At 43.3% G+C, this 60,948-nt stretch overlaps 2 protein-coding genes across 2 annotated transcripts in view; one reads left to right on the top strand and one right to left on the bottom strand.

The window, feature by feature from the left end:
* The first annotated feature begins 1,250 nt into the window (after nt 1–1,250).
* LOC141643554 (calcium-transporting ATPase 2, plasma membrane-type-like) lies at nt 1,251–7,373 on the top strand. The gene is made up of 7 exons (XM_074452751.1): nt 1,251–1,955; nt 2,731–2,785; nt 2,928–4,867; nt 5,150–5,308; nt 5,402–5,573; nt 5,975–6,273; nt 6,762–7,373. The coding sequence occupies exons 1-7, from the start codon at nt 1,782–1,784 to the stop codon at nt 6,999–7,001; spliced, it is 3,039 nt and encodes a 1,012-aa protein (XP_074308852.1). The 5' UTR covers nt 1,251–1,781; the 3' UTR covers nt 7,002–7,373.
* A 53,063-nt stretch (nt 7,374–60,436) lies between these two features.
* Nucleotides 60,437–60,948, bottom strand: part of LOC141643552 (uncharacterized) — a 5,790-nt gene continuing 5,278 nt past the window's right edge. The window contains exon 5 of the mRNA XM_074452750.1: nt 60,437–60,948. This exon is cut by the window's right edge and continues 580 nt beyond it. Coding sequence (XP_074308851.1) covers nt 60,558–60,948 — 391 coding nt within the window. The 3' untranslated portion in view covers nt 60,437–60,557.

The raw sequence follows: 60,948 nt of genomic DNA, 5'->3' as shown, positions 1-60,948 counted from the left end.
TGTATTACAAGCAACATATATTTCGTTTAAACCTTCAATGCCTAGATTGTAATGCCCTTGACGGTTATGTGACATTAGAAATAGAAGTGGGTCGTATTGGGTCGTGTCTTATGACAGGGCCATTGTGCCTGAAGGATAAAATGGCAGGCCCTAGCATGAGTAGGTAGCTTCGTGTCGTGCTGGTGAAATGGAAATGGCGGCCGAAGATGACCCACGGTTCATGGCGTGTCGTGTGGTGCTTGGGTGTGCACAAGTAATTTTCTCACTTTAGCCTTATTTATTTGTATTTTGTGTGTGCTCAAGGACGCCGAACATGGGCGAGCCGTGCCGTGCCTAGGCTTGGGGCAATCTTCTTTTTCAAATTTCGGCCAGACACGACCCATGGCGTGCCGTGAGCCATGTTGGGAGGGTGTCATCTCATCTGCTCGCGAGCACCCACTACCATCTCTATTTGACATACATTAAAAAAAAAAAAGTTACCTTATTATATAGAGTCTTTGTTATAACGCAAAAACATATCAGTTAATCATAGTTCAATCTGTCTCATTATAGACGGACACAAATTTGAGATCATAGTTATCAAACTTTTGCACTATTTACTCTCATTTTGTGAAAGGGCCACTATCCGTCTACAGCTTTAGACGGATAATGTCCGTCTAAAGTGAGAATTTGTTTTTTTTGGTGAAAACCGGGGTGTCCACCGTCGACAACAGTGTATAATTCCCTCGCCGCGCGTGCTCTCACGAAGAGGTAAACGGGTGGCCAAAGAGTTTGCTCCATTTCCATGGGTAGGGATCGAACCTCTGACCTCATGGTTAAGGGATGAGGTGAACAACCACCACACCAAACACATTTGATTTCTAAAGTGAGAATTTGTGATCATAGTTATCAAACTTTTGCACAAATACAAAATATTATTGTATCTATCACTCCCTATATATGTCATTTTTTTTCAACATACAATTAATATTTAGCTTAGTGACCCACATTTTTTTTTTGTCTAAACCATCCGGTAATCCGAACCATATTGGGCCGACTAATCCGGATTTCGGGGCGTGTCCAAGGATTACGGTATTTAAACCCCTCCCAATCGCAGTTGTGGGAGATCGATCCGCAGACCTCCCTACAAAGCGCAGCCCCATGCTATCAGTCTATCACTGCGCCAACCAACGATTGGTAGCTTAGTGACCCACATGACAAACCTAATCCTCATTAATAACAAAAGTTGACTAACACCCCACCCCCACCTTACTTATGATGATAATGACATTTACAAATACATTCCTTAATCAACCAATTTTTTACTCCCAGTACATAACATTTTCCAATCATCTATAATTCCATAAATCCATAAAATTTACAAAAGGACAAAACCACCGAAAATGCCGGGTAATTCACACCATTAAATAAAAAAAGGTAAAATTCCCACCAAATTTCGGATCACCTCACCCATTCCCTCTTCTTTACTTCACAAATCACAATCAATCCCCACTTTTTTACCCTCTCCATTTCCTCCCCATTTCCTCTTTTAACTTTTACCCTCCAAATTCAAAAAAATTACAAACATACCCTCATAACATTGCGCACACGTTTTGACCATTTCTTTAAGATTCCAACACCAAGAATATATGCAAGTGTAATGGTGGGGTATTATCGTCTACAAAGTGGTCCATCATAAAAGTCTAGAGCTTACTTTATAAATACAGCCAATCATCAACCTCAACATGCTCTTCTTCTTCCTATAGAAGATATTTTCTGCATTGCTACAAAAAAAATATAAAATGGAGAGTTATTTGAATGAAAACTTTGATGTTAAACCAAAAGGATCTTCAGATGAAGTATTGGAAAAATGGCGCAAACTTTGCGGCGTCGTCAAAAACCCCAAACGTCGCTTTCGGTTTACTGCCAATCTTTCCAAACGTTACGAGGCCGCCGCTATGCGCCGGACTAATCAGGTATTTCCGAGACGGAGAGAGTTTAAATTAAATTAAATTAAATTAAATTAAATTAAATGTGTTTGCGTTATTAAATGAGACAGGTTACGTTATTACGACTTACGTCGATCCACGGGTCAACGGACATTGATCCGTGTTATGTTATGTTATGTTATGTTATGTTACGTTATGTTATTTAAGATCGTTACGAGATCTTATTAATATCTGTTTCGTAATCTTGTAATAGGTTCGTTGTTCGATTCGTACCTTATCCGTATTGTTGATGTAAAATTTGGTTTTGATTTTTTGATGGTTGACTTATCCAGTGTAGCGTTGAATCTCAGTGGATCGTGACAGTAATAGTAACTCGTGAAATTACAGTAGGGTAGAATGTCATTTTAGTTGATAAAATCAATTAATAAAGCTGTAAACTAAGTAATACGAGTATTACAATTTTTTTTTTCCAATTTATTTGGAATGTTAGCTTATTGTTGGATGAATTGAAGAGATTTGTATGGAAATGAATCTAACGATAGGGGGATCTTTCTATTTTTGGATAATGTATTCGTCCTACGTTCCATTTGATTGTATACGTTTTTCAAAATATGCTAGACGGAGTATATATATAAATATATTTTTTAAAGGGTTTTGATTGACCCTGGTATCTGATCTATGAACTGTAAAAAGGGAATAATTGTGTAAAATAAATGTGGAAAAATAAAACAAAAATTAAGTCAACTTTTGTGAGAAATTAGTGAAAGTGAAATGATGGTTATCATTATGTTTTGGGTTGCAGGAGAAGTTGAGGATTGCTGTTCTAGTGTCGAAAGCCGCATTTCAGTTTATTCAAGGTTAGTTTTGAGGGGCATTGATCGGTGTACGATTGTATTTTTAATTGTCGCTTCATTGTGAGAAGCTCAAACATTTGATTTGAACCTAAACTCAGCTTATAATGGAGGAGTAAATTGGTTTCATTGACTCATTGTTGTGTAGGTTTTACGTCAAGCGAGTATGTGGTGCCCCCGGAAGTGAAAGCAGCAGGATATGATATATGTCCTGAAGAATTGAGTTCCATTGTTGAGGGTCATGATCTAAAGAAGGTAACTGCATATGGTGGAGCGAATGGTATTGCGAACAAGCTCTGCACGACAGCTGAAAGTGGGCTTACGACTGAGCCAACTGCCATTGGTCGAAGGCAAGAGATATTTGGCATTAACAAGTTTGCTGAGCCTGAACTTCGGAGTTTTTGGGTTTATGTTTGGGAAGCCCTTCAGGATATGACATTGATGATTCTGGGTGTTTGTGCGTTTGTGTCTCTTATTGTTGGCATAGCCACGGAAGGTTGGCCTAAGGGAGCTCATGATGGGCTAGGGATTGTAGCATCCATCTTGCTTGTTGTGTTTGTTACTGCAACTAGTGATTACCGTCAGTCTTTGCAATTCAGGGATCTCGATAAAGAGAAAAAGAAGATTGCTATACAGGTTACTAGGAACGGTTTTAGGCAGAAAATGTCTATATATGAGCTGCTTCCTGGTGATATTGTTCATTTGTCTATCGGCGACCAAGTCCCAGCTGATGGACTTTTTATCTCTGGATTCTCTGTGTTAATAGATGAATCGAGTTTAACTGGAGAGAGTGAGCCTGTCATGGTTAGTGCTGAGAATCCCTTTCTTCTGTCTGGTACCAAGGTCCAAGACGGATCTTGCAAGATGTTAATCACCACTGTTGGAATGAGAACTCAATGGGGAAAGTTGATGGCAACGCTTAGTGAAGGTGGAGATGATGAGACTCCCTTACAGGTTAAGCTTAATGGGGTTGCCACCATTATTGGGAAAATCGGTCTTTTCTTTGCTGTGGTGACTTTTGCAGTACTTGTTAACGGGATGATAGCCCAAAAATGGAGAGAGGGGACTCATTTCCATTGGGCTGGAAATGAGGCAGTGGCATTATTAGAGTATTTTGCTATTGCTGTGACAATTGTTGTTGTGGCTGTTCCCGAGGGGCTGCCATTGGCTGTGACACTAAGTCTTGCCTTTGCTATGAAGAAAATGATGAATGACAAAGCCCTAGTACGTAACTTGGCCGCTTGTGAGACCATGGGTTCAGCTACTACCATCTGCAGTGACAAAACCGGGACGCTGACTACCAATCGCATGACTGTGGTGAAATCTTGTATATGCACTAAGGTAAAGGAAATTACTAGCGACACTACCTTGCGTTCTGAGTTACCCGAGCCTACTCTGAAGCTTTTGCTTCAATCCATATTCAATAACACGGGCGGTGAAGTAGTTGCCAATAAACAAGGGAAGCATGAAATCTTGGGAACTCCTACTGATGCTGCTCTATTGCAATTGGGTTTGTCACTTGGTGGTGATTTCCAGGCAGAAAGACAATCAGCTAAGCTTATCAAGTTGGAGCCATTCAACTCTACAAAGAAGAGGATGGGTGTAGTGTTAGAACTACCTGATGGGCGCGTACTGGCCCATACTAAGGGGGCTTCTGAGATTGTTTTAGGTGCCTGTAGTAAGGTGATTAATGCAAATGGAGAGGTTGTTCCCCTTAATGGGGAAGTATTGGAGCATCTTAAGGTTACAATTGATCAGTTTGCTGGTGAAGCTCTTCGAACCTTGTGTCTTGCCTACATGGATGTAGATAGCAAATTTTCTCCAAATGACTCGATTCCCACTGAAGGCTTCACTTGCATAGGAATAGTAGGCATCAAAGATCCCGTTCGGCCAGGTGTCAGAGAGTCAGTTGCTATCTGTCGTTCTGCAGGGATAACAGTTAGAATGGTTACTGGAGACAACATAAACACAGCCAAGGCAATTGCTAGAGAATGTGGTATTCTTACTGATGACGGTATAGCCATAGAAGGCCCAGAGTTTCGCGAAAAGAGCCAGGCGGAATTGGATATACTCATACCAAAAATTCAGGTAGGCATCTTTCTTTTCTGGTTTTTTTGCTTTTAACAAAAGTTCGTGCATTTGGATACAATAGCAAATCATAGCTTTATCAGTAGAGATCCCAACCCGTATTGGCCTACTTACTTTATATTCATTTTAGTTCAAAGCTTACGACCTTGGCCTCCTTGGCTTATTGGTTGAGCAGTGAATTCTGAAAGCTTAAGCCCGATGTTCAAACTACCTTGCTCCCCGTTTTTTCGCCCCATGATTCACCATTGTTTGGATAGTATTAATAAAGTAAACTTATTCCAGGTTATGGCAAGGTCTTCTCCTCTTGACAAACATATGCTTGTGAAGCAATTGCGAACAACATTTAATGAAGTTGTAGCAGTCACAGGAGATGGAACGAATGATGCTCCCGCCCTTCATGAAGCTGATATTGGACTTGCAATGGGAATTGCTGGTACTGAGGTATGTGTACATGTAGTTCAGCTGTTCATGTACCTTGATCGGTATCACATCTTTTACTTGCTCTAGACCTAAACCTTTACCTAAAACTTTCAGGTGGCGAAAGAGAGTGCTGATGTTATCATTCTAGATGACAATTTCTCCACCATTGTTACCGTTGCTAAATGGGGGCGTTCAGTTTACATAAACATTCAAAAGTTCGTGCAGTTTCAGTTGACTGTCAATGTCGTTGCCCTACTTGTTAACTTCTTTTCAGCCTGCTGGACAGGTAAGCTGGAAGTACACACATTTGACAAATCCATTAGGGAACTGTAATTGGTACCCAACAAGTATTGATAAACATTCAAAATTTTGAACTCTTATTTTATTACTACTCTATCTGTTGAAGTCAATTCACTACATTATTCACAATATCTATCCCATTTTGTGAGAAATCTAGTGAAATAAGACCAAAGAGAGCGAGTAAAAAATTATATGCGAGTATGGTTGCAGAACCACCAGGTGGTACATACTCATTTCTGTAGGGGGCACATAAGAAATTTTTACGCTGATGGATTTCAAATTCAGGTCGTATCACTGCTGAAATGGCTAAGCTAGCTGTCTAATTGTTGGTACCAAGCAAGTTTACGAATTCTGGTATGCTTTAACTCTTATATTTTCTTTATCTAGGGAGTGCTCCACTCACTGCTGTTCAACTGTTGTGGGTCAACATGATCATGGATACCCTTGGGGCTCTTGCATTGGCTACTGAGCCTCCAAATAATGAGTTAATGAAGCGGAAGCCAGTCGGGAGGTCAGGAAATTTTATTAGCAATGTCATGTGGAGGAACATATTAGGCCAGTCTTTCTATCAGTTTATGGTGATTTGGTACCTCCAAGCAAAGGGGAAGGCAGTGTTCGGTCTCGAAGGCTCTCACGGTGATCTGCAGTTGAATACACTTATCTTTAACGCATTCGTCTTCTGTCAGGTACTCTTTCCTTTCTCTTCACAGGAAATTTTCTTTCAGTTAAGTTACCATTCTGTACAGTACACTATTCGACTATAAGTCTTTCGTGTTTCCTATGCTACTCTATCTTTTAAGAAGCAACAAAATAATCTCAAAATGGTGCTCTATTAAGCAGAATGCTCTAGGACAATCAGTAGTTGTATAACCGTATAGGTGAGATCAGTTCCTGTAACACCATTTGGAGTATAATATGCACTTTGGGTCGGGTCTAAATCTATCGAGTTTGGTCATCCTCAGGAACGTCGCCAACCGGCTCATCTTGGGTCTTGTTTATTTATGCTTTTGGTTATTTTTCTGTGGAGTATTTCAAGGGTAATCTCAAATTTGTCACCGTGAGTCATGTTTGAGTTGTTTTGTCTGGGACTATTTCGGATCTTGGAACGAGTTTTTCAGTTAGGATTATTTGCCATGTCTAGTCCTGACAAGTTCGACATTATTTTTGCTTGCAGATATTCAACGAAGTAAGCTCCCGGAACATGGAGGAGATAGATGTTTTTAAGGGCATTTTGGACAACTATGTTTTTGTTACAGTCATTAGTGCCACCCTTTTCTCCCAGATCATAATTGTGGAATGCCTGGGTACATTTGCCAACACAACTCCTCTCAGTCTTCTACAGTGGGCAGTCAGTATCCTCATCGGATTTATAGGCATGCCAGTTGCAGCCGCCTTGAAGATGATTCCCGTGTAACAATCTCGTGCAGTTGAACATGTTCTTGTTTACGGAATGCTAACTTCATTAACAGCCAAAGCAGCTATTGAATGGAAGAATTTTGAAGCTCAAGGTTTTATTATCAAGAAACTTGGGCAGTTTTTTTTATATTCATGATTTTTTTCCTAATTTGAAATGTATTTGACACGGTGACGCAGTTTGCATAGAGTATGTTATTGAATTGGCTGCTTGTAGTTTTGTCAGCCATAGAGATGTTATTCTAGTTTCCATGTAGGTAAAAATCCTGGATATTAGACCCTTTTGATTTGCTGTAACCAGTGTCCTGATTTTGGTTCTGTAGACCTGTAAAAGTTCAGCATCAATGGGAAATACCAGATTGTTTCTCTTCAATGTTATCGTCTTTCCGATTCTCAAATTATTTTGACGTTCTGCAAGAGAGAATGATGGTAGACTTAACAAATGGATCAATTGGAATGTAGTTTGGATCATTACAGGTTTTAGTCAATCCGAGTGAGCGGTTATCACTTATCAGTCCCGTTTAGGTTGTCGTTTTTGAATCAATGATTACAGTATCACGGACCAAGTCATTTATGTGACTCGAAAGGTTTTTGTTTGAAATCAACCATTTCAGGTCAAGCTGATTTCCTGTCATTTCGGGTTTGGTTGGTTTATCTGGGTCAGTGAAGTTTTGTCAGTTTTAATCAAGGGAATCTAAAAATCATGACCCTATCATCAAAAACCGAGTCTAGGGTTCCTAGGGTTTCCGTCTAAAAATCTTAGGGTTTATCCTCTCGCTCGAGGCTCTTTCTCACGATCATTGATCGTGTGAGAGGTCTTTCCACATTGTTTTCTCTTGTAGGTTTGTTTTTCTATGCAGGTACAAAGGATGAGTTTTTCACGAGAGCCAAATCGAAAAGACAAAGGGCCGATTTCTTTCGACAAAGAAGATGGGCATGAGGTGTTTGTTTGGGAGGAGGAGGCTAGTTCGATTGATGATAGTAAGATTCTGGTAGGGAAATTATGGGCATCGAGGGCTCTGAATGTGCGAGCAGCCATAGACACTATGGTTCGATTATGGAATCCCTCGAAATCGATTCTGGGCAACGTGGTGGATGCGAAGGAGAAGACTTTTGTCTTTCGCTTCGAAGGGGAAAGGGATAAAGCACGAGTTCTCGAAGGGCAACCTTGGCACTTTGAGAAGTTTGTATGGTGTTTCAACGAACCTAATCGCTCTAGTAAGCTTACTGATGTCCCTCTATTCCACTTTCCTATTTGGGCTAGAGTCTATGACCTCCCTATATCGGGGAGGACGAGCCAAGCCAATTTACGAAGAATTGGGGCTAGTTTGGGTACGTTTATCGAGACTGATCAGGGACAATACAGTGAGCTTGATAGGGCAGTTCGCATTCGAGTTATTCATGATGTTCGAAAAGCTCTTAAAGCTACGATCCCAATTATGATGAAGGAGGGTAGGGTGGTGAATTTTGATGTGAAATATGAAAGACTACCTATCTTTTGTTATGGGTGTGGTGTTATGGGACATGGGGAGAAGGATTGCGAACATGGACCGTACGAGGAGGATGAGCTCCCGTTTGGGGAATGGCTTAGGGCTTCTCCATGGAAGGTTACGAAAACGAAAGCTGCTGATGGGGGTGGTAAGGCGAAGAGGGATTTGAATGGGTTATTCGATGCTGAGAAAAAGCGGGATGAGGAAAGGGATATTAGCTTGATGATTGAGCGACTGCAATCGATAGCCATTGATCTTAAACTGAAGAAATCTCGGAAGTCTAATGGCGGAGAGGAGAAGGAAGTTGGGGATGAAGAGCGTGGACAGCAGCAGGTTGGGCGACAGTGTGTAGTGCTAGGAGAGGAGAAGAGTGCGGGGAGTGGAAGTAAGGGAGATCTTGCTGAAGTTCGTGAGCTGGAGGAGGGTCGTTCTCCTGAGCAGACTGGGGAGGAAGGGGGGAGTGAGGGAGCTGAAACCGCGAGCATGGTGTTGGGGAATGGTGTGAGTGGTTTGGATGGGGGGACAAAGGTCGATGGGTCTAACCTATCGGCATGGGGTGGCAAAAGGCGAGAATGGAAGAAGTTGGCTAGGGTGGGAGATAGACAACAGGCTGGGGATACGGGTGCGTTAAGTGGAGGGAAGAGGGGAAGGGGAGAGGAGGTGGACTATGGGGGCGAGAAGCGGATGAGGACTTTTGCAGACGGGGGCGTCTTAGTACCTGAGGCGGAGGTTGAAGGAACTCAACCCCGCCAGGCCCAATGAATCTCTTAAGTCTTAACTGTCGGGGCCTGGGCAACCCCGACACGGTGAATGCCCTGCGTACTTTGGTACGTAGGGAAGCTCCGACCATGATGTTTTTATGCGAGACAAAACTTTGTGGTCGTGATATGCGGAGGGTGAGAGAGAAATTGGAGGGTTATCATGGGATTGAGGTGGATAGTATGGGACGGTCGGAGGTCTTGCATTCTTATGGAAGAAGGAGGTGGATTGCAGGTTTGTATCGGCGGCGGTTCATCATATGGATTTTCATATACTGGAGGGGGAGAAGGAGTGGAGAGTTACGGGTTTTTATGGTTGGCCTGCTGTCTCAGACCGTCATCTCTCGTGGGAGCTTCTACGTCTTCTTCATGGTCAATCTTCCTTACCTTGGGTTTGCGTGGGGGACTTCAATGAGATACTGTTTTCTACTGAAATGAAAGGGGGGAGCCAGGCACAATGGCAAATGAACAATTTCCAAGCGGTAGTTGACGAATGTGAGCTGAGAGACGTACCGTGGGAGGGATATGCTTTTACATTCGATAATGGGCAAGCTGGTACAGATAACCGTCAATGCCGACTAGACAGGGTTCTTTGTTCTCATTCATGGCAGGATCTTTTCCCGTATGCGAAGCTGTTTAATCTTGATCGTGAATGGTCTGACCATGCACCAATCAAACTGGTTTTCGACAGACGCGAAATTGGCGGTAAAGCGAGAACTCGGTTCCGTTTTAAACAAATTTGGGTGGGGGAAGAGGGGTGTGAGGAGGCTGTAGTCCGTGGGGTGAAGCGGGGTAATGGCGACTTAGTGGAGGTTTTGCGTGGTTGTGCTCGGGAATTACAAGCCTGGAAGAAAATCAGCATTGGAAAGATTAATCGGTCCTTAGAAGTTAAACGTAAACAATTGGCCCGTTTGAACGAAGGCGACCGCACGGAGGAGGCTGTTAAGCGAAGGAGAAAATTAATAGCGGAAATAGCTGGTCTTTATAAACAGGAAGAACATTATTGGAGGCAGCGATCATGTAACACCCCTCATACCAAGGTGCCTTACCAGGACCACCCTACCATGAGAGTGTGTTACCATCTCGGTTGCCCGAGGTTAGTACATATCAAAAGCGTCTGAACTGAGCACATTTATTAAAGTACTGCAAGGTATAAAGTTTACAACATCCGAATCCAAATACTGATTTAACAAAATACATCTCCAATGTCTGACAATAAAAGAAATCAAACTAAGACTCAGACGGTGATGCTATGACCGTGATGACAATACTCCCATGATCGTCCCCAAGCTCACACTAGCAAATACTGTCAAGCCTGCTCACCATCCCCGAATGGATCACCGCAGATTCCACAAACAACAACGGGGTCAGTATTACTCAAATATTAAGACAAACAAACGAAGTAATCAACTGATCATCACCAATTCCCAATCATCCATTCTCACACAGTAACCGACTACACACCGAAGTGTGTAGCCCTGCCAGATTACCCATCGCAACAGGTAATCCTCGCCGCCAGTGGGTGACCGCAGCCGATCCCACCTAGTCCAGCTCCTCAACGAGCGACAACAATCCCTGTCCCTTAATGTGCACATCCCCTCCCGTGACGGGTTCCACGGAGGGCGAACTAGGGTGTGAAGCCACTCCCGCAAGTGACTCCACCACAATCACAATCACATGACATCACAGCCGTCTCAATACCCTCACACCAACAACGTCACAATAATCTCCATACTCCGATGATCAACAGATAACAATAATCACACAAGCATGTCTTACAAAGAACAGTAAACTGAGTAGGGAAACTCTACCTTACAATCAACAGTGGAATGAACTCGAACAATCAGAAAGGCTCCTCTACGAAGTCTTCTCCTATACCATAATCATATAATACAATTACACATTGCACAACCCCCATATTCCCAATTCCGTAAATGTACAGTAACCCCAACGAATACGAATAACATAGAAATAGAACTTACCAACAGTAGGATGAGGAATTATACGCAAGAACTCCGAAGATTTCACACACAACAAGGCTATGGGATGATTAGGGAGTGATTTGGGAGAGATTAGGGTTAACGTAGAAATGATGAAGTTGAAATGATGTTTTAAAAACTGACGCGAGATATAAAAATAATCTTAAACACTCCCTAATCAAACCGTCAAAATAACACTCGCCAGACCGAATACTCGGTCGAGTAAAGTTATACTCGGCCGAGTATCCGCTACTCGGTCGAGTATTCACTATACTCGGCCGAGTATTCATCGGCAGAACCCAAAACAACTCACAACAACAGCACTACTCGGCCGAGTAGGCTCTACTCGGTCGAGTAGTCACCAAAGAAAATCCGTAGTATTACAGTCTTCCCCCCTTAAAAAGAACTTCGTCCCGAAGTTCACACTCCACTCTAAAACCAGGCACAACACAACGCAACAAGACTATACTAACCACATATAACAACACAAAAGAACTACACAAGTCACCACAAAATTCACTACCCCGACTCAAAGCAAAACAACAAAACAAGACAAAACACGACCGCGACCATCTCTTACCCCCCTAAAAAGACAACGGTTACATCCCCGTAACCAAACATACCTGATAAAAAAGGTTAGGAAAACGTTCTCGCATAGCTTCCTCGGGTTCCCATGTGGCTTCCTCCACATTATGATTAGACCAAAGGACCTTGAGTAAGACCGTCTCACCATTCCGGGTCTTACGAACCTTGCGATCAAGAATCTCCTTAGGAATCTCGGCGTAGGACAAGGATTCATCAAGCTCGATGTTCTCCATTTTAAGGATATGCGACGGATCGCTCACATACTTCCGAAGTTGAGATACATGAAAAACATTGTGTACCCTATCCAAAGCTGGTGGTAACGCTAACCTGTAAGCTACCTCGCTAACACGGTCTAAAATCTCATAAGGACCTATAAACTTTTGGCTTAGCTTACCGTTTTTCCCAAACCTCATAACACCTCGCATAGGTGACACTTTCAAAAGGACCTTGTCACCTACCGCAAACTCAATGTCCCTGCGGTGTAAGTCGGCATAGCTCTTCTGACGATCTTGTGCTGCTCTAATCTTTTGCCGAATTAACTGGACTTGCTCAACCATATCTTGTACCAGCTGTGGCCTTAAAACCACCGTCTCCGAACTATCATCCCAACAAACTGGACTTCGGCATTTCCGGCCATAAAAAGCTTCAAAAGGTGTCATCCCGATGCTTGTATGATAACTGTTATTGTATGAAAACTCGATCAGATCAAGCCTATCTTCCCAACTGCCCCCAAACTCCATAACACATGCCCTCAACATGTCCTCTAAGGTCTTGATGGTCCGTTCTGTCTGACCATTGGTTGCCGGATGAAAGGCTGTACTCATATTCAAAGTAGTACCCATCAACTCTTGCAGTTCTTGCCAAACCTTGGATATGAACCTCGCATCACGATCAGAAACGATATCTTTAGGTATACCGTGTAACCGCACCAGATGCCTCTTGTAACCCAATACCAGCTGCATCTTAGACCAAGTATCTTTCATGGGAACGAAATGGGCTGACTTGGTTAACCGATCAACAATCACCCAAATCATGTTGTTACCTTGCTGTGACCTAGGCAACCCCACAATGAAGTCCATGGAGATCGACTCCCACTTCCACTCGGGTATTTCCAAAGACTGAATCTTACCTTGTGGTCTCCTTTGTTCACCCTTGACCCTTTGACAGGTCAAACATCTGGCTACAAACTCAGCTACATCTCTCTTCATGTTTGGCCACCAAAAAGTCTTCTTAAGGTCTTTATAAAGCTTGTCACCACCTGGGTGAACTGAATAGGAAGTGCAATGAGCCTCCGTCAAGATCACTCTCCGCAACTCTGCATCCTTAGGAACACATCATCTCCCATCAAAACGAACACTCCCATCTGTATGAATAGAGAACCTGGAAACCGTTCCGCTCTCTACCCTTGACTTCCACTCCTGAATCTTAGGATCAAGCTCTTGCTTACTCTTGATGTTCTCATACAACTCTGGCTCGATCGTCAAATCCCTGATGGTATCCCCCTCTCGAATCATAAAGATCCCCAACTTAGACATCTCATCCCTCAACTTCAGCAAGGACATAGCTGTACATAGCGAATGAACGCTCTTCCTACTCAGTGCATCTGCAACAACATTAGCCTTACTCTCGTGATAGATGATCTCTATATCATAATCTCCGATCAGCTCCATCCACCGTCTCTATCGCATGTTAAGCTCATTCTGAGTGTAGATATATTTTAGACTCTTATGATCAGAAAACACCTTAAAAGTTGCTCCATAAAGGTAGTGCCTCCAAATCTTAAGAGCGAACACAACTGCACCCAGCTCCAGATCATGAGTAGGGTAGTTCTCCTCATATTGCTTCAGCTGCCTCGAAGCATAAGCTATGACTTTCCCTTCCTGCATCAAAACACAACCAAGACCATTCTTTGAAACATCGGTATATACCTCAAAGTTCTCACATCCCTCTGGCAAGGCTAGGATAGGAGCTGTGGTCAAGCGTTCCTTTAAGGTCTGAAATGCCGTCTCACAACTCTCATCCCAAACAAATCTGACTTCTTTCCTCATCAAAGATGTCATAGGTCGCGCTATGGTAGAGAAATCTTTCACAAATCTCCTGTAGTAGCCAGCAAGGCCTAAGAAACTCCGAATCTCAGCAATATTCTTCGGCGACTCCCACTTGGTTACGGCCTCAATCTTATTAGGATCCACAGATACTCCCTTCTTAGATATCACATGGCCTAGAAAAGGCACTTCTTCTAACCAGAACTCGCACTTAGATAGCTTGGCATAAAGCTGATTCTCTCTCAAGGTCTGCAAGACTATCCTCAAATGCTCCTCATGCTCTTCCTTAGTCCTAGAATAGACTAAGATATCGTCGATGAAAATAACCACAAACCTATCCAATTACGGTGTAAAGATCCGATTCATCAAATCCATAAAAGCTGCTGGCGCATTGGTCAACCCAAAAGGCATCACCACGTACTCGTAATGACCATATCGAGATCGGAACGCTGTCTTAGGAATATCCTCATCTGCTATCCTCAGCTGGTGATATCCCAACCTAAGATCAATCTTGGAAAACACACCTGCTCCACTTAGCTGATCAAACAAGTCATCAATCCTCGGCAACGGATACTTGTTCTTCACTGTGACACGATTGAGCTCTCTGTAATCAATGCACAGTCTAATACTTCCATCTTTCTTCTTTACAAAAAGAACTGGAGCTCTCCACGGTGACACACTAGGCCTGATGTAACCCTTGCCTAGCGACTCATGTATCTGCCTTTTCAACTCTGCCAACTCTTTAGGTGCCATACGGTAAGGTGCTTTAGATATAGGACCCGTTCCCGGCTTAAACTCCACGCTGAAATCAACATCCCTCTTGGGAGGCAGCCTCGGTATCTCCTCCGGAAAAACATCTTCGAACTCTCTCACCACAGATATCTCAGAAGCTGTCGGTGGCTCTACTCGGTGGTCTCTCACATGACAGAGAATCAAGGGACACTTCTTCCTCAAACATGACTTTAAAGTCATCACAGCTATGAACCTACACTTAGGCTTTACCACAAACCCTCTATAGGACACCCTAATACCATTGGGCCCCTTTAAGGACACCCTCTTTTGCCGACAATCTATCCTGGCATCATACCTACCTAGCCAATCCATCCCGACAATCACCTCGAACCCATCCATGGGAAACTCTAACAGGTCTACTGGTAAATCTACCCCTCCAACTACCATGGATACTCCCTTATACAAATTGAGACACGACACAGACTCCCCCGAAGGTATGAACACATCATCTTTTACAACCTCAAACCTTCCCAAACCCATAGACACAAAGATGACTCTTAGACACAAAAGAATGTGTAGCCCCCCGAATCAAACAAAACAAAGGATGGTACATTATGAACAAGAAAGGTACCGGTAACTACATGAGCATCATCCCGTGCTTCCTGTTTGTCCATCATGAAAAGCTTCCCACTTTTTTTTCTGTCCTCCACCCCGAATCAAAGCATTTGAGGTACTTGGCTTGGCTCGCTTTGAATCTCGAGTGGTCTTTGTTGTTCTCGCGCGATATGATCCACCACCACTGCGCGGTTGTAAATCCGCCCGGTTGCCCCGTCCACCTCTATTGCCCCATGAACCTCCCGGTCGGTTACTAGCAAAACTCTGAGTCGGCCCCTGAGAAAAATTCCCTGACCGAGCTCCTGAACCAGTGTCGGGCTTGAAGCTCGTGCATTCCCGTCTTTTGTGGTCTATCCCACCACAGTTGAAGCATGTAAGGTTAGAGTTGTCACTCACACTCCGACCTCCATTCTTTCCCCAGCCACGATATCCTCCCGAAAAACCAGCTCCACCAGAAAAAGCCTTAGCATGGTTGAAGTTCCCCTTCTTGTTGGTCGATCGATCGTTGCTTCCACTGTCGGCCTTCCTCTTCTGCGGCAGTCCTCTCATCGATCTCTCTTGAGAGATCTACCATTCTCTCAGCTTGACCCGCTCTCAGATACACTTCCTTGAGGTTAGTAGCAACCCCGGCTGGCATACGACTCACGATCTTAGCAGATAAACCTCTCTCAAAACGGAGAGCCAAACCTCTCTGTCCTAGCTGCATGTCCTCAACATAACGAGATAGCTCCAGGAACCGATGATAGTAGTCAGTGACTGTCATCTCATCCATCATGGTGAAGGAATCAAAGTCGGATCTCATCTTGTGTCGGATATGCTCCGGTACGAACTGCTCCCTCATAGCACTCTTCAACCCAGACCACGGAATAGCTCCTTCCGCCTGATAAAAGGCTCTAGCATCTTCCTTGACGTTTTGCCACCAAACTGCAGCTTCACCTCTTAGGTAGTACACTACCTGCTCGACGATCATGTCTTTGGGGCACTTAACCATTTCCATGAGAGCTTCAATCTCACGGTGCCACTTCTCGAGTAGCTTTGGTTCACCTACCCCATCATATGTGGGAGGGTTGAAGTGAGCAATGATGATGCTTAGCTGAGTAGCATCCATCGACTTCTCGTTCCCCTTTCCCACATTTTTGAGAGCTTCAAGGAGAGCCTCTTGTTGCTCAATCATGCGAGCAACCTCATCAAGAGTCATCTCAGAAGCTTGGATCTGCGCGGGAGTTCTTTTGGGCGGAATTTTGAGCTGACAAGAAACAAGGAAACGTAAACACAAAAGCCTATGGCTCAAAACGTCACAACCTTCCGCCAAAAGAACACTCGGCCGAGTATACAACCAGACTCGGTCGAGTAACGACTACTCGGTCGAGTATCATAGATACTCGGTCGAGTATTCGACTCCAGAAGCGAACGTCAAAAACTCAAAAACAACACTCGGTCGAGTAAAACAACACTCGGCCGAGTAGGCTCTACTCGGTCGAGTATACTTACTTACTCGGTCGAGTTATCACATACAGTAGCCACTGCTACTCACTGCCAAACAATACTCGGTAGAGTGCTTGGTTACTCGGCCGAGTGCTCCCTACTCGGTCGAGTACCTGCCCTGCTCGGCCGAGTCACAAAATAAACGGGTATACAGAATAAAGTTCTCTATCATGTTCACTATTCCCGCAACAAACACATAACATCAAGGACTTAAGTGCCACGTTATAACCATACCAACATACGATTCATGCATATTCTAATTCCAACATAACATGTTGGGGTTGGTGTCCTTAACAGTTAGTGCAAGGACTTATAAATCTCTAAAAGGATCAAAGGGCATACTTTTGGTATTATTATCAGTTGATCCACGTTTATCAGTAACGGTTGGCTTGCTAGATAAGTTTGACGTTATTGTCATACAGATGGCGGTGATCAACTGGTCCCTAAAAGTCACACCTATAGGATACGTTTGAGAGATGTGACGGTATGAAAATACTGTCATGTAGATGCCAATTTTGACTAACCAGTTAGTCCGAGTTATTTGACTAGTAATTGGTCAAAATGTGATGTTGAGATATGTTATTTAAATACGGATTAAATAATAATGGCCAAGACGAATTAAGCAGTTAATTCGTAAATTGAATATAAGCGTTTTATATTTAATTAAATGTATATTGAATATTAATTATACAATATTGTCTTTGTCGGACATGTATTAATACTTCAACTAATCCGTGTTATTAGTCGATGTATTAATAACCGATAACCGATGACAGTTTATAATACAAACCCGTCATATACATTTTAGCATTTGGCGAACTGGACCTCGAGCTAAAAGTAAGAGGAAGTGGAAGCCCACTTCCCCATGAGGGCTCTCGGTTTTGGCCGAAACACACAAAAGGAGAGCTCCTCTCCTTTTGTGACCGAGACAATTTCATTTACACAGAAATTAGGGTTTTGGAGATCAAGCTTTCTCTGAAACCGAGATCTCACATCTCGAGAAAAACTCACATCAAGTTCTCCCAATATTGCAAGGCAATCGGAGAACACGTTCTAGCACAAGGGCATTTCTCGGACGGTCTTGGGTGCAACAATTAGGAGGGAATCTCTGTTGATTTCTGTTCTTTACGCCGTGCATCAAAGGACCCGAGGTTGATTCCTTTTCTTTATCGTTTCTCTATTGTATTTATGTTTTATGACGATATTCGCATGTTAAATTTACGTTATAGTCCTAAATTTAAAGGGTATTATACGGATATAACCATACAAGTGGTATCAGAGCGAGGCCACGTAAATTTTTCTATGTGTTTTTTATAAAACGATCTTGAAATGGTTTTGTTTTTGTCTAAAAATCCGTGCGGCAGCAGTAATTCTCACGGCAGAATTTTTTTTTTGTTGCGATTTTAAAACCGTGTCTTGTGTTTACACGGATGTTTGATGTTGTTTTCGTTTTGATATTATGCATATTGTTATTTTACACGATCATTATAACAATATGTTAATGTCTAGCAATTTGTATAATTCATTTTAATCAGTTTTGATCAAAATTGCGTTTGTTTTGTTTCTTCAAAACTGTTTCACGAGGGTTTGGAGTTTTTCAGAAAGTTTTGTACTCGATCGAACAAGTTTTTAATCGATCGAGTGTTTTTTCTGTCATGTTTTTTACTCGATCGAGTCCTTGCTGCACTCGATCGACCCCTTTTAAAACCCTGACTGCTCGATCGAGATGTCCTCGTACTCGATCGAGCAGCTTTGCTGATAAAAGTACTCGATCGACCACCAGTTTAGTCGATCGAGCACCTTCTGTTTGGCAATTCTCTCGATCGACTTGCAGTTCAGTCGATCGAGCCCTTTTTGTTTCTCGATCGAGAACCTTTGTCCCTGGATCGAGGACTTTTGTTTTGACAGCTTTGAAAATTTATTCTTTTTTGTTTTAAATTTTCTTTTGGCCTTAATATGTACTTTATACGGATATTGTACACTCGCTATGATTGTGAAACGGTTCACACACGTACCATTAAGTTATTTTAAAGCGTATTTAAAGTAACGGATTGTAATGGATTAAAATTAAATTGATAGAAGCGGTTTTATCACATGAATTTTAATCATTAAAAGGTGGTTTGGATAAATTTAACATAATTACGGAATTATGTCACGAATGAATTTGTTTTTAGTTGATGCATTTTTTTTATCGTTAATCTTGAATGCTTGTGAATGCCTTTTATTACGTATTTAATTTTACAATCAGTTGTAACTTAGTGTGGCCTTAGTAGAACGTGTTACCGTAATGATGGAACACGGTCTTGGTTGTATTTTGAGATCTCGTATCTCCGTTTTGGATTTTTCACTTGTAATTACAGTTTTAATTAGAATGTAAATAGGTTATATTTTGTAATTTTAAATGTAATTTTTGAGAAGACCAAAGATGGAGACCGGATGCTCACTCCCGCTACATGGATCAAGATGGAACATCAAGACAAGCTTCTCGGGTCCAACGGTGGATTCCAAAGTTGTTTTATGTTCTTTTTATTAGGATAGGCCACACTAGGAATTTTATTTACGTATTGCATTCTTTTATTTATTTTTCGCAACGATAATATGCATCATATTCCGCCTAAAAACCAAACCACCTATTTATTGCATGAAAACTGACACATATAGAGGTCACGAGTTAGTTTTCATTGACATTCTCATGTCACACGATTTTTAAGCCATCACCCAAATTAATTCATTCACGCAGACGCTAGTTATTCGTTCACTTAATATGAATTATAATTTAGTTGATGAGATCTTCCTCGTATAAACCAAAATTGAGAACGGTCTTTATAGGTCAAACTCCAATGAGTCCCTTCTTCGTCGGTAGGCATAATATGACCCCTTCTACGTCGGGTAAGTTGGAACCGATTGACCTATTTTATCTCAACACTATGGTCACTCGTACGATCCTGTGATTATGGTGGACTATAGATAGGATTTACGGAAATCTATCGACCAAGAGTTCTTCCGGAAGAATTAGCTAAACAGTTGGCTTATCAATTTACAGAAATTGAGTCTTGGGATCACTTGTATCATTCTTGAGGGAGATCAATTATGCAAGTGCTTTGAGTCTACACGTTAAAATGAATTTTTAAATAGACTTAAATCACCTCGATGAGTTGCTTATTTCGTTTTGTTTTTCTTTCTTTTTCAGTGTAGATCACGAATTTTAAACTGCTAAATAACAAATGGCTGGTTCTACTGATAACCCAATGCCAAGTGCCACATTGGACCGTGAGTCCTGGCTTCAGATCTTCATGAATCAGATGAATCGCCTACTCGATCAAGAATGATGGATCAAACTTCGCGGACTGGGAGGCGGCATTACGGAATGCTGCCGCTGCTGACGGGAAGCTCAAATATCTATTAGAGCCCATCCCGGCAAACCCAGGTCCCACGGCTAGAGCTGCTGAAATCACCAAGTTCAATGATTTCTGTATGGAAGCGGGTGCGATTAAAAACGTACTCATTTTTGCAATGGAACCCAATTTGCAGAAACGCTTCATAGCCCATGGTGCAAACAAGATTTTCACCACGCTCACCAAGGAATTCTCGAAAGCACCGAGAATCGTGACCTATGAGCATACCACTCGCTTCTTTGATGCGAGACTCCAGAAGGGCCAACCGGTTAGCCCACACATTCTCAGCATGATTGAGAATGTCGAGAAGCTGGAGACCTTTAATTGTAACATCAGCGAGAACATTGTTATCGACCGCATGCTTCATTCACTCCACAATGGTTTTTCGCAATTTAGAGCGAATTACTATATGAATGATTTGAAGAAAACCCCACATGAACTGCACTCCCTTCTCGTACAGACTGAGAAGGACATGAAGTTCAGTGGGAGCTTGAAACAGGATGTTCTTGTTGTGTCAAACAAAGGGAAAGGTAAGGGCAAAGCTCAGGCAAACCTAGCAGTAGGTAAACCGAAGTTTAAGAAGTCGGGTTCAGGAAAGAGTGGTCCTGGTGAGTCGAGCAACTCATCAGGCGCGACAAAGAGCAAGAATGAAAACATGGAATGCCATCATTGCCACAAGACTGGGCATTGGAGACGCACATGTCCTGTTTATTATGAGGACTTAAAAGCAGGTCGTGTTAAACCTGTTGGTATGTCTTCTTCTTCTTCTACTTTTATTCATATGATTGAGATTAACCACGCAAGTTACGGAACTTGGGTACTTGATACTGGTTGTGGTTCTCATCTGTGTAATCATGTGCAGGGGCTCCGAAACATCGAACCCCTCGTAAAGGGTGAGGTGGACCTGCGTGTTGGGAATGGAGCAAGAGTGGCTGCCATCTCAAAGGGGACATATGTGATCCAGCTTCCTAGCGGATTTGAGTTGTCATTATATGACTGCTATTATGTACCTAGTCTTTCGAAAAACATTATTTCAGTTTCTGCACTTGATAAACTTGGTTTTTCATTTGTAATAGAAAATAATACTTGCATTTTCTCATTACACGATATGATTTACTGACAAGGCGATCTCCATGAACGGAATTTATGTTTTAGATCAGACCACGGAAATATTACACGTAATGAATAAAAAGTTAAAGGTTGGTGACAAATATCAAACGTATCTATGGCACTGCCGTATGGGACACATTAATGAGAAACGCGTTAAACAGCTCATCAAGAATGGAGCTATCTCGGCCTTTGATTTTCAATCATTTGGCACATGTGAATCATGTCTCATCGGTAAGATGACTCGGATTTCCTTCAAAGGTGTTGGAATGCGCGCTGCTGACCTATTAGGGCTCATACACACGGATGTATGTGGTCCTATGTCAATCACCGCACGAGAAGGCTATAGGTATTTCATCACTTTCACGGACGATTTGAGTAGATATGGCTATGTCTACTTAATGAAGCACAAAAGTGAATCCTTTGAGAAATTCAAGGAATACCAGAATAGGGTACAGAACCTATTAGGTAGAAAGATTAAAACACTACGTTCAGATCGTGGTGGCGAGTATCTTTCTCATGAGTTTGATCAACACCTAAAGGACCGTGGGATTGCCCTACGCTTAACTCCACCGGAACACCTCAAATGAATGGTGTGTCCGAACGGAGAAATCGAACACTACTTGATATGGTTCGATCCATGATGAGTCACACGGTTTTACCTGATTCATTATGGGGTTATGCTCTTTTGTCAGCCGCTCTAATACTTAACCGAAGTCCGTCTAAAGCTGTTGACAAGACTCCATATGAACTATGGAAGGGAACGGTCCCTAACTTGTCCTTTATACGGGTTTGGGGCTGCGAGGCTTATGTCAAATGGAGACACGAGGATAAGCTCGGTCCGCGATCGGTCAAGACATACTTTATAGGTTATCCTAAAGGAACACTTGGTCATTACTTTTATTCGCCAACCGAACAACGTGTTTTTGTTGCGGCTAGTGCGACATTCTTAGAGAAGGAATTTCTCGAGAATGCAAAGAGTGATAGAACCTTCGAACTGTCGGAGATTCCAGAACCAAGTACCGAGCAATCATTGGAGGAATCTATTCCTTCAATCCCTATTCATGATAAACATTCCCGAGGAACCTAGGAGGTCGGGAAGAGTCTCTATTCCTCCGGACAGATACATTGGTATGGTCGAGGAACATGACATAGATGACATTCTACTCTTAACGAGTAGTGAACCCGCAACCTATAAAGGTGCCATGACTAGTTCTGACTCAAAGCTATGGCTTGAGGCCATGCAATCCGAGATGGACTCCATGTACGAGAACAACGTGTGGGATCTTGTTGACTTACCTGCTAAGGTTCGTCCCCTTCAATGCAAATGGCTTTACAAGATAAAGCATTCTGTGGAAGGTCAACAAGATATCTACAAAGCACGACTAGTTGCTAAAGGTTTCACCCAAGTGCCAGGTTTGCACTACGATGAGATTTTTGCACCCGTAGTCATGCTGCGTTCCATTCGGATTATCTTAGCGATTGCCGCTTTTCATGACTATGAAATTTGGCAAATGGACGTGAAAACCGCCTTCTTAAACGGCTTTTTGGAGGAAGAGTTGTACATGGTACAACCCGAAGGTTTCATCGATCCTGAACATCCTAAGAAAGTGTGCAAGCTTAAGCGTTCCATTTATGGACTTAAGCAAGCATCAAGGAGTTGGAATCATCGCTTCGACCAAGTGATAAAAGAAAATGGATTTACTCGATCGGTCGAGGAACCATGTCTATATATCAAGTCTAGTGGGAGCAAGATTGTCTTCCTAATATTGTATGTTGACGACATACTCCTGATTGGGAATGACATACCTCTCTTAACTTCGGTGAAAGTATGGTTGAAAAACCATTTCCAGATGAAAGATCTGGGAGAGGCACAAAGAATTCTAGGCATCCGTATCTATCGAGATAGATCACGACGGATGTTATCTCTCGATCAGAGTCTTACATAGACAAAGTCCTAGAGAGATTCAGCATGACTAACTCCAAAAAGGGGTTCCTTCCTATGGCTCCAGGGGTGCATTTGAGCAAGTCTCAGGCACCAGAGACACCGGAAGAGAAAGAGCGCATGACACGGATTCCTTATGCCTCGGCTATAGGATCAATCATGTATGCCATGATATGCACACGTCCGGACGTGGCATATGCATTGAGTATGACAAGTCGATTCCAACAAAGATCCGGTGAATCACATTGGCTGGCTGTCAAGAACATTCTTAAGTACCTACGGAGGACTAAAGATTGGGCATTGACTTATGGAGGCCCTCAAAAGCTATGCGCAACCGGTTACGCAGATGCTAGCTTCCAAACGGATCGAGATGACTCGAAATCTCAGTCTGGATTCGTTTTTACTCTAAATGGCGCTGCAGATCACCGGAAGAGTTCGAAACAAACTGTTACAAAGAAATTCTACGACCGAGTCCGAGTACTATGCCGCGTCTGAAGCAACAAAGGAAGCGATATGGATGCGTCAATTCTTACATGGACTATCTGTAGTGCCTAGTTCGAATGACCCGATCACCATCTATTGCGACAATAGTGGTGCCATCTTCCAAGTTAAGGAGCCAAAATCTAGCAATAAGTCTAGACATGTACAACGGAAAGCTCATCTAATCCGAGATTACGTGGAGCAAAAGGAAGTAGTGATAGAAAAGATTGCTACAGATGATAACATAGCAGATCCTCTCACTAAAGCATTACGACAAGATAAGCATGAAGGGCATGTTAATTCCATGGGAATTAAACGTGTTCCTAAGTTGTAGTACTCTTTTATGGATTAGATTCATTCCCTTTTGTACTCTATACGACATCATCGTTTTGATATTTTATATATATTTTGTTTTTCATGTGGAATTGTACGACAATTTTGAACACCACAAAGTGAACTGAACAAACATTATATTTTTTCAGTCCTTGATTGCCCACATGAGCTGATAACTCGGCAATTATTTTGTGACGTTGGTTGATGGTGGGTTCAACGAGCCATAAGTCAACCGGTTGATCGACCAATCACGGAGAAGAGTTATACGGATATCTCGTAGGACACCATTGTGACATCGACGTGGAGTCCTAAATGTTTTATAAACATTCGCTGCCCGGTCGTGGATAGGACTTCCATGGTGATCCTAAGAGTCGATTCTTTGACTATCGACTGTCTCTTGAGACTACGGCAGATTTTGGGTGACTTTGGTTTCTTTCTCACGGTCATCCGTAACAGGGGGCCAAGTAGATTTTTTCTGGGTCATTTCATGCTGTGCTTAGATCGGAAGGAGTCGAGTTGAAGGAAATATTCAGCCTTTATCGGTACTCGATATTTCTCGGGGCCACTCGAGGAGTCAGAATCGAAATGCATGGCCATGCTCGGATACGGATTCGTTTTATCAGTTAAGTTACTCTCTAGTCGGGGAAACCACTCTTGATACAGATCGATTGTAAAATACGACCTTTGTGGATCCGGATCTGCAAATTGTTTTACATTGAGTGGGAGAAATTTTAAATGAATATGAGAATCGGTTATCGCACATACACTTGTACGGACAAGTGGGAGTTTGTTGGAGCTTGTGTCCTCCAGTTAGTGCGGATAACGTCATTGCACATACACTTGTACGGACAAGTGGGAGCTTGTTGGGGTTGGTGTCCTTAACAGTTAGTGCAAGGACTTATAAATCTCTAAAAGGATCAAAGGGCATACTTTTGGTATTATTATCGCTGATCCACGTTTATCGATAACGGTTGGCTTGCTAGATAAGTTTGACGTTATTGTCATACAGATGGCGGTGATCAACTGGTCCCTAAAAGTCACACCTATAGGATACGTTTGAGAGATGTGACGGTATGAAAATACTGTCATGTAGATGCCAATTTTGACTAACCAGTTAGTCCGAGTTATTTGACTAGTAATTGGTCAAAATGTGATGTTGAGATATGTTATTTAAATACGGATTAAATAATAATGGCCAAGACGAATTAAGCAGTTTATTCGTAAATTGAATATATGCGTTTTATATTTAATTAAATGTATATTGAATATTAATTATACAATATTGTCTTTGTCGGACATGTATTAATACTTCAACTAATCCGTGTTATTAGTCGATGTATTAATAACCGATAACCGATGACAGTTTATAATACAAACCCGTCATATACATTTTAGCATTTGGTGAACTGGACCTCGAGCTAAAAGTAAGAGGAAGTGGAAGCCCACTTCCCCATGAGGGCTCTCGGTTTTGGCCGAAACACACAAAAGGAGAGCTCCTCTCCTTTTGTGACCGAGACAATTTCATTTACACAGAAATTAGGGTTTTGGAGATCAAGCTTTCTCTGAAACCGAGATCTCACATCTCGAGAAAAACTCACATCAAGTTCTCCCAATATTGCAAGGCAATCGGAGAACACGTTCTAGCACAAGGGCATTTCTCGGACGGTCTTGGGTGCAACAATTAGGAGGGAATCTCTGTTGATTTCTGTTCTTTACGCCGTGCATCAAAGGACCCGAGGTTGATTCCTTTTCTTTATCGTTTCTCTATTGTATTTATGTTTTATGACGATATTCGCATGTTAAATTTACGTTATAGTCCTAAATTTAAAGGGTATTATACGGATATAACCCTACATAACAAACATTCACAAACCCGTCACCTCCACCATTTCCCCAATCACCACACTTACAAATTTCATCACATACCCTTTTCAATTATCAACTATTACCACATGCATCTTCACATACATGTACATACTAAACCTAACTCTTATCACACTTCCCCATGTTACCGGCTCGAGTTAATGAGGGCCAATTTGCGACTCCGGGACGTCTCTCGAGTCTTTGCGGTAGCTCCAAACAACTCTCCCCGGGTTCATTTTATTTAGACTCCCTAGGTTCATTAAATTCATTTGTTTAGGTGCCGGAATCTTCGGCTCTGATACCACTTTGTAACACCCCCTCATACCAAGGTGCCTTATTAGGACCACCCTACCATGAAAGTGTGTTACCATCTCGGTTGCCCGAGGTTAGTACATATCAAAAGCGTCTGAACTGAGCACATTTATTAAAGTACTGCAAGGTATAAAGTTTACAACATCCGAATCCAAATACTGATTTAACAAAATACATCTCCAATGTCTGACAATAAAAGAAATCAAACTAAGACTCAGACGGTGATGCTATGACTGGTGATGACAATACTCTCATGACTGTCCCCAAGCTCACACTAGCAATACCTGTCAAGCCTTCTCACCATCCCCGAATGGATCACCGCAGATTCCACAAACAACAACGAGGTCAGTATTACTCAAATATTAAGACAAACAAACGAAGTAATCAACTGATCATCACCAATTCCCAATCATCCATTCTCACACAGTAACCGACTACACACCAAAGTGTGTAGCCCTGCCAGATTACCCATCGCAACAGGTAATCCTCGCCGCCAGTGGGTGACTGCAGCCGATCCCATCTAGTCCAGCTCCTCAACGAGCGACAACAATCCCTGTCCCTTAATGTGCACATCCCCTCCCGTGGCGGGTTCCACGGAGGGCGAACTAGGGTGTGAAGCCACTCCCGCAAGTGACTCCACCACAATCACAATCACATGACATCACAGCCGTCTCAATACCCTCACACCAACAACGTCACAACAATCTCCATACTCCGATGATCAACAGATAACAATAATCACACAAGCATGTCTTACAAAGAACAGTAAACTGAGTAGGGAAACACTACCTTAGTGCAGATACCTCATTTCTGCACCCCTCGCAAACCACCCGGTGATGATTGGGCCGCATGTTTGGTACGCGGAACGATTTGTGACAGTTCGTAAGTTTATCGTCAAGTGATTGCTCAAACATTAATGTCTACCTCTTAATTGTCATCTACGTGCCGATACGGTCGTTTTGGCAGTAATTAGAGTACATTTGGAGTTCGGGTCAAAAACCGTCTTCATTTCCTAAAACCGTCAAATCCCGAGTCAAAGCAATGTGCTTGTCTACCTAAGGTTAGGATGTCATAAAATGTTGAGATTATATCTCATTTTGAGTCTCATGTCACTTCATTAGGCTAAACCAAAAGTTTACATTACAAAATGTGCATTTCATTTAGCTAAAATGACAACCCAACCTTTATGCCCGTTTTACGAGGCGATAACGACTTTGTTGGGTCAGACCTATTTCTCAAAAAGTTCTAGATCTCTTTCTTAGCTTTCCAACGCCACCGAAATCACCTTAATCCGAGTCTTGTAGAGAAAGTTATGCCTAAAATACGACAGGCTGTCAAACGCGTTTTCTACGCGCAGAGGAACCTACCCGGGAAAGGACGCAGCAAGTGCTGCGCCTCTTCCAAGGGACGCAGCACCTGCTGCGCCTTTTCCCAGGGCTTTCTTTTTGTCCAAGTTTCCGCGTTTAACCTAAGTCGGTTATTTCCGGATCTTTCCTTCCGTATCCTAGTCTTACCATAATTCCGTCGTGTGATTAGTATAAATAGGAGCCTTCGCTCCTCATATTTCTCACGCGAGTGTCCGCCCTTCTCTTCTCCCTTTGCATTCTAGACTTTGTTCTTACTTTTTGGCGTCTACGTGCTTGAACTTTCGACCACGTAAGCTCGGATCCTTCGAGTACCAAATTTCCTCCCGTTTGCATGACCGACCAATTTGACCAACTACACATCAATCAACTTAATTAACTTAATCGTTTTCCTCTTACGAGGGCACTTTCTTTGCATTCGCGTCGAGCATCACTAATCGATATCTTAGTCCTTCTCGTTTCGTCAACATGTAAGTCTGAGGGTGTATAATCCTTATTTATTTATTGTATTTACCTTTTGTATCATCAATTGTAAGGTTTATGTCGAAAATACCATTAAAACCGATTTCTAAAACCTCGTTCAAACCTCTTTTTTACGGATTTCCAGTAGATAACCGTCGAGAAAGGACGCAGCAACTGCTGCGCCTCTTCGAAGGAGCGCAGTTCCTGCTGCGCCTCTTCGTGAGGCTGCCGCAGTTCCTGCTTCCTTTCTTCTTCGTTCGTCCTCTGTTGTTCGTCAAGTTCTTTTATTTGTTTCGTTTGTTTGTTAATTCTTCATCATGATAGCATATAATTCACATGTATATTATAATCATCATCATTAATATGTTTTAATCATCACAAATCCGACTTAAATCCCAAGTAATCCAATATTTGCGGGTTTTCGTCATTAAATTCAATTCCGGGTTATAGAGATTCAATTCGTCAATATTGGGTTTCTGGAATTCGTCTTTGATATAGTTTTCACCTGTCTTTTGTCGTGTTCATCGCATATTCGTCATTAATCCATCATATCTAACCTAATTAATTGAATTAATTTGTTTGACTCATTAATATTTTTCACTTCTATCATTATTCCATCTTATGTTAATTCGTTCAAATCCGTCTCATTGATGTTTTACTATTTTCACGACCCATTCATATGTTAAATAACATGCTAATCACTTCCATCCGAGTAAACATCATCAATCGATCATTAAATTCACTAATTAACATTAACGGCTTGCAATTACGGCTTCACAGCCAGAACTGAGCCAAGGAACAGACGCAGCGTCTGCTGCGCCTATTCCAAAGGACGCAGCTCTGCTGCGCCTGTTCCTGGCTGAGTTCTGTCCCTGAACTCCGTTTCTGCCCTGACGTAGTTTAATTAGTTTACGTATTAATCAACTATTATCCGTAATATCGCGCTAATTCCTGTTCGTTAATTTATTTGATTCTTTTTCTTTTTTTTTATTCTTTTTTCTCAAATCATCCGTTTTAAAGGTATTTTCGACATAAATCGCCCATTCCATTGTAATTATTGTAATTTTCATTATTGTAATTTATAATTATTGCATTTCTTTTATTGCTTGTATGTTTTCACATGTAATTGAGCATTAAATCCTACTTTGACCCAATTGTTTGCTAATTACGTGTCAACCGACTTAGTATTAATTCTCACATGCTAGGATTAAAACTTGGATGTTGCATTGCATACATATAGCCGACGATATATCAAGTACGAATAACTTCCCTAATCATTAGTAGAGGCCGCTATCGAGGCGGGCGGGATTAGGTGTTCGATCAAAAGAGCTTCCTAATACGTACGCTCACCCCTTACTCCAGATATCTGTGAACACCCGTGTTCATTGGCATCCACGAGAGTCATTCTAGACATAGAATGCTAAGGGTAACGATTGCTTAGTGTTCATATCACTACTTTGTGTCTTGACATGACACGAGGTATTCGAACGGTTCCAATTTCCCATAAAAATTGGTGGTGACTCCATACAAAAATGCAAACGCTTGTTCACCAAGCGCCCCTGTGGCCCCATTGTCCACAGTTTGGCGACTCCGCTGGGGATAATACACTTACGTGTAGCCAAGGGTGAAACTTGAACAAGGTTAGGGAATAGTTTGTACAAGAAAATTGTCGGTTTTCATAACTCGGTCTTCCTAGACCATTTTATTCGGCCTTCCTAGGCCCAACCCAACCCATTCGACCAATCGTCCCGTCTAAACGGTCCTAATTCTTATTTGGGCCTAAGGATGGAAATCGATTGACGTCATCCATACCATGATGCTTACTCTTGTTTGTATCAAGGGCCTTCACTACTTGAGGAAATGGACTAGGAATCGGCCTTACTCTTGTTTGGTACGAGCCTCTCCACAGACTTCGGGTTTGATGGTTCGGTATGGCAACCCACCCTTTAAACCAAAACCCTTTTAAATGCACTCAGCATCCCGTTATAATGCTTGTATAAATGTGTATACCTTACGTGATCACCACTTCTAAACAAAACCATGACGATTTTTCAAAAATCAAAACCCTTTTTTTTCAAACAAAATTTCGAAGTAGGCTTTTAATTAGCGCAAAATCCGGTCAAAACTCTGTCCGTTTGTCGTGTCAAAATTCGGGCCACAAGCCCATTTCAAAACCTCACTTCGAGTCCACTCCTACAACTACACTATAGTTGACTAGGACACACATTTTCAAAAACCTTGTCTTTCTTCAAATCTCACTCAACACAAGTGACACACACCCACTTCACGAGTCGAAACATTTCTTCTTTTAGCAAGTGTGTTAGAATGGTCGATCGTGTTTTGATTCGCCGCCGATCTCTTATCCAGTTTCCAAGATGCCCGGATCAAGTAATGAAACGAATCTCCACCAACTTCAAGATGGTAATGATCGAATCCTAGCCGCGCTGGCCCAAATGCAAGCTACCCAAGAACAAACCTATGACCGCCTTGAGCTCATCGAAGGCAGTATCTATGCCGTAGAGGAAAGGTTGCCTCCTCTTGAAAGTGAAGTACTACGTGACTCTGACAACGAATCCAAGGATGAAAACCCTCTCATGGGGATGACTGTAGCTGAGAAAAGACTCCAATACCTAGAGGAGCAATTGATGTACCTTAAGGGGGATGACATTTATAGGGAGAACAATCGCAAGTATGAGGCCGTCAATTCAAAATTGCCAACTAACTTTAGTATGACGGATATCCCTAAGTTCAAGGGACACGAGAACCCTTTGAACCACATCCGTGCTTTCAAGGATTACATGTCTATCAAAGGCATCAAACCCGAGATGTTCTTAAGGATCTTTCCTTCATCTCTTGATACCATCCCGAGGCAATGGTTCTACTCTTTAGATCACAAGAAGGTCGCTACTTGGGAAGATGCCGCGATCGAGTTCTCTAAACAATATGCGGATAATGCCGAGATCCAAGTCAACATGCGTACTCTAGAGGTTCTTACCCAAAACGACAAAGAAGGATTCACCGACTTCCTAAGTAGGTGGAGGAAAACTAGTACCCAACTAGTTGAACGCCCGGATGAGGCTACTCTTGTGGAGAAGTTTGTGTATAATCTCAAACCCATCTATGCCAATCATTTAAGATACCAAAACATCAAAACTTTCAAGGACTTGACCGTACTAGGGACAAGGATTGAAGATGACATCCGTAAAGGACTCTTGTCCAAAACGGTAGGTCGAGGATATCAAGGGTCCATAAGTCGTTCATACGGCTCTACTAGCAAGACCGATGAAGTTAACCTTCTCGAGCCATCCAAGAAAACCACCCCACCAAGGAAATTCACAAACCTTGGGGACACTTACTCCAACGCTCTAAAAAGGTTAATGAAGCAAGGTAAACTCCAACCCATTGGACCTACTCCCGAACCCGAAAGGAAGTCCAAATTCTGGGACGAGAATTCGTACTGTGAATACCATAGGGGCAAGGGGCACGACACAGAAAAATGCTACAAGTTGAAAAATGTGCTTCAAGACATGATTGAAGATGGTCGACTACCAATACCACCGGGAGGTAAACCCAACAACACTCAGAATCCTCTTGGAGTTCTAGTGATCACAAGTGATGAATCTACCTTAAATTGCTCACACCTCATTTCTCCGATCGAAGATGAAATTCATGCAATCGAGAACGAAGGGTTCTACTCTACTATCTCCCCTACCATTTCCGACTTCATCACATGGGCAAGGAGCGTAGATAGACAAGTTTGGGAATTAGAAAACGTGGTAACAACTTTACGCAATCCCAACGCGACACCCGAAGAACATGTGCCACTAATCTTCCCTCAAAACGCTACTATGCAAGAAATAATCACCGTGGTTGATAAACTAGTCGATCAAATCATACGACTAGAACACGATATCATGAGAATGAGGGAATTAGCTGCAATCATGGAGTTTGGGCCGACGATGATGAGGACGAGTATCTCATTGAAAACTCCCTAGTCAAAGAAATAGTCCAAAATGGTGAAGACCAAGATGTGGGCCACCTAACTCGTTCGGGTCGTCCATATCAAAGCACTACTCAAAATGGTCCAACCAATGTCATCATACCAAATGACAACGAAGATGACTCCACTGATCATTTGCTCAAGCAATTACAGAAGACAAAGGCTGATCTTTCAGTCTGGCAATTAATAGCAAGCTCATTCCCACATCGCCAAGCTTTACTGCAAGCTTTGGCCAAGCTAAATGTAGCGCATAACTCCACTCCTGAAGATGTAGTCAACTTGGTCTTCCAAGAATCACCAAAGCTAAGTAATCCTATTACTTTCTCGGACGAAGATTTGCCACCTTTCGGCGCTAGTCACAACCTTGCTCTATACATCACTGTCATTTGTCTAAAGAAGAATGTGCCAATGACCTTGGTGGATGATGGCTCCGCGGTCAACGTCATACTCCTCAAAACGGCATACAAGCTAGGCATGAAAGAGTCAGATTGGACCCCTACCAATCAAGGTGTACGCGCGTATAACGGTACACGACGAAAAGTAGTAGGACTTGTTAACTTAACCATAGCCACAAGGCCAATCGAACGAAAGGTTAACTTTCAAATAGTGGACATTGAAGCTTCATTCAACATACTTCTGGGAAGGCCTTGGATTCACGCTTCCAAAGCGGTAACATCCACCCTTCATCAAAAGATCAAGATCCCACTAAACGGCAAAGTGGTGACGATCACTTCGTCACCCATCAAGGCAATAATCGAAAAGCAATCGAACAATCAAGTCCTTGCGGATCCCGTATACGAACTTGGGGGCTTCCAAAGTGTAAGTGTCATAGAAAGTGATTTGGCACCCTTATACTATAATCCCTACTCCAACTTGGTGGTCAACCACATACTCAAATCCCAGGGATACTTCCCTGGAATGCCTTTGAACCCTATTCGGAAGAATACCTTCGCACCATACAAGGAAGGCAACTCAACGAGGATACCACTTGGACTAGGGTACAAACCCACGAAAGAGGAGGTTCTCGAAATGCTTGCCCAAGTCCAAAACCGCAAGCACGTAGGAGTCCAAATACGACCCTATCTCCCTACTTTAAATGGGTACTTTGTTCAAGAGGGGAGTCTAGAGCTCTTTCACGGATTTCCCGAACCTTGGCATTATCTCGAGAGGAAGCTAGCCGGAATCGAGATCTTTCACGATTGCTACTTTATCCCTCCAGAAACGGTTCCTACCGTCAAAACCCGTCAAGCACCTTGCTTAGACGAACAAGCTGTTAGCCTATTGTTTGGAGAAGATCGATTCGTTAGGGCACGCAGATGAGATCATTACCATGATACTACAAGACGATCGCTTCAACCCCACCGCGTTAATCACAGAAACCGATGCAAGACAGCAGAAAGGATGGAGAAAATCAATCAAGTGGACCAACAATCAAGGAAGACTCTTCAAGCTCACCACTGGAGAAGGAGAGATGTTCAAAGGAGAAACAGAAGACGATGAGTTCGAGTCGGAGTCGGAGTCAGAGTCGGAGTCTAGAGAAGTCATTAGAGAGTCTACTCCTGTCGTCATCCCCACTCCCATTGTTTCTCCTAGCTTAGTCTCGAGTAGTCACAGTAGTTCGGGAAATCCCCCAACCACTGTCCCTTTGCCGCCACTGACCATGGATCAGTTGGCTTCTCTGTTTCAACTTTACTCAAATTTTAATATGAATAAATCAGGTTCTGCTTACTCTTCGTGTTATCTTGAGTACAATTCTGTTTACGATGATACTGAGGATGAACAAGACCCAAACTCGATCGAAATACCTCCCTACGTAGCCAAAGAAATACTACAGGAAGGGGAAGGGGGACTAGTAATAGAGGACACCGAACCCATCAATGTAGGAACCGAACTAGAACCCCAAGAACTTAGGATAGGGACTACCTTGAACTCTACCGAAAGGGCCGATTTCATAGACCTCCTAAATGAATTCAAAGACGTTTTCGCTTGGTCCTACAAAGACATGCCAGGGATCGACAGGGATATCGCTGAACATAGGATTCCGATTAAGCCAGGTTTCAAACCTGTGAAACAGAAGCTTCGACGAATGAGAACGGAATGGGCTCTAAAGATTAAGGAAGAAGTTGACAAGCAATTCGAAGCCGGGTTCATCAAAGTTTCCGAGTATTCTGACTGGGTAGCTAACATAGTACCCGTACCCAAAAAGGATGGGAGAATCCGCGTTTGTGTTGACTTTAGGGACTTAAACAAAGCAAGTCCAAAAAATGACTTCCCTCTACCTCACATCGACATATTGGTGGACAATACTGCAGACCACGCATTACTATCCTTCATGGATGGGTATGCGGGTTATAATCAAATCAAGATGGCCATGGAAGATATGCATAAGACCGCATTCGTCACCCAATGGGGAACCTATTGCTACACGGTAATGCCGTTCGGATTGATCAACGCCGGAGTTACATATCAACGCACCGCAACTACACTCCTACATGACATGATGCACAAAGAAGTTGAGGTATACGTAGATGACATGATTGTCAAATCCAAGGAAAGAGAAGGACATATTGCGAACCTTCGCAAATTCTTCGCAAGGCTACGAAAGTACAACATGAGGCTCAATCCTCAGAAATGCGCATTCGGGGTAACATCTGGCAAACTCCTGGGATACGTCGTTAGCAAACGAGGTATAGAAATAGATCCTTCCAAGATCAAAGCTCTGATCGAAATGCCACAACCTCAAACAGAAAAAGAAGTCAGAGGATTCCTGGGAAAGGTGCAGTATATAAGTCGATTCATATCGAAACTTACGATGATTTGTGAGCCTATCTTCAAGAAACTCAAGAAAACAGACCACACCATGTGGGATGATGATTGTCAAAAAGCATTCGATCGAATCAAGGAGATATTGGCTAAACCACCAGTGCTCATGCCACCACAACGAGATCAACCTCTTGGTTTATATCTCACAGTAACCGAAACGGCCATGGGTGCCATGCTCGCTCAAACTGTAGGAAGTGAAGAAAGAGCTATCTACTACCTTAGTAAGAAGTTCTTGGAGTACGAGTGCAAATACTCACAACTCGAAAAGACATGCCTCGCTCTTGTGTGGGCAACGAAGAAGCTACGCCATTACATGCTTAGCTACTCCGTCAAAATATACTCCAAAATGGATCCAGTCAAATACCTCTTCGAGAAACCCGTCCTCAACAGACGTCTAGCAAGATGGACCCTGATGCTCTCAGAATTCGACCTCAAATACGTGCCACTAAAAGTTATAAAAGGTCGCGCCGTCGCCGAATTTTTCGCAGAAAATCCTATCAATGACGCACAAACAATAGATACTTGGTCATTTCCAGCATTTGAGGATATACTCCAAACGATGTAGACTTAGGGACCTATACTTTGATGGAGCATCGAACTTAAGAGGATTCGGAATAGGAGTGTTGCTCATTTCTCCTGAAGGCGAGCATACACCAATTGCTGTCAAACTCGACTTCGAGGTGACAAACAATGCTGCAGAATACGAAGCTTATCTCATTGGACTACAAGCGGCAGTGAGTTTAGGCATTAAAAACCTCCGAGTACATGAGGATTCATCACTGATCATCAACCAAGTTACAGGATCTTGGAAAATCCGAAGCGAAAGCCTCGCACCTTATGTAACACCCCCATACTCCAAGTGCCTTACCAGAACCACTTAAGGCATGAAAGTGCTACCATCTCGTTTACCCGAGGCAATGATAATCCTAAGACAATAACGAAACGTACTTTATTAAATAAGTTTAACTGATTACATAACAAAACCAACTGTAAGGTAAAATTACAACTGTTCTCCAACTATAAACCAACTAAACAAAACTGTCTTAACAAACACAGCGGAAGACTAAAGACTCTGATATGTGATGACTCCATCCCCAAACCAGGATCCTCGCGTATCCAAGATATACCACAAACAACTACTCACCACCCCCGAATGGATCACCACAGTTTTAAAACATTTAAACGGGGTCGAGACTAATCACACAATTTATATAACCAAAGAAGATAAAAACAACACAGTCAAAATAAACAGTCACACACAATCACCCACTCCAATCAATCTCCGTCACCGACCGATCCCCACGGACCAGCCCACCCGGGGGGACCGCAGCCGTTCCCACCTAAGCCCCGCTCATCATACCGAGCGATAATCCTGTCCCATTAATGTGCACATCCCCTCCCGTGGCGGGTTCCACAGAGGGCGAAACTAGGGCGTGAAGGCACTCCCGCAAGTGACTCCACTCAGCCGAGAACGCATCTCGAGAACCAGAGACAAACAATCACATCCATCAACAACAATCAATCAACAACCGTCACGAAACCAATCAACAAGCACTAATTACAGCACAATCACCACACATTATATAACTAATACGAGTAGGAAACCCTACCGGAATGCAACACAAACATCAGACGATCTAGCAGCTGTCTCAAAACCTTTCCTCTACGAACCCTTCTCCTATACACATAATAATACAATCACTACCACATCAACATAAACATAGAAAACCCCCAATCCCAAAATTAGGGTTTAACGAAACTTAACGAAATACTATAAAATTGGTATGTAGATCTTACCCTTGACACAAGGAACACAACGGTATAAAGAACGACAGGATCCGACACTTCTAGCTCCGGGAGTTGCTAATAATGCGGCGAGGATGATTCAACGTAACTTCTAATCTTCTCTTGAAGGTTTTTAGATTGTAAAAGTGTTTTGAGAAAAGTGACGAAAGCCTTATATATCATTCCCGCATTATTAATAAAACCCGTCAACATATTACCCGAAAACCGGGCTACTCGATCGAGTATCCTCGCTACTCGATCGAGTGGCCCCTTACTCGATCGAGTATCCACGCTACTCGATCGAGTACCCAACAGGTCAGAAACTATTTTAAACTGCAACTCACCCTTACTCGACAGAGTAAGGCCTACTCGATAGAGTACCCATGACTCATAAATACGTAGTATTACAGTCTTCCCTCCTTAAAAAGAACTTCGTCCCCGAAGTTCAACCCATACCTAAAAACAAACATACTAACTCGATCACGACACAACAACGTAACTAAGAACTCAAAACAAAACTCCAACTAAACATGAACTCGTAACACCAACTCCACTAACTATTCCAACCTCCACAACATGGCTCACGATATCGTATTAACTCCATTATATCTCTCTCAACACTAACTTCATACACTACCAACTACCGTCCACAAACGCTGCTAGCTCCGTTTCACTAACCTATTATCCACTAGAAAATCCACTATCAAGACACTCATAAACATCAAACGGAGTGTTACACCTTACCAGGCTAGAATAGACCAAGTCGCTCAATTCTTTGATCACGTAACCAACCTACACCTACCTCGGGAAGAAAATCAATTTGCAGACGCTCTTGCGAAACTTGCATCTTTGATTAATATGCCAGATCACATGGTGGAAATGCCTTTGTGCATCGAACGACGGTCAGAGCCGGCTTATGTCCACCAAATCACCGATGAAGAGGAAATCGCACAGGAACCCTGGTTCCAAGCAATCCTGAATTTTAAGCTTAATGGTACATATCCACCAGATATGGACAAGAGGGGACAACGTGCTATACGCCTACTAGCTTCCCAATACATTCTCATGCTAGGAGAATTATACAAAAGAACACCTTTTGGTGTAATCCTACGTTGCCTTGATCATTCACAGGCACGAAAGGTGATGGAAGAAGTCCACGACGGAGAATGCGGTCCTCACATGAGTGGGCCCATGATGGCAAAGAAAATCACGCGTTTGGGATATTATTGGACCACAATGGAATCCGATTGCATCAAATACGTAAGACATTGCCACAATTGCCAAATCTTCGGGAATGTGCAACACATCCCTCCTTCATTGCTCTATACAATGACATCCCCTTGGCCTTTTTCTGCATGGGGAATCGACATAATCGGGAAGATAACCCCAGCCGGAACAGGAGGTCACTGTTTCATTCTAGTAGCGATTGACTATTTCACCAAATTGGTAGAAGCGGCTTCCTACACTGGTCTTACAGCTAAAAATGTGGCAAAGTTCATACAAAACAACATTATCTGTCGATATGGTTGCCCACATGAGATCATCAGCGATAACGGATCACATTTCCAAGCTGAGACCGAGCAATTGCTAGCCAAATACAAGATTAAGCATCACCACTCTTCGCCTTATAGACCACAGACTAACGGCGCGGTAGAGGCGGCAAACAAGAATGTTGTCACGATTCTCAAGAAAATGATTGACAACTATAGAGATTGGCCAAGCAAGATACCCTTTGCTTTATGGGGGTATCGTACATCTGTCAGGACGCCCACTGGGCTACTCCTTTCTATTTGACCTACGGCATGGAAGCTGTACAACCAGTCGAGCTAGAAATACCATCCTTGCGTATTTTACTAGAAAGTCAAATTCCGGAAGCCGATTGGAAGAAGGATAGATATGAAGAACTCATCCTCCTGGATGAACGTAGGCTACGGGCCTTGCATAATGTCCAAACATATCAAGCACGTATCAAACGAGCTTTCAACAAAAGGGTTAGGCCAAGAAACATCAAAGAAGGATACTTAGTACTTAAATCGGTTAGAGCTCTTTTACCCGTTGACCCACGAGGAAAATTCAAACCTAATTGGGCCGGACCATTTCTAGTCAAATCCATACTCCCAGGGGGTGTGGTTAGGATCACAGACCTAGATGGGAATGAGTTTTCAAACCCAACAAACCTTGACCAACTAAAGCGGTACTATGCCTAGAATAGGAGTGAAAACGCGCCTCGCGTGACCCTACGTGTCGCTCTTGTGGCACTAAATAAACGGCCCCTGGCCAAGCTGAAATAAGCTAATGTCACTATGCTCTTGCATTTTGACAAGTTCGTCATCCTCATATCATCAAATAAACTAAATTCGCACCTTCAGAGTAAGCAAAAGCTCATGCTTCTTTTCTAAAGTTCATTACAAGCTCTTACTTAGAACAATTATTCTTTTACATTTACTCGAACTACGCGCAAGGGTTTGATTTCGCTTTTTAAGTGAATACGTAGGCAATCCTTCACAGGATTCAACCCATTATATCTAAAATGTAAATAGAAGGACATTTGCATTGCATTTGAAATTCGACAAGAATAATAAATAGAAAATCACGACGAATTCATAACCATTTAACCTTTTTTATTTCATTCATTTTCTAATAATAATAGTACGCTACATAATAAAAATAGAATAGGCTAGGATTCTAAAAACCCCACCTTTTTATTACAACAATAATAATAATAATAATAATAATAAAGACTCGGGCTATTCCTCCATCTTCCCCCTGCCCTTGTCATTCTTGTCATATTTCTTGTCGCGACCTCGAGCCGGACGCTCTTGCGCCACTTCAGACCTAATCACCAACGGTCTTTCTCGAGGCCTAGCTTTTCCATTCTTGCCAATCACCATTTCTGCGACAGGAGTAGTCTTTGGTTTCTTCGAAGGATGAATGACTTGAAACCCGGCTTCTTCTTCTCCCTCTGTCAGATGCTTCTCTTTCTCTTTCTCTCCCTCGCGCACCTTGTAGTCGATGGGCTCGCGCTTCCTCAATTTCTCGCGCTCTTCCGGAGTAGTAGCCTTTCTCCATCTCAGATAAGAATCCGACACCCATAAAGCATTGACGGAGAAATTCAAGAACCACATGTTTCTTTGGGCCCATTTAATAGCCCACTCTCTTCGGCTCTCTGTAGTAAGTGCCATAGCAGTTTGCGGGACGGTATCAAGCCTCGGGATCGTCTGTTTCAGCCCAACTTGTCTCATCAGCCTCTCCGGGAAGATGCACACCATAAACTCCAATCCAGGAATGCGCACGGACCTAGTGGGATCCAAAGAAGACACTCCAGTGACGGAATTGAGGTGCCACCACGGTACGATCCACCGGATCAACTGGCCATCATCACTCTTCAGCTTGTTCTTCCAGTAATCACAAACCCGCGTGAAGTCCACCATATACAACCTTGTCCTCATCGCAATCGAGCGGGCATGATAGGAAAGTGCATGAACTGGGGGCTCGATCAATCGGAGCCGTTCCATAAGCCAAACCTACCAAAAGCGGGTATTAGACATCAAAAAAACGAAAAAAAACAAAAAAACAAAAAAAAACGAAAAAAAAAAGGAAAAAAAAAACGAAAAGAAAAGGTGTTTTTACCTGCAAGATGACGGGACTCCCCAAGAACGGCAGATCACGGTTGGATTTCCTATTATCCAAGCCCAAAATAATATCTCCTAAGCATAAGCAAGCTGGGCTCCTGCGCAGCTCCATCTGCTCAACAAGGCCCAGAAGACGGGGATCACCTCTCAAGTCTTCATCAACATGCCCTTGGAAGACATACACATGCAACAAGCAAAAGCCAAATGCCCTCCGCCTAGCAACATGAGAAACGGTGGGGTCGGCCCGGTTGATGAATCGATCTATGAAGTCCAACATTCTCACGCCTTTTGAGGTAACTAGACGGTCCACCTCAAGCCTAGTCAATCCAAGCAAATCTCTAAATTTGCTCTTGTACCCTTGCGAAGTAGAAGGAATGGCGGGCAAGTGTTCGGGGTCCCACCCACCAATAGCAGCAATTTCTTCAGGAAAGGGGCAAATATCACCTCCAGGGAACGCAAAAACATGGTAGTTCGGGTCCCAATAGTCAAGGCAAGCATCCAAGAACGGTTTAACAACCTTGATGAGTTTCAAACTCAACAACGATCCAAAGTTATAAGAGCCCATATCATGCTTCTCCATATTTGAAAATTCGTTGGTCCATTCCTTCAAGCGGATCTCCAAAGTATCCATGATGAGAAAATTTATTTTGAAAAATTTTGTGTAATTAGACGAAGAAGAGACGGAAGATTTGTGTGAATAAAAGCTCCATCGACGCTTCTATTTATACTAATTGTTGTTTCCAAAAATCCGTCAGAACATACCACCTTGGGAACAGGCGCAGCACCTGCTGCGCCTCTTCAAAGGGACGCAGCTCATTTTGCGCCTCTTCCTCAGTTTCACTTCTGTGATTTTCCGCGTTGGATCTTTCCTAATTCCATGACGAATAATTTCCTATTCCTACGGGTTATTATTTTGGTAAATACGGGAAGATTACCATGTTTCAGGTTTCCTAATTTCGCGGGCACGCATTTCGAGGCGAAATCGACATTTCCGCCATTATATCACACTTATATATTTTCATTTTTTAGGAAATAATTTTCATTTTAATTTTCATTTTTAGGAATTAATTTCACTTTAATTCATTTATTTTACCGAATCTCAACATGTATATATTAATTTCAATTTCTTAATTTCATTTCTACATTTCTAACTTATAGATTTCTTTTTTTTTTTAGGAGGTAACCCTCCCTACCGTCCGTCCGGTCATTTCCAGCAAAATTTTTGCATTTTCGCGTTCTTTTGAGTCTCTCATTTTGCGCTAATTAAGGCCATATGTATATAAAAATGTATGCTTTGCGTGTTTTCTATGTAAACTTCGGCAGCATGACGGCGTAAACCGTCATCTACCAAACCTGCTCGAAACTAACCTACATATACAAGCAACACAACCCAGCAGCAAAGGCACTCAGGCCGTCATATATACACCAAACGGAGGAAATGTACAAACTGGGGGCTCGAGCCCCAAACAAAGTCCAAAAAATGTTCAAAATGATAGTCCAAATGTACAAATGTACAAGATACAGCCAACAAACAAAAAAACTACACAAAACTACTGTTGGGCGCCCTCCAACTCTGCAACTCTCACCACAAGAACGGCGATCTCGGCGTCCCGAACCTCGAGCTCCCTCAACAAGCAAGCTGTCTCCTCCCGAGACTGGGTCAACTCTCGCTCCAGCCCGCAGTCACCCTATAAACAATAAATTGGCTCACGTCAATCGATTCAAGCAAAACTGAGAAAAATTAAAAATCAAAAAGGAAATAGGCGTAAGGTTCATACCTGACGACCTCGACCGCCGACAAGTGCCTCGACGGCGGTAAAAGAGTCGCACCGGTTGGCCACCCTCCACAATGCCACAAACCGAGACGGCGCAACCTGCATTTTCAAAAAGAAATTCTCAACAATTGAACAAACTCAATCAAATGTGTTCTTACACAAAGGATATACAAGTTAGAGGCTCACCCTCCGAATCAGATGCTGCCAGTCGTCCAGGCCAGCATCCGTCACAGCTACGTCAAAGTCACGCAGCTCGGAGATCGTCGTCCTCCCGGTCCCGTCAGTGTACTCAAGGGTCTCGGGGTACTCTGGGGGCTCGATGCTCGCCGCCTCGACCTCCTGCAAAGACAAATGGTTCTCATTAATCGATGATCTTTCATCATAAATCTCATAATCGAATCAAGAGGAAAGAATAAATGATGCTCACCACTACCGGCCAGTACGCCAACTTCCCGTAAAGAAACGCCGAGTAGTCATTGCCAGGAAGAAGAAGGGCGTCGCCACTGGCACCAGCCAAGTCCGCCTCCCTCTCAGCCTCAGAAGGCTCCCTAAACATCGTCCTAGGAGGATCGACGGGAACCGTCAACACGTCCCGTGAGCACTGACGAGTCAAGCGCTCGCCCAAGTACCACACAGGACCCATCGACGTCCTCAACAGCAGTCGGCTCGAGCTCCTAGGTCGAAGGACCTCAGCCACGAAAGGAGGCGCTCCAGCGTACTCCGCCCAAGGTCTGGGCACCCACTGTGACAAGATAAAGCAAGGATCATTCCTATGATCAATTAAAAGCAAATATAAGAAGCAAGTGAATATAAGTGAGATGCTCACGCTGCTCAGCTGAAGAGCGTTCACGTCCCGCCGGTAGACGTTGTGAGAAGAACGCTTGCTCTTCGTCCGGCACATCACCCAATCCCTCACCACGGGATAGGCCCTCTCCAGCGGCTCCGTCCTCTTGGGCGCGAGGCTCGGGAAGTAGGAGTACACCCACGCCTGTAAAGAAGAATAATCAATGACGATCTTTCATGATTGGATAAAGAAAAGAATTTACTTTGGTCTAAAGGAAGGTTCATACCTCCAAAGAAGAGTCCGGGCCCGACAAAGACCAGGAGAAGTCCCCTTCTCCATCGGCTCCGGACGAACCATGGCCCTCATGAAGCGGATGAGGACCGCAAAACCAAGAAAGGACCCGGTCCCAACGTCCCGGGGAACTCAGGTCGAGAAAGGAAGGGAAGAAGCTTCGTCGACACCTCTCGCCCTTGTCTCCGAGGTAAATCGAAGACGAAACCACCGAGCCACGGAGACGGGCCCTCTGCTCACCAGACAGGGGAGGAGGAGCCGTCTCCCTCCCATCAATCGTCACCACGGGGTCTTCTCCGCAAAGTAGTCTCGAACGTAAGAACGGGTATCAAACCCGATCGTGACAGACCTTCGGCGACAAGTTCCAGCCGATCAATCACCTCGCCTCGGCCGAATCCGCCCTCATGGCAGTCTCCGGCCACTCCACCTCCTCGGTCCCACACGGTAGACCAGAAATCATGTCGTAGTCCTCCAAAGTGACTCCCACCTCACCAAAAGGCATGTGAAACGTAGAAGTCGTATCCCAGAATCAGTCGACAGACTCTAAAATGTTCCCGACGACAGGTCCTTGGTTCAGACCCCTTGAACCGCCTCGCGTCGCCATAGTCGTCAGGTTGTAATCTTTGATTGACCTGATGGCTATACTTTGACTTTCACCTTGTCCAAGCCTCAGTCAAAGTGGGGGCTCTGTAGATACCTCATTTCTGCACCCCTCGCAAATCACCCGGTGATGATTGAGCCGCATGTTTGGTACGCGGAACGATTTGTGACAGTTCGTAAGTTTATCGTCAAGTGATTGCTCAAACATTAATGTCTACCTCTTAATTGTCATCTACGTGCCGATACGGTCGTTTTGGCAGTAATTAGAGTACATTTGGTGTCCGGGTCAAAAACCGTCTTCATTTCCTAAAACCGTCAAATCCCGAGTCAAAGCAATGTGCTTGTCTACCTAAGGTTAGGATGTCATAAAATGTTGAGATTATATCTCATTTTGAGTCTCATGTCACTTCATTAGGCTAAACCAAAAGTTTACATTACAAAATGTGCATTTCATTTAGCTAAAATGACAACCCAACCTTTAGGCCCGTTTTACGAGGCGATAACGACTTTGTTGGGTCAGGCCTATTTCTTAGAAAGTTCTAGATCTCTTTCTTAGCTTTCCAACGCCACCGAAATCACCTTAATCCGAGTCTTGTAGAGAAAGTTATGCCTAAAATACGACAGTCATCAAACGCGTTTTCTACGCGCGAGAGAACCTACCGGGAAAGGACGCGACAAGTCTTTGCGCGCCTCTTTCCAAGGGACGCAGCACTTTCTGCGCCTTTTCCCATAGCTTTCTTTTTGTCCAAGTTTCCGCGTTTAACCTAAGTCGGTTATTTCCGGATCTTTCCTTCCGTATCCTAGTCTTACCATAATTCCGTCGTGTGATTAGTATAAATAGGAGCCTTCGCTCCTCATATTTCTCACGTGAGTGTCCGCCCTTCTCTTCTCCCTTTGCATTCTAGACTTTGTTCTTACTTTTTGGCGTCTACGTGCTTGAACTTTCGACCACGTAAGCTCGGATCCTTTTGAGTACCAGCCTCCCCGTTTGCATGACCGACCAATTTGACCAACTACACATCAATCAACTTAATTAACTTAATCGTTTTCCTCTTACGAGGGCACTTTCTTTGCATTCGCGTCGAGCATCACTAATCGATATCTTAGTCCTTCTCGTTTCGTCAACATGTAAGTCTGAGGGTGTATAATCCTTATTTATTTATTGTATTTACCTTTTGTATCATCAATTGTAAGGTTTATGTCGAAAATACCATTAAAACCGATTTCTAAAACCTCGTTCAAACCTCTTTTTTACGGATTCCTGTAGATAACCGTCGAGAAAGGACGCAGCAACTGCTGCGCCTCTTCGAAGGAGCGCAGTTCCTGCTGCGCCTCTTCGTGAGGTTGCCGCAGTTCCTGCTTCCTTTCTTCTTCGTTCATCCTCTGTTGTTCGTCAAGTTCTTTTATTTGTTTCGTTTGTTTGTTAATTCTTCATCATGATAGCATATATGTAATACTCCGTATTTATGTCTTGGGGGGTACTCTATCGAGTAGCCCTTACTCTGTCGAGTAAGGGTATGTTGCAGAATAGAATAGTTTCTGACCTGTTGGGCACTCGATCGAGTAGCTGGGGCACTCGATCGAGTAGGGGGGTACTCGATCGAGTACCTTGGGTACTCGATCGAGTGTCCGGTTTATCGGGGGTTTTTCTCGGGTTTTGTTAATTACGCGATTAAGGTATTTAAACATATTCGTCTTTATTCTAAATCACTTTTTACAAAACCTAAAACCTGTTTAAGAGAGAAAGCAACTTGTCTTCTTCCTAATCGCGTTCTTGACAATTCCCGGAGTTCAGACGGTCGGTTTGCATTGTAGTTTGTGTCGTTGGATTCCTTGCATCGAGGGTAAGCTTTTAATGTAATTTATATAATGTTTTGTTAAGATTAGTGAAACCCTAATTTAGGAATTGGGGGTTTTTATGAATAGTAATTGAATAGTAGTATCTATGTGTTGTATGGTAGGAGGAGAGTTCATAGAAGAGGCGTTTTGAGACAGCTGTAGATACCGTCTGCGTGTTGTGCTTTCCAGGTAGGATTTCCTACTCAGTATTAGTCCCATAATGGGATATTGGTGATGTGCTGTAGTTAGTTGATTGATATGATGATTGTAATTGCAATTGTGATTATGATTGTGGTTGTGTTTGTGATGGTTCTCGAGATGCGTTCTCGGCTGAGTGGGGTCACTTGCGGGAGTGATCTCACGCCCTAGTTTCGCCCTTCGTGGAACCCGCCACGAAAGGGGATGTGCACATTAATGGACAGGGTTATCGCTCGTACGATGAGCGGGGCTTAGGTGGGAACGGCTGCGGTCCCCCATCGGCGTAGTCCGGTCCAAGGGACGATCGATATTGAGATGATGGGAGTTGGTGGTGTGTGTGTGTGTGTGATTTCAATTTGTCTGTTTGTCTTATTATTGTTATCTATATTGATTGTGTGATTAGTACGACCGGTGTTGTTTTGTAAACCTGCGGTGATCCATTCGGGGATGGTGAGCGGATATTGAGCAGGTATAGAGATGAGTACTGGGATAGCTGGGATGGCCACGACATGACGATAGAGTCTTCCGCCGTAGTTTAGCATTTATTTACATTTCGATTGAGAAACGTTAGTTTTGGAATAATGTATTATACTTTCGGTTTGGTTTCGAGGATTGTACTCATTCATTAAACTACTTATAATAAATGTTGTTTCTGTTTTGTCTATTTGATTATCATACCTCGGGCAACCGAGATGGTGATGTCTTCATACCTGAGTGGTCCTGGTAAGGCACTCGGAGTATGGGGTGTTACAAATGGTATCAGAGCGACGATCCTGAAACCTGTAACCAATGAACTTAATGAACATAGGAGTCAATTAAAATGAACCCGGGGTAAAAGTTGTAGGAGCTAGTGCAAAGGCTTGGGAGACGTCCTAAAGTCGCGGGGTCGCCCTACAACTTTGAACCGGTCACATGGGAACGTGTTTGTTGAGTCGTCTGTGTGATTGTTTAACTTGTGCAACAAAGTGATGAAGTGTGTTGATTGTTTGGTGTTGAAGTAGGAGGTTGAGCATGTGAAAGAGAATGATTATATGTTGAACATGTTAATGGGTGATAACAAGTTGAATGATTTACGATGTGGCTTTTAATAGCGTAATGAGATGATTTCGTAGTTAGTAGAAGGATGCGTAACATGTTTATGATGATATAATATGATTTATAAATTTAACATGTTAGTATGTGACGTAATATGCGGGTATCTCTTACGTATTGGGGTACTTGATCGAGTGAGGCTGACTCGATCGGGTAGGTTTTTGGCGATTTTGAGTCCAGAATCGAGTTTTGGGGTACTCGATCGAGTAACTAGGGGTACTCGATCGAGTAGGGGGTCACTCGATCGAGTAGCCTAGATACTCGATCGAGTGGGTTAGAGATCGAAAGGTCTGTTTGGTTCTGGAGTTTGGGTGCTCGATCGAGTACATGGGGGCACTCGATCGAGTAGCCCGATACTCGATCGAGTGGGTTTGGATACTCGATCGAGTAGGTCCTATGCAGCGCGTTTTCGTGTTTTGAGGTTTAGTACGCGTGTTTATGTTATCCCTTTCTTATATAGCTTCAAGATGCCGCCCAAGAGAAATGCTTTGTACGCGAGAGCAGAGCTTATGACCACGGATGACATCGTCAAGATGTTAGAGCACCAGGACGCTCTTCGAGACCCCGAAGAGAGTGAATGAGGACAAGGATAAGAGTAAGGAGAAGGAGGTTGACCATGCTAAAGTCAGCCTCTATATCGCGAGGTTTAACCCGAAGGAGTACAAGGGAGTTGAGGAGCCTAACCACCTTGATAGTTGGGTGAGGGAGATGGAGAACATCTTTGGATTTAGTTCGTTGTCCCGATGAGATGAGAGTGGATCGGCTGCATTCTATCCGAGGGAGGCAAATTGGCAAGTGGTGGGATTCAGTGAAAGTGAGTGCCAAGGAGATATATACCAACCAGGGGTTACCTGCTATACCTTGGGAGGAGTTTCGTAGGGCTGTGAGGAAGGAGTTCGTACCAGAACATGTGAGGAGCAAGTTGAGGGAGGAGTTCGACAAGTTTAAGATGACGGCTGAGATGTCTGTGGTGAGTACTACGAGCGGTTCAATGAGAAATCCGGATATGCTTTGAGGACATGGGTTTGAGTGAGGAGAATCTGGCTTTGAGGTTTGAGAGAGGGCTAACCACGAAGATTATGGATAAGTTACCCGTGGGAGTCCATACTGATGTGAAGGAAGCATATGAGAGGGCTGGGAGAGCTGAGAGGCTAGTGGAGATGGCTCAGGAGAGGTCGGGTGGAGAGAAGAGGAAGTCGGAGAGTGAGGGTGGTGGCCAATCTAATTTCAAGAAAGGCAACCACAATCAATCTAAGGGATTTTCTTCTGGTTCTGGGTTTAGTACTGGAACTTCCTATGGGCGAGGTCGTGGGAGTGTGAGCAACAGCTGGGGAGTGACCTGCTTTGGTTGTGGTGGCGTAGGCCACAAGAGACATGAGTGCACGAGCGCACCGGATCTTTTCGAGACCTCGCACGAGCTTTGCGAGCAAATGGACCCGGTGGATCATGGCCAAACCGGGAGGTCGAGCTATCGAGTGGAGGCAACCGCAACGGCGGTAATTCTTATGCGAAGACACCGATGAACAACAACAACAATCAAGGGTCGGGTGCTAAGCCGATCGCATCGCCTAATCTTGTCCGGGGAGGTGGGCGGAAGACCGATGGCAAGTTGTTCATGATGGACAAGAAGGCAGCTGAGGAGGATGCGCACGTTATCACCGGTACATTCCTTGTTAATGGTATTCCTACGTTTGTTTTGTTTGATTCGGGGGCTTCTCAATCGTTTGTGTCTTCGAGTCATGTAAAACAGTTGGGTTTGAGAGTATATGAGTCTGTTAGGGAGCAAGTTTTCATACCTTCAGGTGAGTCTGTATCGTGTGGGAGGTTGTTTAGAGATGTATCTTTGATAGTTGGGCAAGTCGATTTCCCTGTAGACTTGCTAGAATTTCCTTCTAATGGTTTTGAGATGATAGTTGGGATGGATTGGTTAGGAAAGTATAAGGCTAAGATAGACTGTCATCAAAAGAGAGTGTCCCTTAGAGGTCCTAAGGGTGTAAGTGTGTCTTATCGTGGGTTTCTAGTCAAACCCAAAGTTAAGTTGATTGCAGCTGTCACTTTGAAGTCGTATCTGAGGAAGGGATGTCCTCTGATTTTGTGCCATGTGAGAGATGACCGGATAGAGAGCCCGGTTGAGGAGATACCAGTGGTGGGAGAGTATGCGAGATGTCTTTCCGAGAGGAGATTCCGGGTTGCCACCGAAGAGGGAGATAGATTTCACCGTTGAGTTGAAGCCGGGGACGGGGCCAATCTCTAAGGCACCGTACCGTATGGGTCCTAAGGAGATGGAGGAGCTTAGGAAGCAATTGGATGATTTGATAGAGAAGGGATACATTAGACCAAGTGTATCGCCTTGGGGAGCACCAGTTCTTTTCGTGAAGAAGAAGGATGGAACTTTGAGGTTATGCATAGATTACCGGAGAGTGAACCGTGTGACGATAAAGAACAAGTATCCTTTGCCAAGGATAGATGACCTGTTTGATCGGTTGAGTGGTGCAACGGTCTTTTCTAAGATCGATTTGAGGTCGGGATACCATCGGTGAAGATCGAGAGATGTGGACATACCGAAGACAACTTTCACGTCGAGGTATGGCCATTATGAGTATGTGGTGATGCCATTTGGGTTGTCCAATGCGCCGGCGGTGTTTATGGATTTGATGAATAGGATCTTGACGTTCTTGGATCGGTTCGTAGTAGTGTTTATCGATGACATCCTAGTCTACTCTAAGACTAAGGAGGAGCATGAGGAGCATCGAGGATCGTGTTGCGGACGTTGAGAGATCATGAGTTGTATGCTAAGCTGTCCAAGTGTGAGTTCTGGTTGGAGAAAGTTGCTTTTCTAGGGCATGTAATCTCTAAAGATGGGGTAGCTGTGGATCCGGCGAAGATTGAGGCGGTGACAAAGTGGGAAGCACCAAGAATGTTGCTTTGAGGTAAGAAGTTTCTTGGGTTTAGCTGGATATTACAGGCGGTTTGTGAAGGATTTCTCCAAGATAGCTAGACCGATGACAGCGTTGATGAGGAAAGAGAACAAGTTTCGTTGGGATGAGAGTTGTGAGAAGGCGTTCCAAACCTTAAAGGAGCGTTTGACCACGGCTCCTGTCTTGGCATTACCTGAAGGGAGCGAGAATTTCGAGGTCTATCTGGATGCCTCGAAGAATGGGTTGGGATGTGTGTTGATGCGGAATGGTAAAGTGATTGCCTATGCTTCTAGGCAATTGAAGCCTTATGAGGAGAACTACCCTACTCATGATCTGGAGTTGGGTGCGGTGGTGTTTGCTCTCAAGATTTGGAGGCACTACCTTTATGGAGCAATCTTTAAGGTATTTTTCGATCACAAAAGTCTCAAGTACATCTTCACACGAAGGAGTTGAACATGAGACAGAGGAGGTGGTGGATGGAGCGATTGGTGATTACGACATGGAAATCATCTACCATGAAGGAAAGGTCAACGTTGTTGTTGATGCTTTGAGTAGAAAGAGTGTACATTCCTTGTGTACAGCTCTATCTTTGATGAGGCCGAGGATGAGGTAGCGAGCTTTGGGATTCATATGATGCGAAAAGGGGATGCCATGGGTGATATGACAAAGACACATGGAGTTTTATGATGATATTCGAGGTAAACAGGCTTTGGATCCTAAGATAGTGGAGTGGAGAGTTGGAGTAGAGAAAGGGACAGTGTCCGGTTTTCCATTCATACAGATGGTAGCTTGAGGTTTGATGGTAGGTGGTGTGTTCCTAATGACGAGGAGTTGAAAAAGACAATCATGACAAAGCACATTGCACACCATATTCGGTTCATCCGGTGGAGACAAGCTTTACAAAGATTTGAAGAAAACGTTTTGGTGGCCTGGGATGAAGAAAGAGACAGCTGAGTTTGTGTCCCGTTGTTTGACATGCCAGAGAGTTAAAGGGGAACAGAGAAGACCACAAGGTAAGGTTCAGTCGTTGGAGGTGCCTGAGTGGAAGTGGGAATCCATTTCCATGGATTTCATTGTGGGTTTACCTAAGAGTCAACAAGGTAACAATATGATTTGGGTGATAGTGGATCGCTTGACCAAGTCGGCTCACTTTGTTCCAATGAAAGATACATGGACTAAGGCACAATTGGCTATGGCCTATCGAAAGAACGTCTTAAGTTACATGGAGTCCCTAAGGACATAGTGTCCGACAGAGATGCGAGGTTTATATCGAGGTTTTGGAAAGAGTTGCGGGAATCTTTGGGAACGACTTTGAAGATGAGTACATCATTTCATCCTGCGACGATGGACAGACCGAGAGAACAATCAAGACCCTTGAGGATATGTTGCGAGCTTGTGTGATGGATTTTGGTGGTAGGCGGGAGCGAGAGGTTGGACTTGATAGAGTTTTCTTACAACAACGGCTATCACACTAGTATTGGTATGGCACCGTTTGAGGCTTTGTATGGGAGGAGATGTAGGAGTCCAATCTGTTGGGACGATAGTCTTTGAGGCAAAGTGGTTTTAGGACCAGAGATGGTACATGAGATGGTGGAACAGTTTAAGATGATCGGGGAACGGATGAGAGCGACCCGGATCGACAAAAGAGTTATGCAGATCTACATCGTCGGGACATAGAGTTTCGGGTTGGGGACAAGGTTCTTCCAAGTGTCTCCTATGCGCGGAGTTATGAGATTTGGGAAGAAAGGCAAGCTAAGTCAGAAGTTTATAGGGCCTTATGAGATCGTAGAGCGAGTTGGGGAAGTGGCTTATCGTTTGGCTTTACCGGCTGCTTTGGAGAGAGTGCATAATGTGTTTCATGTATCGCAGGCGGAAGTATGTGAGTGACCCGTCACATGTCTTTGGAGGCAGAGAGCTTAGAGCTTGATGAGTCTTTATCATACCTTGAGGTGCCTAAGCGGATCCTAGACCGAAAAGTTAGAAAGACCAGGAGTGGTGAGACAGTTTTGCTTAAGATCCTTTGGTCTAACCATGAGACCGAGGAAGCTACATGGGAGGCAGAGGATATCATGAAAGAGCGTTACCCTTTTCTTTTTGATCGGGTATGTATGGTTACGGGGACGTAACCTTGTTTCTTTTAGGGGTAGGAGATGATCGCGAGCGTTTTTAAGAGTTTTATGCACCTTTTTGTATGTCGCGTCGGTAGGTTGTCGGGATGAGTTGGGTAAGTAGCGTGTTTTATGTTGAGTTTTGTTTTGGTTAATGTTTTGGAGTACCTTTGTTTTGGTGGTGGTTTGAACTTCGGGGACGAAGTTCCTTTTAAGGAGGGAAGACTGTAATACTCCGTATTTATGTCTTGGGGGGTACTCTATCGAGTAGCCCTTACTCTGTCGAGTAAGGGTATGTTGCAGAATAGAATAGTTTCTGACCTGTTGGGCACTCGATCGAGTAGCTGGGGCACTCGATCGAGTAGGGGGGTACTCGATCGAGTACCTTGGGTACTCGATCGAGTGTCCGGTTTATCGGGGGTTTTTCTCGGGTTTTGTTAATTACGCGATTAAGGTATTTAAACATATTCGTCTTTATTCTAAATCACTTTTTACAAAACCTAAAACCTGTTTAAGAGAGAAAGCAACTTGTCTTCTTCCTAATCGCGTTCTTGACAATTCCCGGAGTTCAGACGGTCGGTTTGCATTGTAGTTTGTGTCGTTGGATTCCTTGCATCGAGGGTAAGCTTTTAATGTAATTTATATAATGTTTTGTTAAGATTAGTGAAACCCTAATTTAGGAATTGGGGGTTTTTATGAATAGTAATTGAATAGTAGTATCTATGTGTTGTATGGTAGGAGGAGAGTTCATAGAAGAGGCGTTTTGAGACAAATTGTAGATACCGTCTGCGTGTTGTGCTTTCCAGGTAGGATTTCCTACTCAGTATTAGTCCCATAATGGGATATTGGTGATGTGCTGTAGTTAGTTGATTGATATGATGATTGTAATTGCAATTGTGATTATGATTGTGGTTGTGTTTGTGATGGTTCTCGAGATGCGTTCTCGGCTGAGTGGGGTCACTTGCGGGAGTGATCTCACGCCCTAGTTTCGCCCTTCGTGGAACCCGCCACGAAAGGGGATGTGCACATTAATGGACAGGGTTATCGCTCGTACGATGAGCGGGGCTTAGGTGGGAACGGCTGCGGTCCCCCACTGGCAGGTAGACCTGGCAAATCGGGTTAACGGGTCGGGTTCGGATCGGGCCATTTCGGGTCGGGCTATTTCGGGTTTCTCAAATTTTCGGGTTAGCTCGGGTCGGGCTGGGTCATTTCGGATTTCGGGTCTTTTTCGGGTTTGTTGGCCGGGTCTGTTTCGGGCAAGCGGGTCGGGTTATTTTGGGTCGGGTCATTTTCGGGTATATGATTAAGAGAGAAAAAGGCATTTCAAGTCTTTTGGAGTCAATTAGAGTTATATTTTATCGGGTCATTTTCGGGTTGAGTGGTTTCGGGTCGGACATTTCGGTCGGGTCTTCATTCGGGTCCATGAAAGCTCGGGTCATTTTCGGGTCGGGTCGGATCAATTCGGGCTTCGGGTGTCATTCGGGTGCGGCAGTTCGGGTCGATTTCGGGTCTCGGGTCAACCTTTTCGGGTCGGGTCAATCGGGTCGGATTGGTTTTGCCAGTCTGGCGGTAATGGGTCCAAAGGATGATCGATATTGAGATGATGGGAGTTGGTGGTGTGTGTGTGTGTGTGACATTCAGGTTTGTCTGTTTGTCTTATTATTGTTATCTATATTGATTGTGTGATTAGTCTTGACCCGGTGTTGTTTTGTAAAACCTGCGGTGATCCATTCGGGAATGGTGAGCAGATATTGAGCAGGTATAGAGATGAGTACGGGGATAGCTGGGATGGCCACGACATGACGATAGAGTCTTCCGCTGTAGTTTAGCATTTATTTACATTTCAGTTGAGAACAGTTAGTTTTGGAATAATGTATTGTACTTTCAGTTTGGTTTCGAGGATTGTACTCATTCATTAAACTACTTATAATAAATGTTGTTTCTGTTTTGTCTATTTGATTATCATACCTCGGGCAACCGAGATGGTGATGTCTTCATACCTGAGTGGTCCTGGTAAGGCACTCGGAGTATGGGGGTGTTACAATATAATTCACATGTATATTATAATCATCATCATTAATATGTTTTAATCATCACAAATCCGACTTAAATCCCAAGTAATCCAATATTTGCGGGTTTTCGTCATTAAATTCAATTCCGGGTTATAGAGATTCAATTCGTCAATATTGGGTTTCTGGAATTCATCTTTGATATAGTTTTCACCTGTCTTTTGTCGTGTTCATCGCATATTCGTCATTAATCCATCATATCTAACCTAATTAATTGAATTAATTTGTTTGACTCATTAATATTTTTCACTTCTATCATTATTCCATCTTATGTTAATTCGTTCAAATCCGTCTCATTGATGTTTTACTATTTTCACGACCCATTCATTTGTTAAATAACATGCTAATCACTTCCATCCGAGTAAACATCATCAATCGATCATTAAATTCACCAATTAACATTAACGGCTTGCAATTACGGCTTCACAGCCAGAACTGAGCCAAGGAACAGACGCAGCGTCTGCTGCGCCTATTCCAAAGGACGCAGCTCTGCTGCGCCTGTTCCTGGCTGAGTTATGTCCCTGAACTCCGTTTCTGCCCTGACGTAGTTTAATTAGTTTACGTATTAATCAACTATTATCCGTAATATCGCGCTAATTCATGTTCGTTAATTTATTTGATTCTTTTTCTTTTTTTTATTCTTTTTTCTCAAATCATCTGTTTTAAAGGTATTTTCGACATAAATCGCCCATCACTACTACAGATACAGGCTATAACAACGGTCAAAAACCGTTGTTATATAAAAAAGCGGACGTTGTTAAAGCGTCCGTTGTAGAAGGTTTTAACAACGGTTGGTTTTCTTAAGGAAACCGTTGTTAAAAATATTAACCACGGTTTTATGTATAAAAACCCGTTGTGGAAAGTGTGACTCAATTTTGGGGGGAAAGTTATAACAACGGTTTTAATATACAAAACCGTTGTTATAACTAAAGACAACGGGTTGTTTGTAAATAACTGTTGTTGTTTGTTCTTAAAAAATAAAAAAAATTAAATTAAATATTACTAGATGCATGCATAATTACGGCCTGTTAGAATTCCGATACATGCATTATTACTGACATCACTGTACATATGAACGGATAATATGGAATGAGAAGGGTTAGTAATAAGATTTGAAGCAGCATTATTGAGAGATATGATGATGATTATGGCACAACTTCCTAACATATATATTAATTAAAAAGCAACTCAACCCACACATTGCTTAGTATAAATACATTGCATTATCTCAACTAACATTTCCATTATCTCAATATATTCATCTCCAAACCCTAACTGCTAAAACAAACTCTACTTAATCTTTCAAAACAAACTCAAAAAACTCCAACAAAATGAATGATTTCATCCTTAAGACTCTTACCATGATCGAGAACAACAACAACTTCATCCGCCGGTTCCTCCATATTGAGGAAAGTTTCAGAGCTACCTTGCGGATGCTCGATCCGCATCAAGCACGCCAAAGAAGATGGCTTGACGGAGCGGCGAAGATTGCGGCTATATGACGATATAGCAATCACTGAACGGAACCTCAAATAGCCAAGGAGGAGAGGACGGATACGATAGAGCAGAATAAGATCCTCTATGAAAATATAAGAATTGCATTTTTACATATGTAATTTTTTTTTAATTTATGTATTTATAAATATATATATATATATATATATATATATATATATATATATATATATATTAATTATGTTTATCTTACTTCTTCATCTTGCTTCTTCATTGTTTTACTAACTAATTATGCGAACAATACTTAAACAAATAACATAATGGTCGATAAAAACACATACATGCAAAAGAAATAAATAGAAAAAGAAAATAATGACGATGAAACTAACAGTGACGGCGAGATTTACCTGATAAATACAGAACGTAATAGACGATGAAATCAACAGTGACGGCGAGAAGATAAAGCGACGATGAGAAAGAGAGAAAGAGAGAAAGAGAGTGTGTGTTTTGTGTTTGTTTGTCTGCTGTGTTTGTGTTTGTGTATTAAGGGTTGTGTTTTGTGGCTGCAGCAGACTTCTGTTTGTGTGGTTTATAGTATGGAAGGTATTGACAACGGTTATTAAACAACAACCGTTGTGAAATATGTTTTAACAACGGTTGTAAAAAACACCCGTTGTTAAATAAGTTTTAACAACGGGTTTCAAAAGTAACCGTTGTGATTACTTTTCACTAACTTTGCGCCAATTTTGCGCCAAATTATTAACAACGGTTGTTCATGTGTGACCCGTTGTTAAAACTAATAACAACGGTGTTTATAACCATACCCGTTGTAATTTATTTTAGTAAAATTCGCGCCATACATTCTACAACGTCTATTGTGTGAATAATCGTTGTTAAGGGGACGTTGTAGTTGCCTGGATTTGTAGTAGTGCATTCCATTGTAATTATTGTAATTTTCATTATTGTAATTTATAATTATTGTATTTCTTTTATTGCTTGTATGTTTTCACATGTAATTGAGCATTAAATCCTACTTTGACCCAATTGTTTGCTAATTACGTGTCAACCGACTTAGTATTAATTCTCACATGCTAGGATTAAAACTTGGATGTTGCACTGCATGCATATAGTCGACGATATATCAAGTACGAATAACTTCTCTAATCATTAGTAGAGGCCGCTATCGAGGCGGGCGGGATTAGGTGTTCGATCAAAAGAGCTTCCTAATACGTACCCTCACCCCTTACTCCAGATATCTGTGAACACCCGTGTTCATTGGCATCCACGAGAGTCATTCTAGACATAGAATGCTAAGGGTAACGATTGCTTAGTGTTCATGTCACTACTTTGTGTCTTGACATGACACGAGATATTCGAACGGTTCCAATTTCCCATAAAAATTGGTGGCGACTCCATACAAAAATGCAAACGCTTGTTCACCAAGCGCCCCCGTGGCCCCATTGTCCACACTTAGCAATCAACAGTGGAATGAACTCGAACAATCAGAAAGGCTCCTCTACGAAGTCTTCTCCTATACCATAATCATATAACACAATTACACATTGCACAACCCCCATATTCCCAATTCCGTAAATGTACAGTAACCCCAACGAATACGAATAACATAGAAATAGAACTTACCAACAGTAGGATGAGGAATTATACGCAAGAACTCCGAAGATTTCACACACAACAAGGCTATGGGATGATTAGGGAGTGATTAGGGAGAGATTAGGGTTAACGTAGAAATGATGAAGTTGAAATGATGTTTTAAAAACTGACGCGGGATATAAAAATAATCTTAAACACTTCCTAATCAAACCGTCAAAATAACACTCGCCAGACCGAATACTCGGTCGAGTAAAGTTATACTCGGCCGAGTATTCATCGGCAGAACCCAAAACAACTCACAACAACAGCACTACTCGGCCGAGTAGCCTCTACTCGGTCGAGTAGTCACCAAAGAAAATCCGTAGTATTACAGATCACAGGCTCTATGGTTACGAGATGGGGATCGAAATACGAAGTTTTTTCACAATAAAGCAGGGGAGAGGAGGAGAAAGAACTTTATTGGTATGCTGATCGATGACGAGGGGCGAGAACGGGCTGGGGAAGAGGAGGTCTCACAAGTTGCTATTTCGTATTTTCAAGATTTATTCTCTTCAGCCGAACCTACTGATTTTGAAGAGGTGCTACTCGGTCTTGAGGGACGGGTCACAGCTGATATGAACCAGGTCTTACGAGCGGAATATAGCGAAGTTGAGATCGTGGAGGCCCTTAATCAAATGCATCCTTTGAAAGCACTCGGTCCCGACGGTATGAATGGCCTATTCTATCAATCTTATTGGCAATTTATTGGTCCTAATGTGGTGTCTATGGTCCTTGGCATATTGAATGGTGAAATATCCCCGAGTGGTTTGAACAAGACCAATATTGTCCTAATCCCGAAGAAGAAGGCGCCTGATAAAATCCGTAATTTTAGACCGATAAGTTTGTGCAATGTGGCGTATAAACTGGTCTCCAAAGTTCTTGCTAACCATCTGAAAGTGTTCCTTGGGGAGATTATATCAGAAAATCAAAGCGCCTTTATGCCGGGCCGATTGATTTCTGATAATATTCTGATTGCGTTTGAATTATTTCACCACATGAAGAATAATAGACAGAGAGAGGGACACATGGCGATCAAGCTTGATATGGCCAAGGCTTATGATAGAGTGGAGTGGGTTTTTTTGCGCCGTGTGTTGTGCACCATGGGGTTTGACCGGGGGTGGATTGAACGGGTTATGGGGTGTGTTTCGACGGTGACTTTCTCAGTTCTCATTAATGGATACCCAACTGAAGAATTTCGTCCGGCTAGGGGATTGCGTCAAGGGGATCCTCTATCTCCATACTTATTTCTGTTGTGCGCAGAAGCTTTGTCTAATATGATTCGGAGGGCTGTGGAAAATAATGCGCTGCGTGGGATTCGTGTTGCTAGTTCGGCCCCTACCATTTCTCATCTACTTTTCGCGGATGATAGCATATTTTTTACACGAGCTACGGTGGAGGATGCTTCGGTGGTGAATGATATTTTACGAAAGTATGAGCGAGCTTCGGGCCAACTAGTGAGTCTCGACAAGACCACGGTGTCATTTAGCCGTGGTGTTGACAGGGGGAGGCGTGATCTTATAGCGATGAGGCTGGGTGTGGTACAAGTCGACGAGCAAGCTCGGTATCTGGGCTTGCCTACGGTGATTGGTCGGTCTAAAAAAGTTATTACGGATATTATCCGTGACAAACTTTGCAAACGTCTACAAGGGTGGCGCGGGAAGATGTTGTCTAGGGCTGGTAAGGAGATTCTCATAAAGGTTGTGGACAATTCGCTCCCTACCTACGTGATGAGTGTGTTCAAAATTCCCGTAAACTTTTGTGATGAGTTGCGATCGATTATTGCCCGTTTCTGGTGGGGACATGATGAGAACAAACGGGGTATCCATTGGGTTGCATGGAGGAAGTTAGCTCGGCCCAAGTGTGTTGGAGGCATGGGATTCCGAGACTTTCAGCTGTTTAACCTCGCTTTACTTGGTAAATAGGCATGGCGGCTTATAACTACCCGGATAGCCTTTGGACCCGTCTCATGAAGGCTAAGTATTTCCCGGTTGGGGATTTTATGACGGCTGAGCTTGGGCACAATCCTAGCTATACGTGGCGTGGTATTTTCGAGTCACGAGTAGTCATGGAACAGGGCCTTAGACGGCGAATTGGGGATGGTATGGATACGAATGTTTGGGGCCACGCGTGGATTCCAAGCTCGCACACTGGACGTGTTATTTCGCCATGTGGACCGGGGAATGAGGTGATGAAGGTCGCGGACTTGCTGATACCGAATGGTTATGAGTGGGATGAGGGGAAGCTGAACCATTTCTTCCTGGATTTTGAGCGAGAACGTATACGGGATATCCGGATTAGCCCAAATAGACCGCGAGATATTTGGTATTGGGGGCTGAAACGTGACGGGTTGTATACGGTGCGGAGTGCGTATAAGATGTTGGCTGGTGAAGTAGGGGACTTGACGGATAGTTCGGATGGGGATAGATTGAAGCGGCTCTGGAATAGACTTTGGAGTTTTTCGATTTGGCCTCGCGTGAAGCTCTTCTTTTGGCAGCTGTGTAGCGAAGCACTAGCTACGAGGGCAAACATTGTGGCGCGAGTCGGAGGTGAGTCTTCTTTCTGTCCTTTTTGTCAGTTTTCTATTGAATCAAGTTTACATTTATTCCGGGATTGTGGGGTGGCTCGATGGGTGTGGGATGGGTTGGGGTTAGAGGCTGTCATGGAGAAACAAGGGGGCGATGTCAAGGAGTGGGTGGAAGCTTGCTGGCAAGACATGTGTGTGACGGAGAGTGTCAAGCTAATGGTTGGGTGTTGGGCTATTTGGGAGCACCGAAACAAAGTCATCTTCGACAATGTTGAGGTTGAACCGGAGCTTGTGATTAGGAGGGCTAAGGATGTTATACTGGAGGGCGTGGGGGATAGCGATAGAGTGGGGGTGAGTGGTGCAGCGGGGAGGCCGGGGGAGAGGGAGAGGGAGAATGGTGGGTGGAAGGTACCAAGACACGGCTTTGTCAAGATTAATGTCGATGCAGGAGTGAAGGAAGGTGAAGGGGTGCATACGGGAGTGGTGTGTCGGGACTCTAATGGGGACGTGATGTGGGGCGTGGCTATTGGTAGAGAACAACAATGGGAGGTTCCTATGGCGGAGGCTTGTGCTGTGCTGGATGGGATGGAGGAGGCCGTGCGGCGGGGGATCCAAAACGTTGAAGTAGAGAGTGATTGCTTGCAAGTCATTGAAGCTCTTAATGAAAGGCGGACGGGACGGAGTGGATTCGCTTTGATTATCGAAGACATCCTCGAGTGTAGTTCCAAGTTTCAGTCGGTCATTTGGCTACATGTATCTCGTACTAGTAATTGTGTAGCTCATGCTTTAGCTCATTGTTTCCCTCGTGTTATGGGTAAAGTTGTATGGGATGATGGTTTACCATCGTCTGCAAACTCTGCTGTTCGTTTTGATAAGTTATTAATTGAGTAAGGCCTTCGGGCTGTTGATTTCAAAAAAAAAAAAACATGACCCTATCATGCTCTGTAGAACAGTAAAATCTACTGACAGCAGTGAATATATCAGCATTTTCATTTACAAGAAACGATGTTCATCAGTGTCATCGATTTTACAGTACACAGTTCAATGTTCTAACCTACTACTTATCAATCAACGCCTCTGGTTTCACGCAAATACAACCAGACAGGCTCTAGCAATGCTTTGACGCTAACAAGTTCTTCCAAGCCTTCACCGTTATCTACTTCCTCAATTCGACTTTCAACTTGAGGGTACAACTCCTGTATAAACTCCATCATCATATTGAGCTTCCCTAACTGTACAACATCTGGACCCACCAATTTCGCAAACACAAAACGCACTAGTCCAAGAACTAGACCAAATTCCTTTCTTTGCAACCCTGTTGCACAGCCAAGGAGAACGACTAGTCCAACCCCGTCTAATACCTCATAATTCATTCGTAAAAGTTGAACCATCATTCCTACTAACTTCTCAAATGCCGGGAATTTTCCCTTTTCCTCGGGTTCCTCATCTTCCTCT

Source organism: Silene latifolia, chromosome 2 (genome assembly GCF_048544455.1).
Source record: "Silene latifolia isolate original U9 population chromosome 2, ASM4854445v1, whole genome shotgun sequence".
NCBI classification, from domain to species: domain Eukaryota; kingdom Viridiplantae; phylum Streptophyta; class Magnoliopsida; order Caryophyllales; family Caryophyllaceae; genus Silene; species Silene latifolia.
This window is presented reverse-complemented; position numbering and strand designations above follow the sequence as displayed.

What these genes read in the sequence shown, in the direction of transcription:
- LOC141643554 (XM_074452751.1), top strand. Translation starts at nt 1,782, where the DNA reads ATGGAGAGTTATTTGAATGAAAACTTTGATGTTAAACCAAAAGGATCT. An exon ending in TACTCATACCAAAAATTCAG is followed by an intron (nt 4,868 to 5,149) that starts GTAGGCATCTTT and finishes AACTTATTCCAG; the next exon opens with GTTATGGCAAGGTCTTCTCC. An exon ending in ACGCATTCGTCTTCTGTCAG is followed by an intron (nt 6,274 to 6,761) that starts GTACTCTTTCCT and finishes TTTTGCTTGCAG; the next exon opens with ATATTCAACGAAGTAAGCTC.